Raw genomic sequence first — 72089 nt, 5'->3', positions numbered from 1 at the left:
TGTGAAAACAGCCCATTTGTTCAATTACACCACCCATATACATGAATACATACCACTGTGACCACAACCCACTTCTACTATTACACGACCCATATGCATGCATACCTACCATTGTGACCACAGCCGACTTGTACCATTATACCAGCCATATATATGAATACATACCACTGTGACCACAACCCACTTCTACTATTATATGACCCATATGCATGCATACCTACTATTGTGACCACAGCCGACTTGTACCATTATACCAGCCATATACATGAATACATACCACTGTGACCACAACCCACTTCTACTATTATATGACCCATATGCATGCATACCTACCATTGTGACCACAGCTGACTTGTACCATTATACCACCCATATACATGCATACATACCACTGTGACCAGAACCCACTTGTAACATTGCACCATCTATACACATGCATATGTTTCACTGTCAAGTTTTTGGCCATCACTGGTTCTTTTACCCTACAAGTTTTTGCGATATGGGAGGAAATTAGATCCATGAACAGAAACCCATATGGCACAGGCTGGATATACAGAGATTCAGCACTAAGTAAAGAATAACTGAAAACTGAACTGGAGAAGCTAGCACTAAGTGGCAGCACTGTTAGCCAGTGCATACATGTGCTATACAAGAAACATTCTTCTCTCTTTTTGAAATTAATCCGATGTTTTGGATAAATAATATTTTAGCTCCCAATGCTTTACCCACTTTATGATGGCATACCTTTGAAAAACTGCTTTATAGTCAAAAGTATTACATGTTAAAAATGTTCCAATGGTGCTTTCCATTCCTAATGGGGGATTAAATTTTTTTTGTTATTATTCCTATGCATCCCATTTTCTTTTGCTGCATCTTTCACTAGCTAAATCTCTCTCAGATTTACTCCCATCTTCTTGCTCAGCATCCTCATCTGCCAAAGTGAGGAATGCATATTGGGCTAATATTCCATTTATTATGCTTCCTTTTCTTATCTAATATGTTTGCTAATTTCTTCATTAAGGTAAGTTGATTTTCACTGCCTACTGCCATATCCAAACTTGTTGATATGCTTCCATCCCTTCTTTTGGTCCCCAAACCCTGCAATTGTAATTAAGCCTCCCTCTCAGTTAGTATATTGACCCATTTGTATCAAGGTGGGAACTTGCCAGCCCATTAATTTCTCAGAAAGGGAAGAGTCACGTGCTGTGAGTGTCTCTGCTCTCTGTTGCAAGAGTGGGGAGTGTTTGATTAATGTGCCAAACTCCTTTTCCCTGGCTTGAGCAATGTCATAGTTTTACTGCAAGAGGTTGAAATTGTAGAGCGCTACATGATAGATAGGCAGACTACAGGAACTTTGCAACCTCTGTTGTTCTCAACTCAGACCCAGGACAAACTGAGGGGAACCAATATCAGTGGATACAAAGGCATGTGTAGCACTTAGAATTTTAGCTACAGGAACCTTTCAGAGACCAACAGGGGACATGCAGGGGATGTGACAGGTATCAGCATCCATCCTCCATCAATTCCTGAAAGTTATGCTCCAACATGTCAGTGACCACATTTATGTTCCCCATACTCCTGAGGACAGGGGCACAAATATGCAAAAGTTCTACCCTGTAGCACACTACCCTGAAGTACTGGGTGCATAGATTATACACATATAGAAATCAAAGCACCACCTAGGGAACAGGGAAGGGTCTACATAAATAGAAAGGGCTTCCTTCCACTCCATTAACTGCAAAGTTGTGTGTAATACTAAGGGTACTAAAGTTGTGTGTAAATCTTGATTATGTCTGCTGGCAACCCAAGCAGTTACCACGAATCACATATCTGGCATACCTCCCAAATGTATCAGATTTTCATTAGGGGTGAAATCCCACAGGGTCATTTACTAGGAATGCAGATTATGCCCTGAAAACATGTATGATGATGACCATCAGATATCCACACACGCCTAATGCAGAACACCATAATAAGGCACATGCTCAAACCAGAAATATCATAGAGAATGTGTTTAGGCTGCTGAAGTTAAGGTTCTGTTGCCTAGATACATCTGGGGAGCCCTGCAGTACAATCCATGTACTTGTACTAGTGAAATCTTCACTGTCTATGCCATACTTTACAAAATCATCCTGAGAAAACAGCTTCAGCAGGATCAACAAGGGTAACGGGCACACATCCCACCACTAATGGCAAGGTCACCACAGCCACACAAAGGTGAGGAGTCAGAGAGGAATCCAGCAGCTACTGTGGGTGTAGGCAGATTTAGGTGTGCTCAATATGCTCTTGCATTGCCTAAGAGGCAATCCATAGCACACCCACTCGCCACCTAAGGAGCTAAAACCTTCATCCTACACACATACATATAGTAATACTGATGCCAGGCAATGCTCACATCCTTTACCTACCCATGTAATGGCTGTGTACTTCTAGCATCAGACAGACTCAGCCCTAAACTAAAACTGTAGCAACTGCTGGATTTACATAGTAACTGCTGGACCTGGAGTGTTAAAACAGAATTGTGTAGTATTACAAATGAATGGCAGATCCTTGCATGTTGTTACTTGGTAACGTGAATAAGTAAATGTGGGTGATTTGTACAGCAATGACTCTAACATGTGACAGCAGAGACTTATGTGAATGCATGTGTCCTCTACCAAATAATAGGCCTCAGGCATCAAAGATATCCACATTCATACCTCTCTAAAGTACTGATGGTCACCGAATGTCCTCAATCTCTAAAGAGAGAAGTTAGAAAGTAATGAGACACGTTTCAGTTTCAGACTTCACAACCCTCAGAAGATTCTTAAAAATACTGATGCAAAAAACTCTTCTGATTCTATCAACTAACTTTCTGAGACCAAAATATGTCAAAAGTACAATTTGCATAACAACAGCACAAACACAGATATGCTAAGCACTAAGTCAGCTATGCACCCTGAGAATCAAACACAGAGTTTATGTATCTCTGAATCCAAAGTATAGAAAACAAGGATATGGCACAATTAGCATCACTTACATAGGGTGTTGTATGGGGTCTATATTATAACATTGAAGTCTTACAACTTTGAATGTTATAATATCAAACCCATTTGATCGAAACACCAGAAAACCGAACAGTCAGAATAGCAATTTTTTTCCAACAAACACACACAACACAAGCACACCAAAATAAATAATCCACACACATACACTTCACAAAACCCTACATTAAACCATACATGCACCACTGGGTATCCACTTACCTTAACCCAATCCTAACCCTAAGGTCCTTAACTGTCGCACACTCACCTTTCCCGCTCAATAACCCTAAAGTCCCTATCACACACTCACCTTATCGGCTCCCTTAACCTAAGGTTCCTATCGCACACTCACCTACATTTGCACACTTACCTTAACCCGGTCTGTAACCTTCGCTCCACAGTCGAGGAAATAGCGAAGCTGAAGAAACGGCCCACTGAATACTTTCCCTCGGAAAGTATTTGATATTCTGCAGCTTCCCTATTTTCAGTGTTCAGTGCATATGATTCAATATTATAACATTCAAAGTTGTAAAACTTCGATGTTATAATATAGACCCATTGTATATGGTGGGGGGGTGGCAGGAAGCCTAGGCTGACACAAATGGCAAGTGGCCACGTGTGAGTCAGAAAGAGAAGCAGGCAGACATATGGATAAATGGCCAGTGAGACAGAATGAGCTTTAAGCTTCATGGCTGAACCATGTAACTGCTATGTGTGTGTGTGTGTCTCTATAAGCCCTCCAGATGAAATTGGTGTGTGAGAGTCTGACATAGCCAAGCTGTGTGCTAGCTCTACTACTTGGCATGTTGGACAGGTGTGAGCTGTGCATAGTAGACCGACCACAAGGACTGGCTCTGCCAGGAGATGTATTGTCATGTCCACGCTGATCGTCAGATGCACTGCTGTAACTGAACATTGAACATGAATGATGTCTGCTGGATGAGCTCCTCTCATGATGACTCCCAGGACCATGACCCCATGGCTTGCCACATCTGGATGGGGACACCTCAACCACTGAAGGAGCAGTGTAAGTAGTGCCACTATGGGAGCATGATCTGGCAGAGCCACATCGGCTAACATCAGATGATGTGGTTGACCTATGCCCATGTGGATGTTGTCCCTCTCCTAGCAGACATTCTGTCACAGACACTGCCCATGTCAACATGTCATTCATCTGATCCATTGAATCAGCAACATGGTATAGGCAGTCAAGTATGTCAGCCTGTGCCACATCTACAACCCTAACCATTTGTAGGACCTATTGGAACATGCCTGCACCTCCACAATGGCCCTAAACATACATCGAGTTGTACAGAAAGACACACCTGGATCAGGTGGAAGATAGACAGCAGGCCTACTCTGAGCACACCCAACAACTTTGCTGCATGGCACCTCACCCCCACACTTTGGCTACAGCCAGAGTCAACAAGCACTGAAATCTCAGTAAACACACTACCCCGACTGAGTGTCTCACACTCCATCTGCCCAATATCTGAGGGCTTATTGGAATGGGTTGGTGTAGGCCTACTGGCTGTGTCTGATGGAATTACATGGGATGGCTGGATGTCAACATCAATGTCAGATTCAGCCTCTGTACCCCATGACTGCACTTCAGTTTGGCCACCATCATCATCATAGTGGTGACCCCTAAATGGGAAAAAGCCGAAAGACAAACAAAACATCATCACAGTCTGCTGATTCTCTGACATCAAGTGGTAGGTGTTCCACACATCCACTGTCAGGATCACCTGTGATAATAAGCAACAAACACAGGAATAAAAATAATACTTACTCTACTATAGTCCAATATTTATTTATTTATTTATTTATTGCATTTTTTAACCAGGAAAGTCCACTAGGCCTATTTCAATTGAGGCCTGGGAAGAAAAGCTTCGCATTAATTACATACAAAAGTAAAAATAATAATACATAGAAGAGAGTGATATGACAGTACATTCACATTTAAAGACAAAATAAATAGCAACAATAGTGATAATGTTTACAACCAGGTATAAATGTGGCAGTAAAAGATGACAAGTATTTAAATAACACATGAGAATAACTATATCTGTAAAATTTTTAGCACAGTGAGTTGACTACAGGGTAGAAAGGGAGGTAGCAGTAGGGCTATAGGAAGAAAGAGTCAAGTTAGCGATACAGCAAGCGATAAGTGTGGTAGCGAGAAGGAGAGGAGATGTTTGCAATTGAATAGTTAAAGTTGAGACTCCAGAGAAAGAAGTCAGGAGTTGGGGTTATGTGTTGGGGTATAGGAGCATAGCCAGTGGGAGGATAGATGTAATTTGAGGGATTTTTAAAGGAGCCAGGGTTGCTGATAATCCTGATTGAAGGAGGGAGATTGTTCCATAACTTGGAGACAGTATGAGAATACATCATTTGGCCGGCTGAGAGCTTGGGTTTCTCGACAGTCATTAGCATTTTGTTTGCAGACTTGAGGCGTCAATTAGGATAGTACATAGTCAGTATGGAGGAGAGAGAAGGGCAGGTTTCAGGTCAATAGATTATCTTGTAGGCTGTAGTTAGTTGTAGGTAAGTGAGATGGTGAGGGAGTTCTAGCCAGTTTAGATGATGCAGAGAGGAGCAGTGGTGGGTAGAAAATTTAGCATTCATAACAAATGTTGTGACTTTGTTGTAACAAGAGTCAAGTTTAGTTTTTAAGGAGGTTTGTAGATTGGTGAGGATGGGGGCACCATATAGCAGAGTTGGAAGCAGGAAGGATTATGCCAGGGCCTTTTTATCGGAGAGGCTAAGAAAGTAGTTATGCCTATAAAGGGCACCAAGCTTCTGATGGTATTTTTATGTTGTTATGGATGTGAAGGTCAAAAGTTAATTTGCCATCAATGATGACTCCTAGCAGTTTGGTACTAGGGATAACATTGATGATAGTGTTGTTTTGGGAGTGAACAGTAAGTAATGACTTGTCAACAGTGGTAGATTTTGTAGGGGTGAACATTAAGAGTTTTGATTTATTGCAGTTGAGGGCGAGATGATTTTGAGACATCCAGGTTTCAGTGGAGGTAAAAGCTTCTTGGGTGAAATGCTGTAATACAGTGGCAGATTTTGAGGAGTAAATGATAGTTGAGTCATCAGCATATTGGATGACAGTGCAGTGGGTCAGAGTAGTATGAAAGTTACTGACAAATATACTGAATAGGAGGGGACACAAAACTGAAGCTTGGGGAACCCCTGTATTTGTAATGATGAATTGGAGGGAGAGTGCTGCCATATAGTAGATTGCTGCCTTTTTCTAAGATAGTTAGTAAACCATTGTAGGGTAGGGGGAGATGGGCCCAGGTCAGAGAGTTTAGTGAGCAGTAGGGAGTGGGAAATAGTGTCAAATGGCTTTGACAGATCAAGAAAGAGGGCAGAGACAAAGAAGCCACCATCACAAGTTCTATTTATTGTGTCTAAGAAGGAAATGAAGGCTGTGTTGGTGCTATGTCCAGGCCTAAAGCCATGTTGAGTGGGGAAATGGTGTTTTACCAGGTGACTTATGAGCTGGGTGTGAATGCACTTCTTTAGTATTTTAGAGATGGGAAAGAATACTGATCAAATGGAAGTTTGAGATGTCAGGGTTGCAGCCACCTTTGTGAAGAGGGAGGATAAATGCATTTTTTCAGGTATCAGGTATGCATGATTCCTGAATGGACCTATTAAGGCGAATCCTGAGGAGGTAGGCAATGGAGGAGGCTGCAAGATATAAGCATTCTGCAGGTATGTTATCTACAGCGTTAGTGCATGGTTTTAGTTTATGAAGAGGTTTTTGGATGGTAGATGTAGGAATAGGTGATAGTGAGAAAATAGGTAGAGGATTTGAAGGGGTAAGTTCTGATGGTGTTACTTGTGTGTCTGGGTTGATGGATGGGAAGGTAGTGGTAAGTTTGGCAATGGTGTCAATGAAGTATGAGTTAAAGGGTGAGGCTAGCTTTGAGAGAGTTTATTTCTGGGTGGAGTATTGTTAGTACCTGGGTGGAGTAGGGAGTTAATTGCTCCACAGAATGTATTGGGGTTTTATCTCTGCTGGTCTTGGATAGCTTGGAAGTATTCTTTTTTATTATTTGTTTGGTCTGATTGTGAAGTTGTTTGTATTGCATGAGGTTGAAGGTGTTTTATTTTTTTGCCAGACTTTGTCCCTAGAAGACATAACTTGGTTTGTGGACTTTGCAAGCCAGTTAGCATATTTTGCTTTAATTCATTTTAGCTGGAGTGGGGCAAGACTATTTAGGATCCTGAGAAATGTAGAATTAAAGAATTCCACAGCTTCACTGAGTGGAAGAGATTTCAGAGGACTCCAGTTAGTGTTTTGCAGGATGTCACTGAAAGTATTTGGGGAGAAGTAGGATAGATCTCTGGTATGTCGATACTGGTGAATGAAGTGGTCGCTAATACTGTCAGGGAGTGTGCGGAGGAGGTAATTTTGTCAGGATCAGTTACAAAGATCCAATTCAAGATTGAGCCTTTGCTGTTTTTGTTGTCTGGTCTGGTGATGTCAGAGATTAGCTGATTGTAAATGTGAAGGCTGATATTAGTGGAGGGGTTATTATTGGAGATATCTAGCCAATCGATACTAACATCGCCTAGAATAATAATTTCATTTTTTATGCTGTTAGTTGTCCAGGCAAGAATTTCTTCTAGAACAGAAGTATTGTTGCCTGGGGGAATACATATGACTATGATGCGCAGGTTTTTGCAGTTGTTTAGTTTTAGGAAGGTGACAAGTAGCTCTGCAGTGTAAAAGAGGGGAATGGGTTTAGAATAGGGAATTACTATAAAGGTACTTTGGAATAGTAAGGAGATGCCTCCACCTTTTCATGAAGTCTGTCAACTCTGAGGCAGAAGTAGTTGGGAGATAGAAATTCAGAATCTTTGATATATGGTTTTAGCCAGGTTTCAGTAATGGTGGTGAAGTCAGGTTTGTGTTGACTCAACCATGCATGTAGCTGAGGAATTTTATTTCTAATTCTTTGGAGATTAATTGTGCAGAATTTTAGGGATTTATTGGAATTAGGCAGTTGTGATTGGGAGGAGATGGGCCAGGCTTAGGGTATATATCACCATATAGGACTAGATTGCAGAGAATTGGGGAAGTGCTAGGTAGGGGCTTCTTTCTTTGATTATGGAGGTATTTATGGACTTGGTAGTGAGGAGGGCTATGTTGTCTGGTGAGGAGGATCAGTTTCTTTTGTAAGATTAAATCAGTTTTATAAAGACTACAACAGATTGCAGAATAGCTGGGGAGGGTTTGAGAGAAGGGTGAAGTAGAAGGAAAGGGTGGGGGAGGTAGATGAGTTGCCTGAATTGATGACAGTCATAGAAGGAGAGAGAGGTAGAAAGCACAAATGAGGAGAAAGATGTTGAATATAAGAGACATAGCTGTGCAGTGTTATATGCTAACAAACTAATAGTGGTGCCACTATTACAGACAGTACAGCAATACACACAACAGTTCTGGCATCCAAATCATGAAATAAATATTTCTTTGAACTGCCCATCAGTACCGACATAAAAATGTTTGGTTTACCATATGCAGATGATTGTAGGCTCCCTATGGTGGATGGTCCTGAAAGAAGTTAAGCAAAAGGTAAGGGCACCATCATCACAATGAACAGTAACAAAGAGGTCAAAATGTTTTGCCCTTTATATGTCCATTAATAATACTTTCAACAATAACTTAGATGACACGTCCACCCCTAAGCCGATGTGTAATCAACCAGAATGTGTTGTTAACTGTATCAATCTACAACTATTCGGATTATATACAGTTGGTGCAGCGGTTGTATTGTCGCCTCATAGCAAGAGATTCTCCGGTTCTATTTTCAGCTGGGGTGCTTTCTGTGTGGAGTCTGCATCTCCTCCCTGTGTTCATGTGGGTTTCCTCCGGGTGCTCCGGTTTCCTCCCATGCTACAAAGACATGCATTTGGAGCATTTCTCCTCGGGCCAACACTGAAAATTGGCTTTATTCCAAGTTGGACTTTCCCAATAAAGAAATGTTAATAGATAAATAAATAAGTATTCCCCCCACAAAAGAAATTTAATGTGAAACAGAACTTAAACATTGCTGTCAGAATTTTACTATACAAGAAGTATTTAACAATTGAGACGGGTAAGCCTAGCTAAAAGCTCCTCCTGGGACGTACTTTTTTCCTCACTGAAACAGCAACACCAAAGTCAATGACATGCTGCTCTGCACTTTCCAGTGAGCTGTCTGGATCCCTGACAGTGGACAGGAACTCTTCATTTGGTGTCAGTCAAGGTTTTGTAGCAGCTCGCCTACCCAGTAGCCATCCATTCATGGGCCACTGCAGCTGCTCTCCTCTGTGCCGAAGAAACCTGATCATATGTCCTGCTCTGGCCACCCACCGCATTCACATCAGCCACTATCTGCTACCAAATATGCATTCTGCCAGACATATCCTCACATCCCCTGTCAAACAGAAAGGCGCCATGTTGCCTAAATGCTTCCACAATGACTTCATTCTCAATATCACTGAAGGGGGCCTTGTGGGGATTGGGACACCTAGGTGCCATAGTCCTAGGTGACATGAAACACAAAAGAAAGATAATACACATAAGTATCACATAAATAAAAGTCCTGTTTAGTTATAACACATAAAATATAGTTATTTTACTATTAACCACTGGTGAAACATACAACAGTCAAGATATTCAAATATTAAAAAAATGTATTGTGTGGTTGTAACATATTACAAATTACACACAATGCATGGTTGGATCCAAAACAAGGAGAGTAAGAATAGCAAATTTTGTTTGTGCCAACACAGAAATGCAACTTGGCTCCCCACCTCCAAAATAGCAGGCAAATGACACATTTTGCTAACAAACCATCAGTGAAATGCTAAACATGCTATCAAATAAACTGTCCCTGAAACATGTGTACACATTTACCACAGAACATTCCATTTTATGCAATTGCCAGTCATGTCGACCCATGGCCAGCACTTCCCTAGATGTATGTAATGGCCATCCTAGAAAGCTAACACCCCTGTGTCATTGACATTATAGGACATTTACATTTTGAGAAAATAATAGAAGAGCGTAAAGAGTAAAATCAGTTGTAACATTAGCTCTTGTGATGACAATTAATAAGGCTGTGCATCTGAAAAAGTAAAATGCCCTGACAAGCATGTCTATGCCATCAGTACACTTCTAGGAAATGCATGCAGATAAAAGTACCATTTGCTAATGTATATATATATATATATATATATATATATATATATATATATATATATATATATATATATATATATAAACAGATTTTTCTTACTGACATTTCAGCATATCCAGTAAATAGCTGAAAAATGCAAGCATACCTTATCAAGATCAGTAGTCTTCTGTGCAGGTAAATCCCAAAGTAGAATCTTCTTTTGTGTTATCCATATAAACACATCTCCTAACCTTCAGGTTCCCCAGCAACATGTTCCCTTTTTTATAGTGTAGATTCAGGGCTGTGAGTATGGTGAAGATGCAGATGTTGTGTGAACTCATTAGAATTGCAGAATCCCAAATACTTGGCTCCATGTAGTAGATGCAATAAAGTGCAGGCATTCCCTCAGTGTCATGTTTAGCTGTACTTATCTCATTTACATGATGCTTAGCATTGCACAAACCTGGACTAGTGGCCCACACAAGAAGTGGACATAATACCTGTAGACAGGCATATACAGTGTAAAGGTAAAAAAGGATACATTGTTGCAGTTTTTGCTTTCCATCGCCCAACACTGCTAAATGACATTGTGCGGCAGTTAGCTAGCTTACCCAACACCTGCAGCTATTGAACACCTATAGAGAGAAAGCAGTCAACAATTTTAAAATGTATACATTCTATTAATTTTGTTGGGTACCATGCAAACATATAAGTGGCATTGTGAGGCAGTTAACTCACAGAACTTAAGACTGAATAGGGAATTATGCAACTGTTATGCAACTGTTTCCATGGCAGCAGGTGTAAGTGTAGAGCTGTAATATAGATGGTGCTGAGTTCTAATACAGGAAGTGCAACATATTTTTACTGTTGTGACAGTCCTGTTTATAGTAATGAACAGGAAAATATACAAATGTTATTTCAATAATCATGTGGCAACAGGTGTAAGTGTAGGCCTGCCATACATGTGGTACTGGGTTCTAATACAGGAAATTCAAGCCATTTTTACTATTCCATTCATTTCACATTATATTAAATATAACACTTTATACATAATTATAGATAGTGGAACTGATATGAATTATATGTATAAGAGATAAGACACCCTTACTGTGTTTTAAAAGTTCAGATGTATGACTGAGGGTATGCTGTCTACTATGTTTCTGTAAGTGTAATTCTGCTATCTGGACTTGGATGGCCTTCATACTTAAGGCACATACACAAATTAATGTATATGCAAGGACCTTTTCAGATTATACACATACATGATTAACATCTCACTCTATCATCCGTATTTATGAATGACTCATAATTACATCTGAGAAACACTTCTTCTGTAGCAAAGATGAAAAATCACTGCTATGGATGCAAAAGTTTTGTCCCTTATGCATGGATTTCAATCCTACACTGTAAAAATCAATTTACTCAGTATATAAAGCCAAACAACCATGTGTCAGGTCAGGACATTCATGACTCCAGTGCATGTCAGCAAAGTTAAATCACCTAACAGTTAAAGCAGCAGACACCCCTCAAACTAATATCAAGTGTCAGATTAACTTTCTAATTTTAAAAATTGCTTTCTTCCCTGCTTGGCACTGTTGTTTGCTGCTTAACATTGCACAGATGCAGTTGACATGATTTCTCTGGTTTGTGCACTACCAAGAAAGCAATAACAGGAATTGGCAGGAAATCATTATTTGCTATTGCCATTGCTTTAGAATTAGACATGTATGGTGTTAGAGGGGAAGGTGCCCAATTTAGGGTTCAGAGATGGGGTGTTCAGGAGTCCAGAACATTTACTGGACTCCTGGTAAAGCACCACAGCCAAAGGCTTCTGCAAGGAGACTATTCTGGCTCCCAGTATAAGTCTGAGGTGTGCAATAGTCTGGCCAAGGCTGTATCTAGTGCAACTGGCATCCCATGCACATGAGAACAGGTGTAGGCACCCCTTCAATGGCCTAAAAAGCCACAAGAGGGATATATTGAACCAGTGGTTGGATGAGTTTCAAACTAGTGACATCCCACAGTTGTGTAAGTATGCTAATAAAAAGACTTTATAATACATAGAAATCTAAATATAGGCAAGACTGGTATGTATAATGCTCTTCTGTTCTTTCCTTTTCTTTTCACAGCTAATCCTGAAATAGTGGCAAATAGGCAGGCTCATGCTGATCATCTGAAGCAACTGAGGGAAGCAGCAAATGTTATGCAGCCAGCAAATGGGAAGTATTATTGTAGCTTTAAAAATTAAAGAAAATGTTAAAGAAAACGTTTTTGTTTTCTATACAGTAGTAGCAAAATAAGCATGCATATCCTAACTGTAAATGCAAATATGCAGCGTAAGTCTGTAACACAAACCAACTTTAGGAGTCAGGTGTACGACTGTAGTCAAAGGTTGTGGGCTCAAATACCATGCATAACAACTATGCAATATTGCAATTTTTTAATAACATTACATAAATTAAAATCTATACAAGTGGCATAAATGCCCTGCTGTTAATTGTAATCTGTATAATTTGACCAATCATATGTGCAATATATGCACATTGCAAGGATTATGTTGAGCAATCCATAATTATAGTTTGTAGTTGTTAGGAAATATACTTAAATGTAAAACTTCAGATAAAATAGTTGTATTATTGTGATGATGCATTGTATGTCACTTATGGTGGTACTCATGTTATCTATTTTTCTCTCTACCTCAACCCTTATCTCTTTTTTTTTCTATTATGTGTTGTCAAAATGCCTCCATGTCATCCATCTGTAACAAAGAACTAAATGCTTCACATCACAGTGAAGTAGGCCAACCCAGTGCGTTAGCCTGCCCCCATGTCCTCCACTCTAACACCAATGCCCAGCACATCTGGGACCCAACTTGGCAGTACTGCCTCGGCTGCACTTGCACTACCTGCACTCTCAGGTACACACCCTAGCAGCTAGTGCTGTGGTACTCTCTGGGAGTACTGGCAGAGTTGGAGATTTCATCACCCACCAGGAGATGCCAGGATTGGTGCATAGGGTCATGCACAGCACCGTTGGTGTGTGCCTCCTCTGGATGGGGAGAGTGCTCTCCCTCATGGTCCATAGAACGAGTAGATGCAAAGCACTGCAGCAACCAGTGGAGTAAGTGGACAGGGCATGAGCCTGTGTTGTTCTCTCCCTCATCCCAATCATGGGGTCCCCCAACCTTTTGTGTGCCTCACCATCCCTATGTCTTGTTTGTCCTGTTTGTTTGCATTTGTTTCCTCACCTGCTTAACTTACCTTACTCAGAAATACCAAAATCCCTTACTCAGCATTTCTCTCTTACTGAAGTAAAAAAAAAAATCATCCCATACATAACTCTCCATTTCACACACATGTCTTCTTGTCACACTTGATTGGTCCAATTGGCTATACAACATGACTGCATTCCCATTACTCCTCTTTGTGGAGGTGACAGTCCACATTCAGCTAATATTCTGTACATATTTTCATTTTGCACTGTTGAAGAAATGGATAGTTATGGTTCTTCCCTACCTTCCTCCTGCACATTCCTATATTGCTTTCCCTTTGTTTTTCCTCCCTGCTTGCCCCCCCATTTACCACTTTCCTATCTACCTCATTCTAACACCTGTAATCTGGTCAAAAAATAGACTCACACACAACACATATAAGTACAAAATAAAAGCAGTGGAGTCCTTCACTTTTTGGCCTCTATATTTGTGTGGAGTTTGTCCTTTCACACCAATGCCAAATGATGCTGAACAGCTCTTCTGTGATGCAGTTAACTCTGCTCAATGCTGCCTAAACATGCTGCACTACATCAACACACAGTAACACATGGTGAATGTAGTGTAAATTATAATTTCATTGGATTATCACTACTTATTTAAAAGTATTCCATACACCTGGACTCAAACCCTATATCATCTGGGCTAAAAAAGAAATGTGTCAATGCATTTACACCTACTGCCACAGAGCCAGCTAAGTAGCAGTTGTGTTTCATACCCTCGATACTGAGAACTCTTAGCACACTGCTTAACTGCATGCAAACAGGGAAAGCAGTAGAAATGTGTATCACTTTGTCAACCAATCTGCAAGCCCGCTTCTCAGTGGTGCACTATGCAAAATGGACAATAACATGCATTCATTTTGTTTTCTGTCCATTTAGTGTTCATGACATGAAACTGCATGTGTAACAGAAAAAAAATGAAGGCCCTAGCTAAGAAAATGTCACATATTTACAATTCAGCCCTCTGTTACCTCCTACCATGCACTGCAACCCTGGTCTCTCAGTACTTGTTCATAAATATATCAACTACACTACATAAATGAATAACAAATATTGTGTTATATACCATGCACATCTTTAAAATAACAATACACATTTAGATTTTCCAATACTTGCAGTAATGTGGACACCTGTTTGCATATTGGCTGTAAAGCCATTTTTAAATTATATTTGCACATTGAAACACATCTATCAAATACATTACATTACACACTCTTCAATCTGGTAACATGCAGATCTTGAAATATATTGACCGGTGAACATGACTAGCTCTCCATTTCATGAAGGCCTCCCAATATCTTATATCCAACATCCACTGATGTTATCCACTATAAGTTGTCCTGCAGCCTTGTAAAAGTCAGACTTATGCCGTGGCACTTTCATAAAGTACTGAGTTCTGTAGTCTATGTACTTCAGTAAGTGTTCTATTCTGACTGCAGTGAACTAGGAGGTGTGTGCATGTGTGTATGTGTATGTGTGTTTCACAAGTCAGAGGACTATAAGTATGTATCATTTAGTTATCACTCCAGTCCCATGGATTGCCAATGTTTTGACACTTGCACATCCATTTCATGCAGGCCTCCCATCTTCTCTCCAACATCCAGTGCTGATGTCATGGACTATAAGTTGTCTTGCAGCCTTGCAAAAGTCAGACTTGTGCTTTGGAACTTGCATAAAGTACTGAGTTCTATAGTCTGTATATATAGAAAGATAGGGGTTCTGTTCTCACTGCAGTCAACTGTGTGTGCATGCATACTTGTGCATGTATGCGTGTATGTGTGTGTGTGTGTGTGTGTGTGTGTGTTTGTGCATGTATGTGTATGTGTGTGTGTGTGTGTGTGTGTGTTTGCGTGTGTGTGTGTCTATCTAGTCAGAGGAGCATAAATTTGTATCCTACAGTTACCACTCTAACATGGATTGCCAATATTTTGACACTTGCACATGCCTACACATCCATTTCATGCAAGGCTCCCAACATCTTCTCTCCAGCATCCAGTGCCAGTGTCATCGACTATAAGTTGTCCTGCAGCCTTGCAAAAGTCACACTTGTGCCATGGTGCTTGCGTAAAGTACTGAGTTCTGTAGTCTGTGTACTTAGAAAAGTAGCGGTTCTTTTCCCACTGCAGTCAAATGGTGTGTGTGTGTGTGTGTGTGTGTGTGTGTGTGTGTGTGTGTGTGTGTGTGTGTGTGTGTGTGTGTGTGTGTGTGTGTGTGTGTGTGTGTGTGTGTGTGTGTGTGTGTGTGTGTGTGTGTGTGTGTGTGTGTGTGTGTGTGTGTGTGCACTTGCTTGACATTAGAGAGAGCATTTTACACCAGCATGTGGGACACTAGTATTACCATTTTCTCCTCAGCAGATACTGCTGATGTCATCACCTATAAAGTGTTCTTTGACACTCTCCAAGTCAGACTTAAGCTGTGACTCTTGCCTTAAATACAGAGATTTGTAGTCAGTGTATTTAGATAGGTAGGGGCTCTGTTCTCACTGCAGACAACTGAGGTATTTGTGCACTTGTTTGACATTAGAGGGAACATTTTACACTAGCATGTGGGTCACTGATATTACTGTCTTCCTCTCACCAGACTCTGCTGTTGTCTTCAGCTATAGCTGCTTTGCAGATGTGGAGCATTCCCATCATGGCCGGGTCAGACACTGGTGTGTAGGCCAGGCATAAGTTCCTCATCCTATGTGGTACAGATTACCATGATAGGGCTTTCAGTCTATCCATATACATCATAGCATGGTTTGTAGGCCCTGTATTTTCTTGGTGAGAAACCCCGTGGCCTCTCCAGCTGCTCCAGGTGTCTGGTGAGGTACATGCAAAAGGGAGCATTATACTCTATTAGTGTTCTGATGATGTAGGAGTACAGTACTGCTATATTATCCTCATATATAGATACCATGACCTGACTTATGAGGTGCACAAAGTAGCTTTTCCATACCACTGTGGACACTTGGTGGTCGAAGTTCAGATTACTATCTACATGTGTTCCCAGGTCTTGTACCACTGGGTTTCTGCACAGGGGCATTGTTTTGAATGCTGTAATTAGCTGGAAATTCCACTTCACAGAAGACCAAAATAATGACAAATTTTGTGTTTATTTTTGGACCATGTGGCTTTGGCACCAATCATTTTTCTGTGTTAACCCCTCCTTTAGTATGTTAACATCATTGATGGACTCAATGATTGCACCTAATATGCAAGAATCAGCAAACTTGGTAAGCCAAAGGCCGTATACTTTAGCCTAGACTGTCAAGAAATTGATTTTAAGCAGTAAATGGCCCAGCAAAGATCCTTGGGGTATACCAATGGTGACAGCTCTACTGGTAGAGGTTGATTCACCAACTTTCCCAGTATGTGTTCTGTTGGTGAGCCAACTAGTTCATCATCTATTGATGTAAGGGATAATCCCCAGCTGTTAGAGTTTCTCAATGATATCTGAGTGGAGGATTGCATCCAAACTCTAGGCCAGAGCAAGATAGGCAGTATGTACTGTCTTACCTTCATCCAGGCCTGTCACACAGAATCAATGGGCTGTGACAACATCATAGGTCACCTATAGCATGATTCTTCAACACACCCTCCAGATGGACATTGTTCCCATATAAGGGTGTAAATCATTGTGCATCCATCTGAGTGGGGTGGACAGCACCTGATGCATGCATGTATAGACACATCCTGACTCTTTTCATCCATAAGGTAGACCAATATGTCATCATGGACCTTTTCTAAATGGACACTAGTAATATCCCAACTGTGTGCAACAGACATGTGAGCTGCTAATGCTACATCCATGTCTGTTTTATCTGTTAAATGTCCTCAAAGAAGTCATTGAGGGCATGCATCATGACAACACTATCATCCTGTGAAACATAACCAGGCCAAGGCATTTGACGCAAGTCCAGACTTGAGGTATTCACATAACACTGCCAGATGTGGACATAAACACCTATATCACCGAGTGGGTAGACCACTGGATCACATATGTGGTTTCTAAATATAGAACTCATGCCCTGTCACAGTAATCTGCATTGTATAGGATGAGGTGACTTATGCCTGGCCTATAGGCCACTCTCTGATGCTGCCCTGATGGTAACTGTGAAATTTGTGAAGTGACCTATATCTCTGGTCCAGTGATCAGGTCTGTACATCAGAGCTGTCTGCTTGGACCTTTTATGTCCATTATTTAAGTCACAGATGTCAAGAATGACATACACATTCTGTGCCCAAGCAGCTGTCTATGGGACTACAGATTCTGGACAACCATTGACTCCTACTGTGATATTAGTATAATACAGACAGTTTCAACATACACCAAAGACTGCTGCCACAGCCATGACAACACATGAGCTGAAACAAAAACATGGCGGGATTTGTTACCTTATGAAAACAAACACACAACCCAAGGATAATATAGATATTGCATCCTATAAGAAGACCTGTATCTTAAGGTATATGGTATGCAGAATGTCCACCAGCATGTGGCCACCGTAGTGACTAATCCCTTGTATGTAACATAACTACTGAGTATGTGCAGGGCATCCACATCCAAGGCCATAATACCTCCATAGGTCACAGCCTTCATTACACCAACAACTGAGTACAATGCACCCTTCATCGTGTACCTCTCTACACATCTTCCAGTGATATATAACTAAAGTGTACCACCTTTGCCACAGTGAGCTGTCATGCAGCTTATTGGCCATATCTAGGTATTCTTTTTGTTGCATAAACATTACTGTCTGATGGTGTGGAACCCCCAGAAAGGTGTTATACTAGATGAATGTGTGATACCTATTCTGCTGATGCACACAGTATATACATAGCTGTTTGAAAACATTGATGGCATGGGTTACATTTGTGACAGTGTGGATTTTGCCATATATATGTATATATATATATATATATATATATATATATATATATATATATATATATATATATATATATATATATATATCTGCCATGCACACCAGTCAACTAGCTTGTATTGATCATAATGTCAGCTACAGGTATAGCAGTGTCCCTCCTAACACCTCCAGCAGATGTAACAGTGTCAAACTTAAAACACGAAATATCCGACAGTTGAGGCAAGACACGATTGCAGTTAACCTGTTTATTGGCAGAATAAAGCGCTTTTCATTGTTGTAAAAATGGCAACTTCATCAGATTCATACAAATGAGTTAATTACAAGTTTAAATAGATGGAACTCACATCACATGACTACCATCAGCTGACATGTTATTTGTATCTAGAAGACACTAAAAACCAATGTCTTAGTGACTTCATTAAGCAACAATCAAGAATCTTAAAAAATAGTCAAGAATCTTAAAAAATAATGATCTTAAAAAATAATAACATAACATACAATCTCTTAACCAGCAAAACCCTCTGATGAAACAATAAAAATAGTAAATGAAAATAAAACTAGTCCGATGTGTATATACACAAACGGTTCATTCGTACATTGTCCATAAAATAAAAAACAGAACGAGTCACCACTGGGTACACTCTGTTCGTATCAGCTAATAACTATTGATATACAAAAAAATAAGCTCAAATTAGATTAAAATACGTAAAAATACATTAACAAAATTAATTTGTCCACTCTCCTCAAGTTCTATGTGTTGATATAGTAGATGTAATACTGTTGAGTGAAAAATATATATCCACACTTACTAGTACTCAACCGTCTCAGAATAATTTCTGACAAGTGTAGGTACATAGTGTAACCCCCCCCAGAATACGTGTATGAAAATTATACTTGATAGACACAGACATATTTATCCCTAGTAAAGGCTAAATAAGAAAAATATATATAAACTATAAGTACTCTCTTTATTTTATCTATTTAAACTCTTAAGTTTTAGTAAACAAGAGATGTTACAAGAGTCGTTTAAACCAGGGCTTACAAAAGCATTTAGTCTAATCTGCCATGCCAGCTCACATTCTTCTAGCATCAAGTTAAACGGGCCTTCCCTAGTGTCCATGCACACTTGATCAATAGCTTTAAATAAAAAACTATGATTATGGTTAGTAACAAGATGTCTAACTAAGGGACTTTCTTCTTTTTTTCTTTCTATTGCATAAGTATGTTCATAGACCCTGTCTCTTAGCCTACGTTCGGTCTTCCCAATGTAGAAAGCAGGGCAAATTTGACACTTTGCTATGTATACCACGTGTTTGGAATTACAGTGGAACTTGCTCATCAATTTGTATCTCTTACCATTTATACTAAAATTTTCCCCTATTTCCATAAATCTACACATTCTACAACACCCACATGTGGTAATCCCAACATGTTTCGAAAAGGAAAATGTAGTTTTCCATTCAAGTAGACTTTTAAGGTTAGCACCTTTTTTAAAAAACAGTTTAGGTAGCTGGCTAAATTTATTAGTCAAAGACCTATCCACTGAAATAAATTCCCAATTTTTATACAGAATGAGCCTAACCGTGTCGGAATCAGTACTGAAGGAAGTGATGAAACTTGTTGTGAATTCACTACTGGCTCCCTCAATTTGAATGTCCTCCAACGGTGAATGTTCACAAGAAGATGCAGGTGGAACAACTCCACTGTTACACATGTCATCTGTTAAGTTCTTATTAAGTAGAGGTCTTATCTGACCTATATGTCTTTTGTTAGTAACTTCTACAATTAAAGACTGAACTAAGTAAGAAAGGTAACTTCTCTGTTGAATCATGTTACCTAGATGGAGACATTCATCAATAAAGTCAGAGTCTAATGAGACCATCCTAGCTGCTCTGATAAGTTGTCCCTTAACAATGGACCGCTTTTGATGGAAGGGATGACAGCTTGAAAAGTGGAGAAACGAATTGGAATACGTCTCTTTTCTGAATATTCTAGACACATATCTATCATTAATAGTCTCTTTACTTAATTTACAATCCAAGTAGCCAATACAACTTGTGCTAAATTTAGATGTAAACCTGAAAAATTCTGTAGTGGAATTTAGGTAAGAAACAAATGATTGAGCTTGCTGTTCATTACCTTTAAAAATGACAAAAATGTCATCCAGGAATCTTGTATAAAACATAAGGTTCACCCTGTGGTCACTGTTCTTAAAAGTATATTCATTTTCCCAGAATGCCATCACAAGGTTTGCAAAACTGGCACCACAGGGTGAACCCATGGCTACACCATGTTTTTGCAAATAAAACTCATTGTCGAACAAGAAATAATTGTTGGTAAGAATAATATCCAACAAGACTTTTATGGTGTAAATCTCGTGTGTTGGAGCATTTCTTGACTTCAGCATCAGGCTGACCCACTCGATGCCCTCCATGTGTGGGATCGATGTATAAAGATCCCTCACATCAATGGTTAAAAAATTGTGGTCTCGGTCGAAGCCTAAGCTGTTAATTTTTTCCAAGAACGACCAAGAGTCGTTACAAACCTGTGGTTCTGACAGAATGTACGTTTTTAAGATTGTGTCGACCACTTTAGCACAAGGGTACATAATGGAACCTCTTCCATCAATAAGCGGTCTCATTGGTAGGTCATTTAGGTCTTTGTGGACTTCAGGGACTCCAAATAACACTGGGGTCTTAGGCCAGGGGAGTGAAATATAATTGGAAGTGGCAATATCTATCATTGACTCAATAAACAAATCATTAAAATAGCCTTTTATACGGCTATATGCAACATTTACTTTGTTCAGTGAAGCTTTAGAGTATACTTTGCTGAGTAACAAAGAATGAATTATTTTATTATAATCAACATAATCAAAAATAGCTAACCCACTACCTTTGTCAGGTTTTACCACTCTAACAGGGGATGATCTTAAAAAATACAACATCTCTTTTTCATATGGGGAAATGTTGGCCTTTGTGCCAGGGCCACCCATTTTAGAATCTATTAAAAAGTGTCGAAAATCAAGCTCACACACCTGTTCGAACATTCTCAAGGTTTGATGTAGTGGTGGGTTAAAGGTACTCGGAACTCACAAATCCTGATTAGATTTAACAGTGTTACCAAAGAGAGACATTAAATTCAACTTTCTCACAAACAACTTTAAATCAAAAACAAGTTGCACTAAATCTGAAGGTCTACTGGGAACAAAAGTATTACCCTTTGCTAACAAATCAATTAGTACAGGGTGAATTCTCCCAGAAAAGTAATTAAAAATTTTAAAGTCCCCTGTTGAGTTCAACAGTATGTCAGCTGTAATAATGTCATCTTCACCTATCTCCTGAACCTGTTGTTTCGTTTGTTCCTTTGATTCTTTTGGTGGTGGTTGAAATTCTTTTTCAGGATTGTGCCTGTATTTCTGGCCTCCTGAAAAATTTGGTTAACTCTGTTTCTACCATTACCATTTTGTGGTTCAGAAGATGTATTAGTATTATAGTTTTGATTATGGATCCGTTCGCTCCATCTTACAGGACAGTCATTCAAAGCTCCTTCCACAGGGTCTAGGCTGTCTTAGATGTTAGTATCAGTGCCCTCACTGGTCGAACGTGGAGGCAATGTGTTGACAAAAAGGGAAGTTGATACCTGTGCACTGGATGGCTTAGGATATGCATTACCAGTGTCGTATGCGTTTCTGTCCCTGTTCATTTTTTTAACTTTGTTTAGTTTAAGTGTCTCCAGTAGTTGGTCATTGCTGAAGAAGCATCTTTCATAGTCATATTTGTATCTCAAAAAGTCAGCGTCTGAAGTGATCTCCGTGTTCAAAACGGAAACCTCTTTAGTTAATGTCTCAATGTGTAATTTGTAATGTTTAATCATGAGATTCATTAAATCGAATCCCTGTTGATCGAATAAAGTTATTAATTCTAGGTGGAAAGGTGAATCCGCTATGAGCCCGGTGGGATATTGATGAAAACATAGCCCCCTTCGGCACTATATGTTGATCTAAACATGAGTTAAAATATGTAACTTCAAGCTGAAGTTTCTTTAATTTTAACAGTTTAACATCGAACAGTTTCAATCTGTCGCAAAGTGACAAAGATTACACTGCTGGAGTGAGTTCTACAAAACACATGTCACTCCTTTGTATAATATTATGAAGAATTTTCTTCTACTGACTATACTTCTATATTTCTGTTTCCAACTTCATTGTTGAATGTCAATTCTTTGTCTACATGACCCGTTGATTAATTATCTTTCTATCTTATTGTTGTCATGTTTGGCCTGGGTTGTGACTAAAAAGGATCCTCATACCAGCCCACCTACCTAGTTAAAAATGTAAAATAAAGTAAAATAAAATAAATAACATTTGTAATCAGTTGAGAGGAGTATACAGATGATATGGAAAACATTTCATGCCATTGCAACACATTAACTGGAAATATGCACAGCAGTTTGGTAATATCTCAGCTCTCTAAATCTGAAACACAAAACCCAATACTTCGTTAATTAAATTGTGATTTTTTTATAAAAGTAAATCTCCAAACTTGTTGCTACAGATAAAGCATTTTTAGGAGCAATTTTATCCCCCCTCCACCCTTGATATTAGGGACTGCTCATCTCGCATCTCCTTTCACATATCTATGCTAACTCTAAAACGGATGTACCGAGCAGAAGTAATTCTTGAAGATACTGCAGTTTCTGAGTTAGTATATAGCCCCCTGATCACACAAACTTTTGGTGTTACTAAGCTTTCACTCCTCAAACTTTCCACAAAGTGACCTCAGATAACATTTCAACTAGATGAAATACACATAGGCAAATGATTTAATTTAGAAGATGCTGAGATTTCTGACTTGCAAATCAGAAATGCAGTAGCACCTGAAACTTTAATGGTATAAGGAGTCTCATTTTTAAGAATAAGAGTGATGTGCAGAGCTGTAGTAACTACAGAGGGATTAAACTGATCAGTCACAGCTTGAAGTTATGGGAAAGAGTAGTGGAAGCTAGGTTAAGAAGGGAGATGATGATTAGTGATCAGCAGTATGGTTTCATGCCAGGAAAGAGCACTACAGATGCGATGTTTGCTTTGAGAGTGTTGATGGAGAAGTACAGAAAAGGTCAGAAGGAGTTGCATTGTGTCTTTGTGGATTTAGAGAAAGCATATGACAGGGTGCCTAGAGAGGAGTTGTGGTATTGTATGAGGAAGTCGGGAGTGTCAGAGAAGTATGTAAGAGTGATACAGGATATGTACGAGGGTAGTGTGATAGCGGTGAGGTCTGCGGTGGGAGTGACGGATGCGTTTAAGGTGGAGGTGGGATTACATCAAGGATCAGCTCTGAGCCCTTTCTTATTTGCACTGGTGATGGACTGGTTGACAGACGAGATCAGACAGGAGTCCCCGTGGACTATGATGTTTGCAGATGACATTGTGATCTGTAGTGAGAGTAGGGAACAGGTGGAGGAGACCCTGGAGAGATGGAGATCTGCTCTAGAGAGAAGAGGAATGAAGGTCATCAGGACTAAGACAGAATATATGTGTGTGAATGAGAGGGAGGATAGAGGAATAGTGAGGATGCAAGGAGTAGAGGTGAGGAAGGTGGATGAGTTTAAATACTTGGGATCAATAGTTCAGAGTAATGGTGAGTGTGGAAGAGAGGTGAAGAAGAGAGTACAGGCAGGATGGAGTGGGTGGAGAAGAGTGTCAGAAGTGATTTGTGACAGACGATTACCAGTAAGAGTGAAAGGGAAGGTCTACAAGAGGGTAGTGAGACCAGCTATGTTATATAGGTTGGAGACAGTGGCATTGACAAAAAGGCAGGAGTCAGAGCTTGAAATGGCAGAGTTGAAGATGCTAAGATTCGCACTGGATGTGACGTGGATGGACAGGATTTGGAATAAGTATATTAGAGGGTCAGCTCAGGTTGGAAGGTTTGGAGACCAAGCCAGAGAGGCAAGATTACATTGGTTTGGACATGTGCTGCGGAGGGATGCTGAGTATATTGGGAAAAATATGTTAAGGATGAAGCTGCCAGGTAACAGGAAAAGAGGAAGGACTAAGATAAAGTTTATGGATGTGGTGAGAGAGGACATGCAGGTGGTTGGTGTGACAGAGCAAGATGCAGAGGACAGGAAGAAATGGAAACAGTTGATCTGCTGTGGCACCCCCTAAAGGGAGCAGCCAAAAGAAGAAGAAGAAGACAGTCATTTGCTTGTAGCTGTATTTGTGTAGATGATTGCACTTCACAGAATAAATCCATATGAGTTTTTGACATAAAGATAGATCAAAAATCTTCAGAGGCATCCATGACCATAGTTGAAGTTGAAGCCTATTTTCATTTTGCTATGAATGAAAGCATGATTGCATCAATCTATCCACTGATGTGAATTCATTGAGGTATGTGCTCTACTGTACGACATTAAGCAATCATTAGTTTTCCCATGCATAGCCATAATAACTGCTTGTCTTCATCATCCTCATCCTTATCCCTCACAGAAATCTTAACAGTGCATCCTAATTTCATTTTATGTTGACAGTTATATCTGTTTTAAAATCTGTGGTCTAAAACACCAGCTGTGGATACTGTTGGTTTAGAACTATTCATCCTTAAGGAACTCAGTATTTCTTTAGTAACACTTATCCAGTATCACAACAGCCCAAATGTGACCTGGCCAATGAGCAACAAAAATGTATTATTTTCATTTATTTTTCTCATATATTGTTTGTGTCTCCCATTATCCATAACATATGGCATCCTGGAGTTTTTCTTGAGTCTTTTCATGAAACAAAAATGAGATCAGGATGCTGTATTATGGTAATATCCTCATAAAAGAGAAAGTCTTTTCATTTGTGCATTACTTTTAATGCCACGCTTTACTCATTGTGTGTAGTAACATCAGCATTGCCTGTAAGATACAGCCTCAAACTCCACTGGGGGCTGTTGCCAGGTAAAGAACCCACCCTCCCTTCCTGGATGTTTAAACCAGAATCTAAGATACTTATTTCTTCCTCCCAGATGGTGCCTTTAGTGCCCAGGTCTCTACTTAAAGACAGATCGTACAGTCACAGTTAGGACTCCTTTCCTCCATATTATTTATACTTATACAACTTATGAGCAGCAGCGATTTGGCAAATGGAGTAGCACTTAAAATAATTTTTGCCTTAATAAGTTAGTGCTTAAGGCGCCTGTTTTTTTTTTCCATAAATGTAAGGAAGAGCTTATATTTTTCACCTCTTCCGCTAAATAATGTTGTGTTCTTTAAAATTTCAGGTTATGATGTGTATAGAAAATTTTGGCGTTATTATAATGTAAGTAGGTTTATTGTTTGTACAATGTAATAAATTGTTCTTATTATTATGTCCTTATAATCCTTTTTTAATGTGCCTTTGACAGTGTAAGATTCATTTCACCTATATTATCACTAGAACATGAGCAATTGAATATGTACCAAGGTTATATCAGCACAGCCTTGAAAAAGTAAAAGTATTGCCTGAATACATCTGGCATAGTGAGATAGATTGTTATAACATGCTGCTATTTTTATCTTACTTTTGGCATAATAAAGCAATTATCTTTAACAGTAAGCACTGTCAAGCACTTTTGCTGTGGCTGAATCCCAAAATGTTAGGCAGTTGCTGTTAGTATGAGATGTCTGCGTGCCAAGGGTTACTTTTGCTTTCACAAGTCCTTTTCTTACTGTGGCCTGAATATATCTGCTGCTCTCAGCAATTCGTCTCCTTTGTATTCTGAACTATGCAATCAGATACATTTCCAGACAACTCCATTCTGAATATTATGGAGCTCAGTCTTTCCTAATTCATTTCTAGAAGTTCCTCTGAGCTTTTTGTTTTATCCAACAGGTCAAATTAAGTCACGTTTACAAAAGTGTATGAGAATGTGAGCATCAGACTCAATACTTTAGCAAAAATTTGAGAATGTAAAATAATATTTTGATTAGCTGGTACTGAAGAAAAAGTACTCGAGTGCTTTCTGCATAGAATTATCCCATGATAGTAGTTTGTAGGCCGTCAGTAATCTAGGTCAGAATCCTTATTTGACAACCTCATCCCACAGTAACTAATTGCCCGGACCACATGGTCCATGGGATCTTTATCTGTCATCAGTCTGCCTCTAATGTTTAATACAGCACTAAAGATACTCTGTCTTATAAATCAACCAGCTTCTGGCACTGCATACAATCTATTTTTCCCACAGACTGACAGTATAATTTATTGGAATCATCAACAGGCATAATGCATTGCATTCTGAAAGATGCTACTGAGCAAGAAATAAAAGTTGAACACATGAAATAAAGATGCACCAAGGCATTTTAAATAATTTCAAATGTAATATTTCAGCAACAGCTTCATTGTACACTTAAGAGTTATACTGAAAGGCTATGCCATGATAATATGATGTACTCTGAAAAAAACAGAAAAATAGCAATTTCAAAGAAATGTATTATTAATTAGAAGTAAAAATAAATCAAGGAAACCACTGCTTAATAATGCATTAAACATTGACAACCAATTATACGGATGCTTTTAATAAATGTTAAGAATGCATAAAATGTTGGCACATGATTATATGCATGCTATTAATAAATATAAGAATGCATCAGATGTTGTTAGCTCTACGCTCTTAATATGCATAATTTTAATAAACTTAAGATGGAATTAGATTATGCTATCAATGTATGAATTTTATAATTCATCACTGGCAAAGAAATGGTTTACAAGGCTTGTGTATCAGGGTAAGCCAATGTATCAGTTATTCAAAGAATAAAAGCATTAACAGTTATTGTAGTATTTTTTCAGAGCAGAACAATAACATAGTGGAATGAATATCACAAAATAAAAACACAGTGGTATGAATGCAAACAGAATGACAATATTTACAGACAATCTCAACATGTGTTGCTAAACTTGAGTTACAGATATTTATTACAGTTTTACAAAAACAGCTGAGAAGGATGCAACTATTTTGGGTGTGGCCTGAAACAAGTTCTTCCAAATACCATTCCAGTATCTTAGGATTTCCATTTTGACCTGGCTGACTTCAGGGACAGTTGGAAAGTATAAATTCATGGTTCCAGATCCTTATTAATATCACCTGAAGTGGGCATTGGGCCTATAAGTTTGGAGTTTGAGTTACTGCAGATGCTACTTGTCTAAAGCAAACAATCTAAGTGTACACATGTAGAGCAACACACACACACAACCTAGTGCAAACCATAACCTCTTTATACAAGTACTGACTAAGCTGCAATAAGAAATGGGGGTATGCCAAAATCTATACAGTGCATTGAGATAAATCCTCTATTACTCAGAAAATAAGCAAAAAAAAGCTCAAGAGAGCACACTAGTCAATAGCAAGACACTTGAAATTAGTCTCTGTAGCTATGTTCATATACTGACTCATTCCATGCCTGACGTGTGTTGCCTGTGTCCCTACCATACATGTCTCTCTGTGAAGTGCACATTCACATATGTATTTTGCCATGTGCTGCACACTAGAAACTACTCTTCTTGTATCTGTGCAGGCCTCATCGTTTAAGGATTTATTCTACTGCATTATTCATTGCACAGTCCCAGTTTTAGGGCTAAACTGTATGACAGGGACCAGTACTGATCAACAAATGCCAGTTCACTTAGTCAACCATCACTGATATCCTATACCTGAACATGACAGTGCTGTAATTGATAGCAGGTGTATCAGTACAGGGTAGCTGAATTCTCTTTTTACAAATATTTCACTGATTAAAAGAGACAATTAGTCCACTCTGGTCACTGATCCCATAAAAGACTGAAGCTGAATAATTGATATTCCTTTTATCTGCTTAGTTGACTTTAAATCAATAAATAATCTTGATGTTTTGTATAAAGAGAGTCAACAGAGAGACATTATTGTGGATAAAGAACAGAAATGAAGGCCCTTTAATATAGAGGGCAATCACGGAATAGTAGGTAATGTTCCTTTCCTACAACAAGTAGTGACCTTAAAGTTCTTTACAATATTTCAGTGAGTTAGGGGGTATAGGCCTGTAAATCCACAAGAAATAACATTTTATTATGTAACTAATATGTAACTATTATATGCATTTATGATGCATTTCGGTGATGTATTTTGTGGGCTTCAATTTCGGTGTTATATTGCATACACTGATATCCTAATACTGTTATTTTACAAATTTGGTTTCCCAAGATTGTTGTTTTGTAAACTGACCTAGACTTTCAGGAACATGAAGAATTATAATACATATAAACAGCATTGCCTGTAAGTTCTCAGTAAATATACATATGTAACACAGAAGCATATCACCACACTTGCACATGTACAAGCAAGCACACACACACACACACACACACACACACACACACACACACACACACACACACACACACGAAGGGCACGCTCATACAATGTATGCCATATACATGGCAGACTCCCTCCATCAGTGCCCTTACTCATGTTGCTCCATAATCCCTTCTTAAGTATTCATTTGGTTAAATTTAATGAATTATACTGAGACTAGCCTTGCCATTTAATGCCATAAACATGATGATTTGCTCTTTGATCAAACACACAGTGAGGTTCTAGTGTGAAATCATTTGAAAACACAGAATCAACCTGCTATGTGTCCTTGCCATCATCAGTGGGTCACCTGGTCTCTGCCATTGTGCTGGTGCCCTTCAGTGGTAGTCAGTACATGGTGCCACTGTGGTTTAACCATCACTACTAGATTCTGTTTTGCCATCATCAAGTCATTATATCAGAATGATTTACAGTTTTCTATGGAACAGCTCAGTTGCAGCATGTATAAGGATAACTGAATTATAGTGAACCTTTTTCAATGACATTTTTTTCTTTTTTCCTACCATTTCATGTTTCACTTTACTTTCACACTCATCTTCTTACATTTTTGATTATTGTATTCATTTTTGTGTCATCCTTCTCCAATAACTGACTACACTCCTGTAAGCATTCCTGCCATATTTCATATTTAGTGTTAATTTAAATTTGCTTCTAAAGCATTACTCATGTCCACAGTAGCATTGTCATCCTTTTACTATATTCAGCTTTAGGCCATTCTAATTCCTTTTATAGCATATAATTACCATGGTAACATATCAGTGCTTGAAGTAAAGAGTTTAAAACAAACAGGACAATAATCTATTCTGCAGTCAGTGTATCTTGTAGAAAATCTAAATAGCTTCCATGAACAGTTGGTTTCTGTAGTAGTTCCACAGCTGATAATGATATTGTAAAACTCAAAGGTTTACTGGGTTTCATCTTCTGCAATAAAAGCTTCAAGAGGTCCTAATAAAAAAGAGAGAAATTCTGCATATTTATGCATAACCGTGTAACTGTGCTTCTCACATCAACATCATATTATCAGTACATGTAAAAGAATACTGTGTATGTCCAGTGCAAGTGACATGTAACCATGCCACCCTCTGTTGTCCACATCTTAAAAATTTATTTTGTACACTGGAACACCTATACCTCCAAGTACCATCACTTATATGCATGTACACTCCAGGAAGTACCTCAAATCTGGCCAACCACATTTACAGTTTTCTGCCACTCTCATAATATACCCCCTCTGTACTTTCCTACCCATTTTACAACTTCAGTCAGACATATGAATTCTCAATGTTCCTAATGCACCAGCATCTTTCCTTGAAATAATTACATTTTTCTTTCCTTATTTTTTGTCACTTTTCACTTTTTTAAATTTCTTTAGGATCACTTCATATTGGATACAACTGTTTATCACATTGCCTCCTTTTTTCACGCTGTAGTACGTCTAAAGACCAGTACTGCTCTGTCTGCCAAGGCCTTTTTCTGAAATTAGGAAAATAGTAATTCTCAATATACCTCTGCTCCTTTGAAAGAAAACATCACCTTCTCGCCATGACATTCTCATCCTACTACAGATTCAGCAGGCTACATTGTAGCATTAATACACCAGGATGAGTAGGACCATCTTCTTCCAGGAACCACTGACATATCAATGTGACATCTGCGAGGCCCTACCATATGTGATAAGTTGCTCCTCATTCAAAGTCCCATAAGTATATAATAGAGTTTTTTCTTTGCACTGTTGCATAGTTTGTTGCATAGTTTGTAACAAATGCTGATGGAGCTGGTAAAACTAAGCCACGTGTTTTGTCTCTTCTATTTTTGAATATGAAATGTTTCATCATGTCAGACTTAACTCCAAATAAGTCATGCAATATTTTGCTTAAGAATAGTGTACCTACAGCTTCCTGTATATCTACCTTTGTAGGGACATGCGTCTAAGGATTTGAAATTATAGATTTAGAAATTTGATTTAAAACTAAGAAGCCTTAACAGATACAGTGTACTATTTTTGTGCATGCCAAAGGGAAAGAGGCACTTTATGTTTTAATACATTTGAGGTTTGAGATTGAGAAAATCACATTGATGAAAATGAAAAATATTAGTAACAGTGGGCCAAAAAGAACTGTGCCATATATCCAACCTTTGTACTTCATGAGGGCACAAATTATATGGAATTAAAGAACCATATCAATGTTTCTGAGTTTGCTAGTTATGTGATTTATTAGGACAAGACAGAATCATTTGAGGTATTAGAACTGGTCAGATGAAGGCAAATTGTTGAAAAAAGTAGATTAAACATTAAAAAGTGATTACTGAATACAGAATTGTTGAAATTATTTTTTCCAGCTAAAACAGCTCACAGAAAAACAAGTGAAATTATTATTATTATGAGGGTGAATATTATTATTATGATGATGATTATTATTATTATTATTATTATTATTATTATTATTATTATTATTAATAATAATAATAATAATAATAGTTTGCAACTAAAATAGTTATCAGAGGAGTAAAAACTGTATAAAACTGTCTGCAGGATAAAATACTTGGCAGCAAGTAAAAATAAAGTTAGAATGAGCTGTGTGAGTCCCAAGAAATATAAAAGCATAATAAATATGTTGCTAACAAGTACTGGATACTTAACATTAGCATGAAAAGTCATCACCAAGAACTGGAAGAACCAGATGGCTCTTACTATAAAGGAATCTGTACACTTAGCAACTGAAGTTTGTCATCTTGAACTTATCATGATCAAGACAAGAACATCTATAATCACCTCTTCATATAGCATATGGTTGAAATTCAAAGAACTGCTGGTTAAACAGACTTTAATAATTAACTAACAACTATTCTTATCACATTTCTTTTTCTGTTAGAAAGCTTTGTTTTATAGTAGACACCATTGTAAATGGTTATTTTAGTTGTTTATTAATGTTCTTTTAGTTACATATATTCGTTTTATAATATTGCTATTATTATATATTAATGTTTTGTTGTTAAAATGTTCAATAAAAATAATTGAGAAAAAAAGAAGTACTGAATAAGGTGTGTCTATAAGCACAAAAAATGAGAACAATCAGATGTGTAGAAGCTATGGGAAGAAAATCATCTAAAGTGTGTAAAATAAATTAAAATAATCAGTGAAGAATGCAATGGGACTAACAAAGCCATAAAAATGAACTGTTTGTGGGCAGAATGTAAGTTAGGAATGTACACAAAGTTAATAGCATGGAAGAAAAGTGACAGAAAATTTTCAGCAAGAGGCTTAATCAGAAGTCTGGGAACAGATGCTCCAAATTAATAATCGAAGTGTTATTATTAAATTAGACATTGGTGTAAGTATAGTGTAAGATCTGTTCAAGTTTTCAAAGCACTGCATATTAAAAAATTAAACCAAATTCATGTATGTGCAAACTGCTTATTTATTCATGTCATTATATGAAAATATTTTAGTCAGAAAGTGCTTAACTGTGACAATTTAAAAAGTACATGACTTAGTTCCGGATAAGATAACATTGTCACTTTTTGAGGTATCCAAAATTGGACTTAAGGAGTGGCCAGAAATGAATTGCCACCAGGTGCCACCAGAAGTGACAATATTACTCAACTGATCTGGATTGATGCAGTCACTGAAAAATGTATGGTACAACCATAGACAAAGTCCAAGAGCTATCCTTCTAAAACCTATTGAAACACTTAACAGGATTGTTTATACTTCCAACTGTGTTTTGTGTTATTAGTCATTCATGAAGTGGATGATATGATAGTAAGCACGAGTCTGGGCATTCTGTGTATCCAGGAGATGGAAGGTAAGAGCAGTGCAGCAAAGCTACTTGACTTGGAATCCAGAGTGTACTGCTCAGGGGGGAACAAACTAGAAATAGTGTGTGAATTATAGTTTGTGGGAGTCTTCACAAGACAGTGAGGGATGTCATCAGAATTAGTGATAAACTCATGACAGTCAGACTACAGTGTAACAATAGGGCAGCATTCATACCCTCAGACTATTCCCCACAACAGAGTTGTGATTTTGAGGAAAAGAAAACATTCAGGCTGCATCTGTATGAACTACTAGATAAAGTAAGGCAGCATGAATTGGTGTTGATAATCGGGACCTGAATGCTCATATTGGGACAGACAAAACAGAATATAGATACTGCCTGGATCCACCTGAGTGGGACAATAGAAACAAAGAAAGAGAGGTAATTTTAGATGTCTGTCTGACAAATGCCTTAATGGTGGCCAGCACTTGGCTCAGCAAGAGAGACAGTCACAATATCACATAGGTTGGGAGGGTGGCTTAATGGTTAAGGTGTTTGCCTTACAAACGCAAGGTGCGGGGTTTGAGTCTCACAAGGGATAATTGGCTAGGCTTAAAATGGCTCGCAAGGGTAGTTAGCTTAGTACTAATCTATGAACCTATGAACCTATGAACAAGACTGGCCAACACATATCTTCTGCCCTAGTAAGGAAGGGGCATTACAGTAATATTAGTGATTGCAATGTCATCCCCAATTAAACAGTCTGCTTCACATCATAAACCACTGGTGGCCACAATCAGCTGTAAGCACTGTCAGAGAAGACTCTAGAGTTAACTGAGACTAGGCTGAAGATGTGGAAGTTGACTGGAGTGAAAGCACAGGAGTTCAAAGAAGCATTCAGACATCTAGCACCTCAGAAGAGGAAATATGTTGAGTTAAAGATGAATGCAGCGTCTCAAAACAGCATGTGTGAGGGCTACATAACAGATATGTAGCTGAGCTAGGCACATAAAAATGCTGGTGGTGGAATGCAGAAGTCCAGGAAGTTAGCAAAAGAAACTAGGAGTACAAGAAAAAGTGGGAGATAAAAACACAGATCAGGCTAAGAAGTAGTACTGGTTGGATAACAAAGAGGCTAACAGAGCAATCACAATAACAAAGAACAAGGCATCAGGTGCACTTTACCAGCTTCTGGAATGTGACTCAGCAGATAGCACAAGTACATTTTATCAGGTTGCAAAGCAAAGATGGAAAGATAAATAAGATATTCCTCAGACTCCATTCATAAGGGATGTCAGCAATGACCTGCTCACTAGTCTACAGGACATCAAAGACACATGGAAGAAATACTTCTAGCAGCTTTTGAATGATGAAACCCCACAGAAGCTTTCCTGCCTCAGACACAACCTAGGTTGAGAGTGGAAGAAAATCACACCCTAGAAGAAGAAGAAGCAGTAAGAATAACAATAAGGAAAATGAGATGATATTACAGTAGACATGATTAGGCAGTTGGGTGAATTAAGGTAGAAATGGTTCCTGAGGATACTCATAGCAACATGGAGAGAAAGGTATATCCCAGATGACTGGAGAATAAGCATTGTGGTGTCAGTGTGTACAAAAACAAAGTGGGCATTCACAAATGTTGGCAGTATAGCGGTATCAAACGTCTGTGAACTGCATGAAAGTGCAGGCGAGTGTGACTGAAGAATGAATACATAAAGTAGTAAAAAATAGGATGGGAGATGAGTTGTGCAGATTCAGATCAGGATAGCGCACAGATGTTTGCAGCGAGACAAATAGCTGAGAAGAAGCTAAAGATAAGGAAAGAGTTCATCCGAGCATTCTTAGACTTGGAGTTAACATATAACAAGATCCCAAGAAAACTGATTTGGGCAGTCCTATGATGGTCTACAGTCCTTGAAACATTGGTAGAATTAGTGCAGTCTATGTACAAGGGCCCAATGACAAATGTTTGAGCAGTGTATGGACTCAAAGATGGGGTCCCAGTGGGAGTGGCTTTGCATCATGGTTCAGCTCTGAGCTCACTGCTGTTCATATTGGTTATAGACTACATTAGCAAACGGGTTAGAGTGGACACATCAGAAAGCTACTACATGCAGATGGTGACATTGCAAGCAAACTCTGAACATGAACTTCAGCAAATTATAGGGGAATGGAATGGAATGCACAACTGAAGGTACATAGGGATGGAACTGAGAACAGATAAGACAGTTGTCTTTGCAGCAAACTGAAAAATCAGAATAACCTGAAAATTGAGATACGGGAGAATATAAGGGCCAGGTTATGTATCCATGAAGCGTGTTTCAAGAGAAGAGAAGTCTGAATGAGGAGGTCAAAGGTAGAATCAGAAGGGCTGCAGCCAACTGACACCGAGTGTCAGGAGTAGTGTGTCACAGAAGAATGCCAATAATAAGGAGTACAAAACAGTGGTACAACCAGTACTACTGTATGATACAGAAACCTGGGCAGTGAAGACATTGCAGAAGGAGAAGGAGAAGGTAGAGGTGATAGAGATAATATACCTGATGTGGGTGGTAGGATGCACACTGTGGGACAGTTGAAGAAAGAAGGACATCATAGCAGAAGCTAAAGTAGCTCCAAATGCAGAGAATATAAAAAAAAAATGAATACAGTGGATCAAGCACATATGCAGGGTAACAGAAGATGATTTGATGAAGAAGATTTGAGGGAGACAGGAAGAAAGCAAGAGGAAATGAGGGCAGCCTGCAAACCGATAGACACATGGACTGTGTGAGAAAAGATCTATGACAGTCAAGGACGACCATCAAATAAGGTAGGAGAGTAGCACTGAATTGAGAAAGATGGTGACTGTTGACACAACACCCTGACCTCATGTAGAAAATGGGGAAAAATAGGGTTGATGATGAAGATGAGTCAATCAGGTACTTCACAGGAGTAGACACTCTACAAAATCTACAAAAAGACAGAGACAAGCCAATGGGATTCCACTGAGATGCAGCCAAAGGGTATTGTTTTGATGTAAGGTAAATATCCATGATTTTGTTACTTGATTAGAAGGGATGGAAGACTTTTGCTCAAAATGAATATGTCATAACTATCCAAACTATAGAGACTAGTTTATGATTCCTACCAAGATGCTTAGTTAAGTGTCCAGAAATATATCCAAAAGGACACCCCCAAGAGGTATTTCAGTGCAGGGTGTTAAAATGGACTGTCCAGATGAACTACTGAAATAAATCAGATAAAGAAGTTCCTAGTACCCTTATATTAGTGACATAAATCATGGAATCCCAAAGGTTTTCTATCTCTTGAGTAAGACAAAAAAAAAATCTCATCAACTGAAAGGAACTGAAAGTGCTTCAGGGGGTTTAAGAACTGAAATAACCAAAATGTTATTAATTGCCTTTAGAAAATATTTCACATTTTTATGTAATAACAATTTTACATTAATGTCATCTATTTTTGAAATATGACTGCCATTATGCGAGTCATAATCACACCAAAAGTCGGTAAGTAATAGTGAATTCTGACCAGTATAATACCAAAAGGAAATTGCCTGTACTAGTGTATTTGTAATTATGCAGTTTATAAATACATCAGTCCATCAACAATCCCTTATTCTCATTTCTGGTGATGGGTTCAGGGTGTTACTTCAACAGTAACAATCATTTAGAGCCAAGGTTCACACTGTTGGGTGGCTAGCCCTGCCAGGATTTTTCTTCCATACCAGACACTCACATCTATAGTCAATTTAGCGTGTCCAATTCACTTATTGCTTGCCTTTGAAATGTGGGAGGAAATCAGGGCACCCAGAGAAAACCCTTGCAAAAACGGAGGACATAGAGACTCTGCACAAAAGGCACTCTCTTAGTGTAAGGCAATAACTCTATCCACTGTGCCACTATGCTGCCCTAGTAATGCAATCTATAAATATCTACCTGAAAATATTAGGTGAACCCTTTTGCTTCTAAAAAGTGAATGTGTAATTTATGTTTCTAAATTATTGTGCCTTTAAGATCATTCAAAGTATTGTAGGAATATTGTGACTGTTTTCCTGAACATTGATACACAGTATGAAAATACAGGCTGAAGTAGCTGGCAGCAAGTCCTGTCTTTAATTTCATATTTCTGATTGCCAGATATTATGGAACTCTGCACAAATTTGAATTACCATTTAAGATATATTTGCATAATGACAGTAGCATACTTTATGACGAAGATGATTTTACTGGAATCTGGACAACAGCTAACGAATTTTATCAAAGTTATAAGCCAGCTTTTACCTTGGCAGGGTTTGTTTATATCTTTTGCAGTTTTTGATACTTTGAAGTATAACAAGTGGGAGGGTGGCCTAAGGGTTAAGGTGTTTGCCTTAAAAACACAAGGTGCTGGGTTTGAGTCTTACAAGGGATAATTGGCTAGGCTTAAAATGGCTCGCAAGGGCAGTTAGCTTAGTACTAATCTATGAACCTATGAACTTATCATGATATTGCAGAGGTGCCACTACATTATTCATCTGAATGAAGTGCAGAAAGATGGTGATTTAGTTCACAATATGAGACCAAAAGATGACTGTATTAAACACATGGACCAGACCAAGTGAAAACTGTTTAAATTATGACTATAAAATTTACTTTGGTGAGAGTTTAAATATTTGTTAACAGCTTAGATACTATAATTCGTTATCTTCCTCGAATGTACATTTATGTACTTGTTTGAAATCTGGGCTGCTCCATACCGTCATACAGCACTCAAACTAAGGTGAGGGGAGGCAGCTATTAACAACCACCTTGTTGGCTTTTGAGGAGTAATATCTGAGGGGCTAAAGACTGAGAAAATTGTGTTCAACCCCCACCCCCAAATTTTTGAAGAACTGGTACAGGTGGAATTTAGAAATTTAAATAGACACCACAAGAGAAAGATGTATAACTTAAGCCCTGAAATCCCTAGTAAAATGTTTTTCTAATAATCCTGGATACAGGATTACGAAAAGTGATAAGGGTAAGGTGGGGGTTATAATGGAAAATATAGGTTATGATACACGCATGTTAAAGATTTTAGAAGATGATGAGAAATACATAATTGTGTCTAGAAATGAGATAAATTATTTCTTGCATCAAAATTGATTTCTTTCTGAAGGACATTTTTTTCAGGGTGTGATTGATAAAGACCTTATAGAATTTTTGAATGTTGAGAAGCCTTGCATTCCAGTTATATTTGATATACTGATGATCCATAAATGCATAGAGAATCCCCCGCTTAGACCTATTGTGGCAGCTGCCGGCTCCAGAACACACTCCTTAGCCACATTTATAGATTACAAGATAAAAACATTTGTATCCAATATTCGGCCCATTTCTAAGGATTCTTGGGATTTTCTCAAGAATATTAAATGGAAATCTTTCATGCTGATGTCATTTTTGTTACTATAGATATTGTGGATTTATTCTCCTGTATGAAAGGCTGGACACTAAGGAGGGAGAAAAGTACCTCTACTTATTGGCTAGACAGAGGGACCGAGCTGGGAAAGATGTGCAGCAGGTTAGGGTGATAAAGAATAACCAGGGAAACATACTCACAAGTGAGGAAAGTATGTTGAGCAGATGGAAAGTGTACTTTAAGAGGCTGATGAATGAAGAGAATGAGAGAGAGAGAAGGTTGGATGATGTGAGGATAGTGAATGAGGAAGTGCAATGGATTAACAAGGAGGACATAAGGATAGCTATGAAGAGGATGAAGAATGGAAAGGCTGTTGGTCCAATTGACATACCTGTGGAAGGATGCAGGTGTTTAGGAGAGATGGCAGTGGAGTTTTTAACCAGATTGTTTAACAAAATTTTGGAAAATGAGAGGATGCCAAGGAGTGGAGAAGAAGTGTTTTGGTAGCAATTTTTAAGAATAAGGGTGATGTGAAGAGCTGTAGTAACTACAGAAGGATAAAATTGATCAGCCACGGCATGAAGTTATGGGAAAGAGTAGTGGAGGCTAGGTTAAGAAAGGAAGTGATTATTAGTGAGCAGCATTATGGTTTCAAGCCAGGAAAGAACACGACAGATGTGATATTTGCTCTGAGGGTGCTGATGGAGTAGTACAGAGAAGGTCATAAGGAGTTGCATTGTGTCTTTCTGGACTTAGAGAAATCATATGACAAGGTGCCTAGAGAGAAGTTGTGGTATTGTATGAGGAAGTCGGGAGTGACAGAGAAGTATGTAAGAGTGATACAGGATATGTACGAGGGCAGTGTGACAGTGGTGAGGTCTGTGGTAGGAATGACAGATGCATTCAGGGTGAAGGTGAGATTACATCAAGGATCAGCCCTGAGCCCTTTCTTATTTGCAATGGTGATGTACAGGTTGACAGACAAGATCAGACAGGAGTCCCTGTGGACTATGATGTTTGCGGGTGACATTGTGATTTATAATGAGAGTAATGAACAGGTTGAGAAGACACTGGAGAGGTGGAGATATTTCTAGAGCAGATAGGAATGAAGGTCAGCAGGACTAAGACAGAACATACATGTGTGAATGAGAGGGAGGAAAAATAAATGATGAGGATGCATGGAATAGAGTTGGTGAAGGTGGATGAGTTTAAATATTTAAGATCAACAGTTCAGAGTAATGGTGAGTGTGGAAGAGAGGTAAAGAAGAGAGTTTAGGTAAGGTGGAGTGAGTAGAGAAGAGTGTCAGAAGTAATTTATGATAGATGGGTACCAGTAAGAGTGAAAGGGAAGGTCTACAAGATGGTAGTGAGACCAGCTATATTATATGGGTTGGAGACAGTGGCACTGATGAAAAGATAGGAGTCAGAGCTGGAGGTAGCAGAATTAAATATGTTAAGATTTGCATTTGGTGTGATGAGGAGGGACAGGATTAGAGATGAGTATATTAGATGGTCAGCTCAGGTTGGACAGTTTGGAGACAAAGCTAGAGAGGCAAGATTGTGGTGGTTTGGACATGTGCTGAGGAGGAATGCTGGGTATATTGGGAGAAGGATGCTAAGGATGGAGCTTCCAGGTAAGTGGAAAAGAGGAAGGCCTAAGATAAGGTTTATGGATGTGGTGAGAGAGAACATGCAGGTTGTTGGTGTGACAGAGCCAGATGCAGAGGACAGAAACAGATGATCCACTCTTCTGTGGCAACCCCTAATGGGAGCAGCCAAAAGAAAAAGAAGAAGATTCTCCTGTATTCTCCATTCCTTAGGATTTTAAAGGTTTCAATTTTTAAGAATAAGGGTGATGTGAAGAGCTGGCAGAATGTGTTTATTTGTTCAATGTGGGGGTCAGTTTATTAGTAGAATTGATGGATATGGTTTTGAATAACAGTTTTATGTTTTTTTAATGATGAGTACTACAAACAAGTCAATAGTGTTGCCATGGGGCCTGTTGTGCTTTACTATTGGGAGAAAAAAAATTTAATTTGAACTTCCCTTATGCCCCATTTTGGTATTTTTATACACTTTTTTTGGATAACATTTGTATATTATGGAAGGGTACTGTAGAGTGTTTAATGGAATTTTTTGCTTATATTGGTTGTATGACTACTTTTTGAAGTTTGCACATTTTTATTCTACAGAAAGTATTAATTATTTAGATGTCACCCTTTATAAGGATTTTAAAGGGGGAAGGTTTCACATTAAAGTTGTTTTGTAAAGATACCTTTTCTAATTCTTACCTATATTATTTAAGTGAACACCCCTTTTATCAAAAGACGGGTATTTTAAAGGGGCAGATGATTACAACAGCCAGAATAACTTCAGAATACCACCTTTTTATAAAAGAAATTGGCTTTATAAAAAAAGCTGTTCATGGAAAGTGGTTACCCCTTGACCTAATTGATCAATTAACACTTGAGGGCATTAATTCTCATAATACCGCATTTTTACCTGTTATCGGGGTGAGGTTAATGTCCACTCATTTATCATCTCTCAGAAAGCTTTGTATATACTTTCTAAAGACATAGAGAAGATTGTAAATAAAAGTTGGGGGAGGGTTAACGACATTCCTAAATTGAAGAATGTTATTCCTGAAGCCCCAGTTTTTGTGAAGAAAAGGGGCATAATTTTAAAGGAAATGTTGGAAAATCAGTTTGATAATATCAGTTCTTTAAGAAGTAACAAAAATTAGGGTCCGTTAAATGTGGGTTTTGCAATCAATGTGAATTTATGAGTAATTCAAATGAAATTTACTTGGAAGCTAGGGATTTGACTATTATATCCAGTGGGCGTTTTAATTCCAATAGTAAGGGGGTTATTTGGTTTTATGTACAGCTTGCACTCGTTTTTACATAGGAAAACTGAGAGAATTTTGAGGAAGCATATTTATGAGCATACGTATGATGTGTCACATTTTAATGAATCTGATGCCCTGTATCGACATACTAGAACATGTCCTTTAAGTAAGTTCTTTTTTTTTTTTGCTGGAACAGGTGCTTATTAGTCCTAGGGGGGAGGTCCCTAGGAGATAAGAGGTGCATATAAAGAATTGTTATGACAACTCAAATTAGATGCAGGAAAATTCCCAGGGCTAATTGGAATCATTTATATCTCCAGTGTGCTACAAATTCGTGCAGCAAAGCTTTGAATTTGATTATTACTTGTTAATATTTATTATTTTAATTGTATGATATATATTTATGTTGAATGTTATTTGATTATAAGAATGTTGGGAATGTATTTTTTATTATTATTTTATTACTATTTTGTCATCTATGAATTTTATATAAAACTCCAGTTTATCCTGTTAAAATTTTAAATTTAGGTTTAGTAATGTTTTTATACATAAGTTTTACACAGATATATGCCTTTTATTTGGATGCACTTGTTTGTACTGAAGCCATTTTTTTGAGTGAGTTTCTATTAATTATTTATATGATCGAGGATTTGATTGGTTCTAGGTTTATTTAGAGGTTATTTAAGTACTGGTTACCAGTATTTAGTTTTGATGGAGTCTGCTATTAACCAGACAAAAGCACTTAACTTGAATTTGCATTGATAAATTATTTTATTTATTAAAGTTTGTGAAGAAAATGAAAACACTGTCATCTGTGTTATGATATCTGGCAGGAGTTTTGTGCATAATCTCAGGTTAACTTGTATTAAATGTTAGCATGCCTAATTGTGAAAATGTAATTTTTTTTAAAAAGTTGAATACTTCCCTGTGTAAACAGAATGTTTAAAGAATATGCCAGTGTTTTGATACATTTCTAACTGTGCATGTTTGAGAGGGACATTCTAAAGTATTGCAGAGAATCAGCTGAACAGTGAGTGATGTCATTAGAATATTCCTGGTTACTAAGTGATTATTTAAACAGCTGATTGACAGGAAAATATTTTTTTCAAACAGCTGTTTTTTTTTTTAAATAAGACAGTTGACACTGCAGTTTGTCAAGTACTGAGCAGTTTTGTCAAGTGCTGTCCAGTCAGTGGACACCCATGAAAGAGAACTCACCAAAAACTGTAAGCCTGCCTTTTGCCTTGTTGTTTGTGTTAGATTAGATCAGGGACAGTATTCTTTAGTTAGATTAGTAAAGCTTAGTTATTAAGATAGAGTTTTTCTAGAATAATGGACTTCTTTCTGGCAGGTTAATTTTACATTTCTGTTGTCTGAATTTTGGTGTTTATTAATAGTTATTGATTTATATTCTTGTAATCATTTTACTTATTAAATGCTTTTCATTACTTCATATTGTGGCTGGAAATCAGTATTTTTCTTTGCAGATTAGAGTGCTTCTACCTGTTTGATACTCCCCAGATCACCTCAAAGACCTGTACGCTTATGGTTATAGTTATCATGTATTTTGATATTTAATTTTCATAATTCGACACCCCTTTAGAAGGGCATGAAGACACTCTGCTTGGTGGCAGTGATACCATATTAATTTGGGAAGGGACGCAGCTGGAAATCTGTGTCAGGTATTCCCAGAAGTGTTTGGATGTGTGAGATTTAAATTTACTTTGTGACTGTATCAAAGGTCTTAAACTGCGACACCTTGCACTGAAGGGTTTACTATTAAAAACTCGAAAGTCAAAATAAAAGTAGTACTTATAACCAAAAAAGAAAGCCGAACAGTACAATGGCTGTTAAAGAAAAATGTCGAAAAATGTATGTTGATGTAGAAAATGTTGAATTTGACATTTTATGTCAGTTTCCGGAAATGCCATCCTTTTCATGCCATCCACTGTGAAACATGCTTCTGTGCCATCCAAACTAAATGAGTATAGCAATGTATGATCACTGTAATACATTGTACTGTGTAAAGGCATAATTTTCAATCAAATATGTAGTAAATCAGAATAATCCATGTACCACTAAGTGCTCATTTAACATAACTCCCAAATACATAACGTACCGTACTATCATCACATGATGAGTGAATGTAGAAATCAAGAATATCAGTAGAAATTTCCAATCGATAGTGTTAAAATGAGCAATGATGTGCCATTAGCTGCACAAATCCCAGAGGTATAAATTCACCATGTTTAGCTAATAAACATTGTATCATATGTTCTTTATCAATTAGTCTATGTTTTTTAGGTGAGGAAGAAACACAGCATAACATTTTCTGCTGTGATTCTGCTCTAGGCAGATAGCATGTAAAACATCCATGATATATATGCCTTCCACTGCATTTTGACTCCTTGGGTAGCCCCTAGTACAAGTATCTGACTGATTCCAAAATGACATCTCAAACAGAGGGAGTTGTCTCTCAAAGGGGGTCTATATTAGAAGTTCGAACACACAGGTGTTCGAGCGCTGCAACATTGAACTGGGAAGTTCGAAATGTCAAAATAGCGAAGCCGCAGAACACAGGATTTTTTCCCAGGGACAAATTTGGTGGGCCGTTTCTGCGGCTTTGCTATTTCCTCCACTGTGATCCAGTCTCAGAGTTGGTATATTTAAGTAGGGGGTGTGGGGGGCACAGCCCCCCACGTTGGGAGGTGTGGGGTCCAGAGCCCCCCCCCCACATTAGGAACATTTTATAGTGGACGTGTGTTTTTTGTTTTGTACCGGAACAGCGATTTTTTTTCCCTGGGGAAAAAAATCACTGTTCTGAGTGTTCAAAGTTTGACATATGCGTATTCAAACTAAATGCAATTCGACTATGTGATATAGACCCTCTCAGAGGTGTTACCACACATGCCATAATGTCTAGGATGACCTAAAATGGAATTATTCTTTGAAGAAATCACATAAACCTGCACCTCTGTCACCCAAAGCCTCTTTAATTGAAGTTAATGTTTCCAATACATGTTCAGTACGTATAAATGCCAAAGCAGGAATCTGTTTACAAAGTAAGGCAAACTGTGTGTCATTAGCATACAGTGTAGTGAGATTAAGCTTCTGTATTTGCTTCCACAGAATCTGGCAAAGGTGAAACCAGCAACCTTTAGCTGTACTATTAGGAAGGTGCTTCACTATGCTATTCAAAATCACTTAGTACCATTTTAGGACATAATCGCTGTTGGAATTCTTCACAAATACTCAGCAATGTAGACCAAAACTGGTCATAACACTCTTCACATTTTGAAGGGATTATACCATAAACAACAGGCACAACTTTAGTGTATCCACTACCTTCCAAACTGCAATGCACTTAGTACACCTGCTAACATTCTTGAGTACTAATAGGAAAAGTCCCATCCACCAATATGAAGTCCGAATTACATAGTACATTTAGATTACTTTCAGTTGTCATGATAACAACATCATTGTTATGACTCCTTAATGCACTGTGTTTAAAGATAAACTGTCCCTGTTTTAAAGTCACCATTGCTGGCGTGAGATCCTTTAAACTAGCCAAGTTCACTTTAGGTAGTGTACTATTCCTACACCTAAGCCTACGTACATATTGTTTCGGTGCATCAGTATTGGTCATAGTAGTTACAACATCAGTCAACGTGCTTGCTAGAACCTCAGAGACAATTCTACATGGGTTCTCTAATGTATGTTCAGCTCTCCTTTTAATTTTATCACAAACCTTGGTTTGTTCTACTCTTACAACATCAGGCGCATGAAAATGTTTCACACTTTTCAGTAATTTCTCACCACTATCCATTGTCTCAGTGATACACCGGCCCTTAAATTTCTGCTTAAATTTCAGTGTACAACACCAATAATTCCTCACTAACTTTTTTCTCCAGATAATGCTGGTAGCCATCTTTGCATGGTATTGACCATCCCTTTTGCAACATTACAGTGGAATAACTATTGCCAAGTACTCCTGGATATGTCAATGCATGTTGCTCAGCCATCTTATTACAGTAAACCTATAATTAAATCACATTCTCAGCATTACAAACTTACACTTGTTATACTTAAGGATAATGACAAAATTTCGGTACACTAACCATGGTTTTGTACTACAACAAGCATGTACTACCTGTACATATCATACATTTCAATGACATCACTAATTAATATCAGCACTTCATGGACAACATGTACACAACATCAACGCCATCTATCACATCTATTCCTCTTATCAGAATGCATGATAACTATAATATTACCTATACATGCAGCAAGTATCAATGGTACTTTAGGTATTCATTTATATTTAAACAACATTACATACTAAACAATGTCACTTTCACAACACTATTAGCACTTTCAATGATCACAGTTCAGAAGATATAAGCATTTTTTTATGCATCAATATATATCAACTATATGCATACATATAACAGTATTTTCAGCAACAGTAATGCAAATTATTTCATGTCTATGGAAACATTTGTACAACACAGATACAGTCCTGTTTTATTACACCTATGTCAATTGCATCAGATTGTGATATACTTACTAGTAATTCTTTAATACATCCAAAATGCTGCTTCTGAACATATTCTTGAACAGATTTACCTATTGATACACTAGAATGCTGTGTTGACATCTATTAGTATCCCATCCATGCAGTACGCACATTTTCCATGCATCCTAAATGTGAATATGTGTCAGTGTCATTCCAAAGTGCGAAACTACTGTGATTCCACCATCTTAAACAGCAGATTCATTTGTGTGGTGATCATATGTGCAACTACAAGTATTTTACGACAATATGGAGTTCAAAATTATAACCTGTCGACTATACCATTATTCAGAAGTGTGTCTGATGAACATCTGATAGGCATGTAAGTGAGCATCAACATTTTAATAGTAAACCGCTCTGAAGTGTGTAATAAGAACATACAGTTGGGGTGGACAGAGGTATAAAATCCTGTTCCAGGAAAATAGAGCTTGTTCCTGTTGTGGTCTTAGGAGAAACTTGTGAAATATTACTTCTGTTTATGTGACACTCTCATACTGCAGTCAGTAGTGAGGAGTGAAGCTCTTTAGTTACTGACCCAGGATAGTAAGGGACATCATTTAATTATTGGTAGTCCAGTGGGATAAAGCTGGACATCACAAAGTTACATTAATATATTCCCTCTGTCTGCTTGATGTGGTTTCGCAAATTTGTTTTCTGAGACATCACACAAGTTTCTAGTGCCTAGCATAGGCCAATTTTAGTATTCACTCCATTCTCTGCAAGCCATGTGAAAGGATAAATGACACCAGTGTTGAATGTAATCAGGAGTTTTCATGCATACATCATACCTCCAAGCTTTAAGTGCAAGAAATCTTAACAAAGCCAAAAATAATGGGAGAGAAGGCCAAAATCAGGGACAAATTTTACATATTGCTCATATAAGCTTAGAAAGTTGCTAGAATTGCTAGAATGACAGGTTTTACATTAGCATGCATTTTCAAGGTGTATGAAGTCTAAAACTCAAATCTATGTCATTATTTAGTGACTTAAATATTCAATGATTTGACAGAAAAACACATTTTGAGCAACAGATCACAAGTATGAAGTGAAAATCTGGACATTCTGCAAAAATCTGAACAGTTGAGAGGAGTGGTGTCCACTCTTATACAGCTTTCTGTCTGTCTATCTGTCTGTGCCCTTACCCACTGCTTGCCTGTTTCAGGCTGTACATTCTCCAATAGCAGACTTTCAATGAGTGCAATAATGTATATATAAGCTGACAGACACATTTTATACACCTGATTCTTAATACCTATCTTTCTCTACTTTATAGTTCCCTTCACATCAGCATCTAATTCTTCTCTTCATCCTGAATAAAACAAAGTTTGGACAATTTACTTATATCAGTCTTTTTTGTTAGTCTTGTTCTTCATTGTCTCATCCTTTTGATTAATAGGTTTCCTATTATTGTTATATATTACAGTATGCTTTTTAAATCTTTTATTTATCCAGTCATAATAATTTTTAACAACTTTTCATAGTTTTCATACTTGTATATTAAGACTTTAGCACTATTTTCAGAAGCTGGCATAAACTCAAAACTCATGAACTCACAAAATGTTTTATTCTCTAGTCTCTGCAAACTTTCGATCTTTATGGGGTTTGTACATGTTCTCAATAAAGCTCAAAAAATATTCTCAATATGTCACTATCAGAACATATATGGTATTGAGTAAATTCATCACAACAATTCTACAGTTATATCTTTCTAAATTATATAACAAGAACTCTAAAGTTTATATCACCTCCTTTATTTTTTCTTAGAATTTTCTTCCATTATAATTGTGATATTTTTTGGCTCCATATTTTCCTCCTAACAAGTGTATTAAGTTATCACCAAATTTATACTGCCAATTTTCCCCCACCAATACCCACAACATCTTTCTTGCTCGGAGTTAACCAAACTATACTACTCAGATGGACTAATAAATCCATAAGAGACAAATTAGATTTATCTTACTGTTACTGTAACAGCACCTATATTACTAAATTACGTATATTACTTATATTCCACTCCCATCATGAATTATATCATTCATAGACAACCCAAATATTACTGAGTCCAAATGCTATCCTTGTTTTGCACCAGTTTCTGGTTTAGCACTGTCTTCTTGCCATCCATTAACTATTGGTTTTACCACCGAGTTCTTACATGCACTTTCTAAAAAGTCACAAGCCTTTGTCCAACCATACATTCTTAAACTATTAAATTTAGCTCTAGTGACATACAAGGTTAAAGCTCTGACTGCAACCCTCGTAACCTGGGATCAGGTAGAAGTTCAGACAGCTGACAAAGCAGGCAAAGGAAGATGAGCATGTCCATTCCGAGGAGCATGGAATACTTAGATATGTACTCTAAAAGTTCCTTTGGGTGGTGTTGGGTTGCAAATACATGGCCTGGGGGCGGACATTAAACCCACCCAGCCACTGACAGGTGGTAACCTTCAAAGTGGGTGTGTGGCTGCATGCACATATTTGGCCTCCACTGAGATACAGATCATATGTCTCCTACCAGGGAACTCAGAAAAGCGACTACATTCTGGATTTAAGTATCTTTGCTTTTTTTTCACTTGAAATAGCTTCTGTAGCTTACCTTGAACTAGCCTGAACTGTTTTTTAACTGATTGCTGCATTATTTTAAAATCTGCACTTAAAGTTACATTTTAGTCGAATTTGATCGAAAGTTTGCTTGTTTGTTTGTTTAATTTAACTGTGGAGGCTGCCCACTAAAGTGTGCTAGCCTGTGTAACTAATTTATCACTGTTTCTGCATTTTCTGTGTGTTTCTACCAAAAAAAAAAACATAAAATAATCCTTGTTTTCCGCCTTCCTCGACTAGTTTAGACCAGTTTACAGGCATTGCTGTATTCTGGGCTGTGGTGTAGTTCCTGTGTTGTCCATTACCTTACTTGGATAGAAGGAAGTTTCTTTGATCACCAGTGGGAGTGGGGAGCCTTGAGCAGCCTACCTGTCCTTGGGGGAAGTGACCTCAGCACAAGAAGCTGTAGTAATTGGTTGTTTGGGACCATTTCTAGCTCTTATGTAGTTCACTGTTTAAAATCCGCCTCTGGGCGTTTTTTTCTGGCTATACTGCTCAGACAAGCTCCATGTGGGTTTACAGAGTGGTCCTAGCAGCAGGGAACTCAGAAAAGCGACTACCTTCTGGATTTAAGTATCTTTGCTTTTTTTCACTTGAAATAGCTTCTGTAGCTTACCTTGAACTAGCCTGAACTGTTTTTAACTGATTGCTGCATTATTTTAAAATCTGCACTTAAAGTTACATTTTAGTCGAATTTGATTGAAAGTTTGCTTGTCTGTTTAATTTAACTGTGGAGGCTGCCCACTAAAGTGTGCTAGCCTGTGTAACTAATTTATCACTGTTTCTGCATTTTCTGTGTGTTTCTACCAAAAAAACAAAAAAACAAAAAAATAATCCTTGTTTTCCCGCCTTCCTCGACTAGTTTAGACCAGTTTACAGGCATTGCTGTATTCTGGGCTGTGATGTAGTTCCTGTGTTGTCCATTACCTTACTTGGATAGAAGGAAGTTTCTTTGCTCACCAGTGGGAGTGGGGAGCCTTGAGCAGCCTACCTGTCCTTGGGGGAAGTGACCTCAGCACAAGAAGCTGTAGTAATTGGTTGTTTTGGACCATTTCTAGCTCTTTTGTAGTTCACTGTTTAAAATCTGCCTCTGGGTGTTTTTTCTGGCTATACTGCTCAGACAAGCTCCACGTGGGTTTACAGAGTGGTCCTAGCAGCAGGGAACTCAGAAAAGCGACTACCTTCTGGATTTAAGTATCTTTGCTTTTTTTCACTTGAAATAGCTTCTGTAGCTTACCTTGAACTAGCCTGAACTGTTTTTTAACTGATTGCTACATTATTTTAAAATCTGCACTTAAAGTTACATTTTAGTCGAATTTGATCGAAAGTTTGCTTGTTTGTTCGTTTAATTTAACTGCGGAGGCTGCCCACTAAAGTTTGCTAGCCTGTGTAACTAATTTATCACTGTTTCTGCATTTTCTGTGTGTTTCTACCAAAAAAACAAAAAAAAAAAAATAATCCTTGTTTTCCCGCCTTCCTCGACTAGTTTAGACCAGTTTACAGGCATTGCTGTATTCTGGGCTGTGGTGTAGTTCCTGTATTGTCCATTACCTTACTTGGATAGAAGGAAGTTTCTTTGCTCACCAGTGGGAGTGGGGAGCCTTGAGCAGCCTACCTGTCCTTGGGGGAAGTGACCTCAGTACAAGAAGCTGTAGTAATTGGTTGTTTGGGACCATTTCTAGCTCTTTTGTAGTTCACTGTTTAAAATCCGCCTCTGGGCATTTTTTTCTGGCTATACTGCTCAGACAAGCTCCATGTGGGTTTACAGAGTGGTCCTAGCAGCAGGGAACTCAGAAACGTGACTACCTTCTGGATTTAAGAATCTTTGCTTTTTTTTCACTTGAAATAGCTTCTGTAGCTTACCTTGAACTAGCCTGAATGTTTTTTTAACTGATTGCTGCATTATTTTAAAATCTGCACTTAAAGTTACATTTTATTCGAATTTGATCTAAAGTTTGCTTGTTTGTTTGTTTAATTTAACTGTGGAGGCTGCCCACTAAAGTGTGCTAGCCTGTGTAACTAATTTATCACTGTTTCTGCATTTTCTGTGTGTTTCTACCAAAAAAACAAAAAAACAAAAAAAAATCCTTGTTTTCCCGCCTTCCTCGACTAGTTTAGACCAGTTTACAGGCATTGTTGTATTCTGGGTTGTGGTGTAGTTCCTGTGTTGTCCATTACCTTACTTGGATAGAAGGAAGTTTCTTTGCTCACCAGTGGGAGTGGGGAGCCTTGAGTAGCCTACCTATCCTAGGGGGAAATGACCTCAGCACAAGAAGCTGTAGTAATTGGTTGTTTTGGACCATTTCTAGCTCTTTTGAAGTTCACTGTTTAAAATCCGCATTTGCACGGCTTTGCGTGGTCGTGCACATAGGGCAGCGCCGGTTAAACAAGGTTAAACTTTTTCTGGCTCTGCCAATTCTGCTCTTCAGATTTTCCCTTAAGGAAGCTCTACTCTTAGTATAACCAGACTACTCACTGTATTATAAGCCTAGCCCTTGTTCTCAATACTTCTCTACTAAGTAAGCACTCTCGTACTAAGTAAAGCACTACATCTACTTACCACCCCTGTGAATATCCACTTCCCTTAAAGGTATACCACTCCCTTATACTGTTCTAGCATGTCGAGTGGTAGATTACTGGCGTCATCTCCAGTTCAGCTGGTCAATCTGGGTATCTTGAGACAATGCTACAATTGTCTCATGTACACAGACAACCCTCTCCTCCTCCCAACAAACACAAATACATGTGAGAGATGCAACTATATAGCCAAACTGGAGGCTGAACTCTCTCAACTCAGGGCTGGCATGACCAGACAGGAGGAGATGGCAACCACACATACAACAATCCCAGTCCCACATAGACCTACCACAACTGCAAACCAAACACATAAAAACACAAAGACATACTCGGAGGCTCTAATAAAAAACTTACCAAAACAACAGAGGCTCCCAAAGCAGACATCGAAAAATCCACCACCTCAAAACAAAACACATGCAACACATACTTCAATAAATCAGTGTGTCGACCAATTGCAGCCCTTAAGGCCAAATACCTTGCCTGATACACTAGTAATAGGTGACTCCATAGTCAGACACATTGATGTCCCACTGACCAGGCTGAACAAGGAGAAGGTGACTGTGAGCTGTCTATCGGGAGCTAGGATCCGCCACATAACACACGCACTCAGGTCACTCCAAAGCAAGTACAAATATGACTCCGTCATTGTCCATGCTGGTGTGAATGACCTGAGATGTACCTCCCTGGACTACCTGAAAAGAGACATAGAAGAGCTCTCCGATTATGTAGCCCAGGCTGGTATGACCCTGACCCTGAGCAGCATCTTGCCCTCACCAAGAATGATACCACAATACAAAGACAAGATGATCAGCTTTAACAATTGGCTCAAGTACTGGTGTCATTCTAAGGGGATCCAATGTCTATCTGCCTGGGATGATATGTTGGACAAGCCACGCTGCTTCGCAAGGGATGGCTTACACCTGTCACCACTGGGCTTCCGGATATTGGCTAAGGCTCTTGCCACCCCCATAGTGCCTTTTTTAGGCAAGGCTCAAAAGACAATCCCACCTCCTTAGAAAACAAAAATGGAAAAAAACTAAGGGTAATGCTGCTCAATGCCAGAAGTCTAAATCTCAAGATGCAAGCACTTGATGCACTCCTCAGCATGGAGAACATCGACGTCTGTGCAGTAACTGAAACCTGGTTCAATTGCTCCTGAGAGCACCCCAGCACTACCAGGCTATACCTCGTATCATGCTTTTCGGCCCCAAAACCCGGGCCGAACCACAAAGGAGGGAATGTCCATATTCATAAAGGACACCCACACCTCCAGGTTAGTAGCAACACATGAAGCATCAGAGACCATACAGGTGCAACTAACCATAGGCAAAACTGCTATACAACTGGTAGCATGTTACAGACCACCCTCCCAATCTCAATAACCCCACTCAGCCTTCCTGAAGACATTGGAGGATATGAATGTATCACAAAATACCATCATACTGGGAGACTTCAACTACCCAAACATAGATTGGGTACATTATTCTAGCTCTAATACCCCAGCCCAAAGGTTCCTGGAATTCATAAATTCAAATGCACTGGAACAACTAGTCACCTCTCCAACTAGGGGAGATAATATACTAGACCTGATCATCACAAACATGGGGACAAAATGCTCCACACCGGAAGTATACCCCTCACTAGTGAGATCTGACCACAAACTAATCACCCTGGATATACATATCCCACCTCCACCCCCAGCACAAAAGACCACAGTGAAAAACTTCTCAAAAGCAGACTTCACTCTTCTTAAGACTGAGATGGTATCCTTTAAGCCCACTGTGCCAGTGGATACCACATCCCACAATGCCAAATCCTTCACAAATGCTTTCTATGGACATCTCCAAGAATGCATGGATCATGCAATCCCAAACAAATCCAAGTCCCTCTCCACCAAATGTAAGCGTCCTGTCTGGTGGACCTCAGCCATAAACAAATTGTATAACAAAAGAAGGAAGCTACTGCACGTCAGAGCAAAATCCCATGAAGGGAAGACATCTCTGATCAACATTAGCAGAAAACTACGTTCTCTCATAAAAACATCCAAGGCAAACTTTGAGAGGAAAATCGCTAAGGACACTAAAGATAACCGCAAAGCCTTCTTCAGCTATGTCAGAAACCTGGGCGGAAACCCTCAGATATGCTCAGAGTTGGTTCACAACAACAAAAAATACACTGAACCCACAGATATTGCTAACATTCTGGCTGACAGGTTCAGTGCAAATTTCTCCCCTCCTTCACCCCCAAAAGTAGAAATACTTATCCCAGCTGAATATAATCTCCCTGTCATCTCAGATGTCCAAGTGAGAACCGCACTAAACAAAGCAAAAAACACAGCATCAATGGGACCTGACAGTATTCCGGGGTGCGTGTTACGTGAACTCCAAGAGGAGCTAAACCCACACATAAAAATGCTATTTAACCTTGGCCTTACTTCGGGTTATGTACCTGAACACTGGCATACAGCAACAGTGGTCCCACTCCACAAGGGGGGTGCCTCTACAGACCCTGGAAACTACCGCCCCATAAGCTTAACTAGCCTGGTCTGCAAAGCTATGGAAAGAATCATTATGGAACTCATAAACAGAGACATAGGGGACCTACAGACACTTGACCCCACCCAGTTCGGCTTTGTAAAGGGCAGATCCTGCCTTTTAAACCTGGTTGACTTTTTCGAAACAGTCACTAGAGCCATTGATGAGGGCAAAGCAGTCCATACAGCATACCTGGACTTGGCTAAAGCCTTCGACACAATACCCCACTCAGGCATCATAGATAAGCTAAACAGCTTAAAAGTAAACCCTTATGTCACTAGATGGGTTGCAAACTGGCTAAAGGACAGAACCCATAAAGTTAAAATCACTGGAGCAATGTCAGACTCAAAGCCAGTCACAAGTGGTGTCCCACAGGGATCTGTCCTGGGACCCCTCTTGTTCGGCATTTATTTCTCAGATGTTAAAGCAAACATGGGACGGCTATGGCTGACAAAGTTCGCAGATGACTGCAAACTAGGCACCATAGTCAATACACCAGCAGACACACACATCCTACAAAAAGGCCTCACTGAAACGGACAACTGGTGCCGTAGTCACGGCCTTAAACTAAATGCCAAAAAATGTATAGTCATCCCTTTTGGAAAAAACAAAGTACCCACAAATTATCACAAAGACAGCAACCCACTGAGTACGGAAAAAGTAATCAGAGACCTAGGGACCCAAGTAGACAGCGACCTCTCATTTGACACCCACATTGCCAAAGTGGTTAGAAAAACATTCTACCTTGCACACCTCATCATGAAGAGATTCACATCCAGATCCAAGGATGTCATTGTACCCCTATATTCCTCCCTCATCAGACCCATGATTGAGTACAATGCCCCATTTGGTATGTACCTCACCCGGCATTTGAAACAGCTGGAGAGACCACAAAAGTACCTCACCAAAAGGATCAAGGGTCTCCAACATATGTCTTATTCTGCCAGACTAAAGAAACTTCAGCTCTATTCAGTAGCATACCGCCTGCTCAGAGGTGATCTCTGCCTGACGTACAAGGCCATGTCCAATCAGGATCTGATGGACATGCTCCACCTCAAAAAATCCAAATCCATCAGGACCACGAGAGCTAAAGACTTAAACCTCGGCACAAGTATGAATAGGACATGCTGGAGGGATAGATTCATAACCCAGAGGCTTCCCATGCTTTGGAACAGGACACCAGTTCATATTAGGCAGAGCCCCTCACTGACTCTCTTCAAGAGAAATCTTGATGAGTGGATGGGAGATCGTAAGTTTACCCCAGGGGTCACATCTGTGTCACTGCTAGACAGGGGCACAGTAAACTAATTCTATTTTATATAAGGGGACCTTCATTGTGTCACTACTAGACAGAGGCACAGTATTCTAGATTTATTCTGTACATTTTTGTACCTTTTCATGGGGTGGCAAAAGCCACATCACTATGGCTAGGCTTACAAATGCCCCAGGGCAGATAGCCTAGTACTATACTATGAAACTATGAAACTATGGAAGGAGGTCTACCAGCATAAAAAAATGCCCTAAATAGTTGAGATGCTACAGATGACACAAAATATTCTCATGTTTGTCTAAATGGAAGCCATCTCAGTATCTTTTTGCTTTAGTTCTTCAGAATAAATAATTTTCTGACGCTTAAAACAAAAATATAACAACAGATGAAACAATTGGTAAGAAAATAAATACATAAAATGCAGATAAAACTATAACAAAATACTTAAAACATTTCTCTTTTCCTAGACACAATCAGAAAGAGAAAGATGAGTTGTCAAGTTTTGGAATTTAGTGCAAATAAGACGAGCACTAGTAATAAGCACTATCCTGCAGCCCAGGGCCTGAAAGCCTCCTCCCCAGCCTCTTGCCTGCAATTTGACCCTAACCAAATTATTGAATCAGACAGTGCTTTCAGGTTCCTTCAGAAAAGAAGCTTGTGCCTGTAGGTTTACTTGGTCAACAAATAAATAAAATAAATCGATATGCATCAATACAATAATTAATATGTATGACTTGACAAGTAAAAAATAAAATGCACAGCTGTTTATTATTTATCACCAGTGTCTGATATGTCTAGCAATATTTAATAAACTTAAACTTAAAGAATGCTGTAATCATTGTCATTCCAAAACATTACCATAGAACATAAAACAGACTATTTTTCATCAAAACATGCAAAATATGCAAAAGATAAATACACCCCAAAATGGAATATACAACAACACAAATACAGAGGCCATTTTCTTAGCATAATAATGCCTTTCAAGTGTGGGCATTATAGGAAAATAACAGACTTTCCAGGAGTGAGGAGGCCCTATATCTGGGGTGTCATGCTTCACAACTCTGCTAGGTGTTCCATTATTTCTTTATAAAGGTTACCTTTTCAGGCATTACTGCTTATATATTATATGTCATTTTCTTTGCTTCCTACAGTAATTCTAAAGTATTAAACATATACCTTATGTCTAAAGTATTAAACATATACCTTATGTCATTGCTTGCCATGTTTGAATTTGTTTTGTATTTTCTAAATGGTTTTGTCTAAGCTAACCATTAGCCCTGACTATCCCATGACAGACCTGTGCTTGAATACCAGAGATATAAGAGATATATTACTTGGGTCCCTAGCATACATACACACAATCACATCATCTGTGCCCCCCAATTTACTGTGATACTTGTAAGCTATACAATGAGTCAGACTGACACAATGTGAAAATAACACCTATCAAGAGCTGTGGAAGGATATGTTAAAGGATAAGAATTTGTGGTAAGGTCGAAAGAATGTATTGAAAGCATTTTTGGGGGGAGGGGGCTTACTGGCAATGATGAAGCCTCCCATATTATCTACTCAATAGATGACCATAGGCAAATGCTTTAGAAAAATCCCACTAAGAGTTGGAAGCAGGATATTCTGCCTAGAAGAGAAAGAGTAGGGAATGGAAGAATAATCCTTATTCACATAGACTTGGGGGAGCATGTAGATCAATTACTTGAGCCAGATCCGATCCGAGTGGGAGTAAAAGTGAGGAGATGCAAAAGGAGGGGGCTTGAAGGTATTAGCTGGGCAACTACTGCAGTGGTTAAGTGTTCTGAAATGATTAAATGGCTACTGAAACTGAAAGAAGGAACATTAAAGTTGTAAGACACAAAGCCACAGCCAAAAACGAAATACATTGAGATCAACAGTGCGTGAGTTTAGATGTGAAAGCAAGTTGCAAGTAGCATTTAGAGGATGAGATTACACATAAACAAAAGGAATTGGTCTGTACATTATGAAGTAAGGCAATCAGGAGCAGGAAGTTTCAGATATTTGCATGGAATTGCTTACACAAATATTTCCATACCCCATGCAGGACTGCTAGTGTGTTTAAGCTGTCAGAAAATATCTGCTGGAGATGTAAGGATGGAATGATGGTAGAATAGGTGCACACTTTTTGGTGATGCCCCAAGATGCAGGGATTTAGAGAAGGAATAGCTGAACTAATTCAAAGAATGGTAGGGGAAACATATTGAATATAAGAGCTAAATTATTTTCTGGAGGAGTGGAAAAACATGGAGAAATTATCTATCAGAATGACTGTATTATTAGGAATTATAATATTAGTTGCAAAAAAGTACTTATAAGTCATTGAAAGCAAAAGGAAAATTCTGATAAGAGTGAGATAGTGGAAGAAATAAGAAAAGGGCAGGCAATATTTTTTGGACAACATTCTGACTCCTATGCTATATTTTGGATGCCTTAGTTAATAGTGTTAGAAAGTCAATATCTTCGAAATAGAAGGCAGCTAAAGAGACTAACCCTGGGATTCAATAAATTCTGTGTAGGCTTTGAGCAAAGCCTACATGGAGTTTACATGTGTGTGCGGTGGTGTGTGGCAAACAGCAAAACACAATGCATATTCATGCTGTGCACCACATTTAAGTGAGGTTTCATGGCTGGCAACAGTGTTGCCAGACAGGAAACCATGTAAGGGAACATGGATAACACATGGTTGAAACCAGAGCATTGATGGTTCAAAGTTTTGCATGGAATGCCACAATAATCACCAGGGCTTCACAGATAGCTCTCAATCTCTTAGTGCAAGATATCTGGACAAAAGCCAACATAATGCAGGGACAATGACCCAGAAATAGGTACACATTTCACATATATGCCCCATAGAAATGTGCTAGAATTACCAGGGGCTTGTGTTAAGATACATGTTCTGAAGGATTTGAAGTATGAAACTCAAACATACTTCTCAACCTCTTAGAGCAAGAAATCCAGACCAAGCCTTACATAATGGGAGGACAAAGGCCCAACAATAGGGACATTTTTGAAATATTGCTCTTACAAACTTAGAAAGTTGACAGAATAATAGATTTTACATTAGCATGAATTTTCTGAAGAGCATGAAGTTTGAAACTCAAATGTCTGTCATTATTTTCTGACTTCAATCCGCCAATGATTTGCCAGAAAACCAAAATTTTATGATGAAAAAAATCAAATATATGAGACAAAAATGTTGACATTCTGCAAAAATCTGGACAGTTGAGAGGTATGAACTCAAATGTATGTAATATTGAGTCACATCAGTCCTATGATCATCCCAGTGATATGGCAGAAAGCTATAAATTTGATAAGAAACACATTTGGACATCCTGTGAATATCTGGACAGTTGAGAGGTATGAATGTGAAGTATATGTTCCAAACACAGTACTGGACATTCTATCTGCAGTGCAGAATATTGTGATATCCCATTCCTGGACTTTTGTACTGAAGCTGTGCAAATGATTTGTAATGGTACATGGACTGCCATGTAAAATAAACACTCAGTGGAAGTGTGTGTGTACTGAATAGGGACACACAGATGAATTTTAAGAGTGCACACAGGGAAAGAGAACAGGTGAAACAACCTAATGCACAGCATATGAGGGCATGTCAATGGAAGCTGGACATAGCAGGAACACTAATCACATATCTATATGGTACAGTAGGGAATGCACAGCGAAAATGTGTATTATGTGACTGCCACACAAGGTGACATTGCAGTGGGGAGGATGTCTGTGTGAGATAAGCATCCTTACACAGGGATCAGTCATACAATTGGAGTAGGGTGCATATAGGTTCATAGGTTCATAGGTGTGTACTAGGCTAATGGCCCTGGAGCCTTTATAAGCCTAGTCCATAGGATTACCCTGACATCATGCCACCTGACCTTAGTTCCCAGTACCTCTGTTGAGTAGAGCCACTGGAGTGATCCCCTGGGTGAACTTTCTATTTCCCATCCACTCATCAAGATTTCTCTTGAAGAGGGCCAGTGAGGTGCTCTGTTTGACATTTATGGGAAGTCTATTCCATAGCATGGGCAGTCTCTGGGTTATGAAACTGCCCCTCCAGCATGTTCTGTTGATTGTGGTAATGAGGTTGAGGTTGCAGGAGCATGTAGTGTGAAGGGATTGGGATTTCTTTAAATGCAACATTTCTAACAAAGCTGGGTCAGACATGGCTTTGTAAGTCAAGCAGAGATCACCTGTAAGTAGGCAATATGAGAGAGAGTATAGTTGGAGTTTTTTGAGTCTGTCCATATAGGACAAGTGTTTAAGGCCTAGAATCCTCTTTGTGAGGTACTTTTGCGGCCTCTCCAGTTGTTGCAGGTGTCTAATGAGGTACATGACAAATGGGGCATTGTACTTGATGATTGACCTAATGAGAGAAGAGTAGACGGAGACAATGACCTCTTTCTTCCTGGATGCAAAACCCTTAGTAATGAGATGTGCCACACAGAAGGACTTTCTGACCACAGTGGCAATGTGGTGGTCAAAAGAAAGGTTGCTGTCAACAGTGTTCCCAGATCTCTTATAATGCCTTCTGTGTTCAGTGGACTATCATCAATGTGATAATTCATGGGGACTAGGGCTTTCCCAAAGGGGATGATGACACATTTTTTGGCATTGAGCTTAAGGCCATGGTTCTGACACCAGTCGTTGGTCTCAGTGAGGCCTTTCTGTAGGATGTCATCATCACTTGGGGAGTTAATAATGGCTCCCAACTTGCAATCGTCTGTGAACTTTGTCAGCCAGAGTCCCTTTATGTTGGCCTGGACTTTTGAGAAGTAGATGCCAAACAGGAGAGGACCCAGGACTGAACCCTGTGGGACTCCACTCATGACTGGTCAGCAGTTTGACTTGGAGTCAGCTACTTTCACACTGTGGATTCTGTCTGTGAGCCAGTTTGCAACCCACATAGTGATATAGGGGTTGATGACTTAGTTTAGTGAGTTTTTCTATGATTCCTGAGTGAAGAATGTTATCAAAGGCCTTGGCCAATCAAGGTAGGCTGTATGAACCACTTTGCCTTCATCCACAGCTCTGGTGACTGACTCAAAGAAGCCAACCAAGTTGAGCAGGCATGATCTACCCTACACAAAACCAAACTTTGTGGGATCCAGAGTTTGGAGATTCCCTACATCCTTGTTTATTAGGTCCATGATGATCCATTCCATAGCTTTGCATATCAGACTTATCAGGCTAATGGAGCAATAGTTCCCAGGGTCTGTAGTCACTCCTCCTTTGTGGAGAGGGATGACTGTAGCAGTGCGCTATTTGGTAGGGACAAAGCCTGAGGTGAGGCTGTGATTGAACAGGGCACACAGGTGAGGTGCCAGTTCACTCTGTAGTTCATGTAGAACACAGCCAGGAATATTGTCAGGTCCAATAGAAGCTGTATTCTTGGCCTTGGACAGTGCTGTTTTAACCTGTGAAATTGTGCAAACTGATTTGCCTGAATATGAGTATAACCTCAGCAGTTGTTTCCAGTAAGTGGTACGTAGGTAAAAGCTCATGGATAACATTAAAATAAGTCACCACAATCATGGACAAGATCAGAATAATGCCAAAAATAATCCCATGCCTCTAATATAACATATGTGATACAGAGTTATAAGAGATGATTCTGCACAAACACACTTGTACAACTATTATGATACATACACACTTTATGAGGGTAATCACACAGACTGCCTGGCAGTGTGAAACATCCTGTGGAGGTGTTAGGAGGGATGCTGCTATACCTGTATGTGACATTATGAGCAATACAGGCTAGTTGACTGTCATGCATGACACACACACACACACACACACACACATACACACATATATATATATATATATATATATATATATATATGACACAATCTACCAATCCACACTGTCATGAATGATATCCATGCCATTAATGCTATCAAACATCTATGTATGTAGTTGTGCATCACCAGAACAAGTAGCAGACTTCCACCTGGTGTAACAACTTGATTGATGTTCCGCACTATCAGACAGTCATGTTTATGCCATAAAAAATTCCTAGGTATGGCCAATAAGCTGCATGACAACTCACTGTGACAAAGGTGGTACACTTTAGTTACACATCGGTGGAAGATGTGTAGGGTGGTACATGAAGAAGGGTACATTGTACTCAGTTATTGTTGTGATGAAGGCCGAGAACTATGGAGGCAGTATGGCCTCCAATGTGGATGTCCTTCACATATACAGTACTTGTGTTACCTACCAGGGATTAGTCAGTACTGTCACCACATGCTGGTGGACATTCCACTTACCATCTACCCCATGACATAAGTAACATACCTATTGGTCTGATTATAGGGCATGATGTCCACTTTATACTTGGGTTGGGTGTTTGTTTTCCTGACTTAGCAAATCCCCCCATGTTTTCTTGTAATTGCAAGTGTTGTCATGGCCATACCTCTCAGCTCTACAGATTTTCACAAAATGTCCAGATTTTTGCTTCATATTTTGTCTGTTTTTCAGAAAATGTTGGTTTTATAGCAAATTAGTTGCAAATCATTAAAGACTTGAAGTTAGAAAATAATGACAGATGTTTGAGTTTCAGACTTCATACTCTTCAAAATTTTATGCTAATGAAAAACCTGTTATTCTATCAACTTTCTAAGTCTGTAAGAACAACATTTAAAAATTGTCCCTACATTTGGACCTTTGTCCTACTTTTAGTTATGGCTTTGCCAAGATTTCATGCTGTAAGAAGTTAAGAGGTATTGTCATGGCTGTGGCAGCAATATTGATATGTGTGAATACTGTCTGTATTATACTAATATCACAGCTGGAGTCAATGGTTGCCCACAATTTTTAGTCCTTCAGGCAGCTAGTTGGACACATGATGTCATCTGTGATGTCCATCACTTAACCAATGGACAGAAATGGGCCTAGCAGACAGCCCTGATGTACAGACCTGATCACTGGACCTGAGATATAGATCACTTCACATATTTCAACATAGTGAAATGCCATATATGTGATACATGGGTCTACCCACTTGGTGATATAGCTGTTTATGGCCACATCTGACAGTGTTGATTGAATACCTCAGTGTGGATTTGTGTCAAACGCCTTGACCTGGTCAACTTCTACAAGATGATAGCATTGTCATCATTCATGCCCTCGATGACCTCTTAGAGAACATCTATCAGATGTAATAGACATGATGTAGCATTAACAACTTACAGAAGTCTGTTGCACATAGCTGGGATATTACTAGTGTCCATTTAGAAAAGATCCATGATGACATGTTGGTCTACCTCACAGTTGAGGAAAGTCAGGATGTGTCTGTACATGCATGCATCAGTTACTGTTCCCCGCAACACAGATGGATGCATGTTGATGTACACCCTTCCATGGAAATATAGCACATGTGGAGGGTATGTTGAAGTATGTATTCAACTTTATCAGGAAGGTGTTTGCGCTGAGTCACACATTAGGTGATCCGTGATGTTGGCACAACCTATTGATTCTATGTGATAGTCCTGGACTATGGTAAGCATGGATCTGTTCTACGGTTTTGACACAATCCCTCACGCAGGTATCATTGCAAAACTCTCTCAGCTGGGGATTAAACCTTATGTCACTATATGGGTAACCAATTGGCTCACTGACTTAAATACTGTGAAAGTTAATAAATCAGCCTATACCAGTAGAGCTGTCACCACTGGTGTACCCCAGGGATCTGTCACTGGACAGTTCAGGATAAAGTATATGGCCTTTGGCTTAGCAAGTTTGCTGATTCCTGCATATTGGGTGTGATCATGGAGTCCACCAGTAATGATAACATACTACTGGAGGAGCTAACACAGACAAATGATGGGTGACAAAGCCACACAATATACAAATAAATGCAGAAGTGTGTCTTTATGCTGTCCTGAAAAGTGGAATTGCATGCTAATTACATCACTGACAACAGTCCTGCTATGCTGAAATCCAGTAGTGCAAGCACTGGGAACACATGAAGATAACTATCTAAACTTCCACCAATAGGTCTCCACACTGGTGTTGAAAACCTATGTTGTGCACACCATAAGTCATGCCATCATATTCAGATCATAGGATTGTATGACAGCACTGTAATCGAACCTCATCAGAACACTAACAAAGTATAATGCTCTCTTTTGCATGTACCTCACCAGACACATTCAGCAGCTAGAGGCCTTTCTCATAAAGAAAACACAGGGCCTACAAACCATGACATGATGTATGTGTATAGACTGAAAGCCATGTCACTGTAATCTGTATCATATAGGATGAGGTGACTTCAGCCTGGCCTCCAGGCCAGTCTCTGATGCTGCCCTGGTGGGAATAGTGCATATCCACAAATCTGATATAACTGATGATGTCAGCAGTGTCCATTAAGGAGAATATGGTAATAACAGTGTCCCACATGTTGGTATAAAATGCACTCTGTAATGTCAAGCAAGAGCACAAGCACACACCCTGGTGACTGCAGTGAGAATAGAACCCCTACCTATATAAGTACACAGAATACAGGCCTCTATATTTAAGGCAAGTGTTGCAAATCAAGTCTGATTTGGAGAGTCTTAGACAACACTTTATAGCTGATGACAACCGTAGTGTCTGTTGAAGAGAATATGGCAATAACAGTGTCTGACATGCTGGTGTAAAAGGCTCTTTGTAAAGTCAAGCAAGAGCACACACACACACACACAGACACAGTTGTCTGCAGTAAGAATAGAACCCCTACTTATCTAAGTACACAGACTACAGAACTCAGTACTTTACACAAGTGCCACAGCAAAAGTCTGACTTATTCAAGACTGCAGATCAACTTATAGTGAATGACATCAGCAGGCAATGTTGGAAAGAAGATTTTGGGAAGTCTGCATGAAATGGATGTGTAGGCATGTGCAGTATCAAAATACTGTCAATCCATGACATTGATGCACTAAATGTAGGATACACAATTCTGTTCTTCTGTTTAGACACACCACACACACACACACACACACACACACACACACACACACACACACACACACACAGCTGACTGCGTTGAAAACAGAACCTCTATATAAGTACAGACTGCAGAACTCTGTACTTTACGCAATTGCCACAGCATAAATCTGACTTATACAAAACTGCAAGTCAACTTATAGTAAATGACATCAGCAGGCCATGTTGGAGAGATGTTGGGAGGCCTATATGAAATGGATGTATAGGCATGTGCAAGTATTAAAATACTGTTACTGTCAATCCATGGCATTGGAGCAGTAAACTATAGGATACACCATTCTGCTCTTCTGTCTAAACACACACACACACACACACACACACACACACACACACACACACACACACACACACACACACACACACACACACACACACACACACACACACACACACTCACACACATGCACACGTACTTGACTGCAGTGAGAACAGAACTCTTACCTAAGTACACAGACTACAGAACTCAATACTTTATGCAAGTTCCACTGCACAAGTCTGACTTTTACAAGATGCAGGTCAACTTATAGTGGATAACATCACCAGACTGTTTTGTAGAGAAGATGTTGGGAAGCCTGCATGGGTTCTTAGGAGGTTACTACCCTACTGGCTCTAGGGTATTTACAAGCCTAGCTGTGTAAAAACACAAAGTACTTTTATTGAACATAGTTAGATGGTCATTGTTAGCACAGCAATTTTGTGAGCAGCACTGACTGGCCCTGTCTATGAGGGACATAGGTGCCACCATAGGGATGAATTTATAATCACCCAACCAGTTGTCAAGGTTGCACTTGAATAGGTTCATTGAGGAGCACTGCTTTACATGCAGTGAAAGCCTATTACAGAGGAGTGTCAATTGCTGGGAGATGTATCTGTGTCCCCAGCATGTTCTGTTTATTTCAAAGGCTAGGTTGAGATCCCTGGAGCAAGATATTCTTGTCCCATTTGATTTACAGATGTCCAACATTTCCAGTAGAGCAGGGTCTGAGACTGTTCTGTTGGCCAGGCATAGGTCACCTCTCAACAACATGATACTGAGTACAGTAACAGGTTTTTTGGTCATTCCATATGTCTCATGTTTTGGAGGCTCTGAATTCTCCCAGTCACATACCTCTGTGTTTTCTCCAGTTGCTGCAGGTGTCTGGTGAGGTACAGACAGAAGGGAGCATTGTACTCAATTAGCGGTCTGATCAGGGTAGACTACAGCAGGGCTATGACCTACCTGGTCTTGGATGTGATGGCCTTTTTTATGAGGTGCGATATTTAGAATGTGTGTTCCGCCACTATGGACGCATACTGACTGAAGTTTAGATTGCTATCAACATGTGTTCCCAAGTCTCACAACACTGTGTTTGAACTTAGACGGGCTGATATGTATATTATAGTTTGCAGGGGTACTTCATTGCCAAACGGGACAATGAGAAAGTGTTTGCTTTAAGCTTCAGTCCTTGAGTTTGGCACCAATCATTTGTCTATGTTAGCTCCTTCGGTAATATGATACCATGATTGGGGGGCTCTATATGACTGCCTCCAGTTAACAGTCATCTGCAGACTTGGAAAACCACAGGTTATCTACCTTTGCCTGGGCTTCAGAGAAATGATTTCCAAACAGTTGAGGGCCCAGCGCAGATCCTTGTGGTATTCCACTGGTATGTGGTGTAATGGTGGAGGTGCAGTCCCCTACTTTGACAGTGTGCATTCAGTCAGTGAGCCAGGTGGTTATCCATCTAGTAATGTATGGGTTAATTCCAAGATGTGAGATTTTTTCTATGATACATGAATGGGAGATAGTGTCAAAAGCCTTGGATAACCCGTCATAGGTGGTATGTCCTGTTACTAATACAGGACTTTGGGGTCAGTATCAAAGAAGTCCACTAAGTTTACTAAGCAAGACCTACCCTTGACAGAACCAACATGGGTCAAGTCAAGTGTGTTGAAGTTCACCTATGTCCCTGTGGATAAGGTCCATGCTGATTCCTTCCCTACCCTTGCAGATAAGGTTTTTTAGGCTGATGGGTCAATATTTCTAGCTCTGCATATAGGTTCACGGGTTCATAGGTTGGTACTAGGCTATTGGCCCTAGGGCCTATACAAGCCTAGCCATAACAATTCCCTGGTTATTTCTTCCCACAATATTTACTTACCTGGACCCCTGTCTAGCAGGGTGACTGACGTGATCCCCAGGGTGAATTTCCTATCTCCCATCCAATCATCAAGGTTCCTTTTGAATAGGGCCAAAGAGGCACTCTGCTTGACATGTATAGGCAGTCTATTCCAGAGTCTGGGGGAGTCTCTGGGTCAGGAACCTATCCCTCCAGCATGTTTTGTTCATTGTGATGACATGGTTTAGATCCCTGGAGTGTGTGTCTCTGAGGGATTGGGATTTCATTAAGTGTAGCATGTCCAACAGCTGGGTTTGAAATGGCCTTGTATGTTAAGCAGAGATTGCCTCTGAGTAGACGATATGCGACAGACTATTGGTGGATTTTTTTTAGATGGTCAGCATAGGGCATCTGCTTTAGGCCGGTGATTCTTTTAGTGAGGTATTTCTGTGGCCTTTCCAGTTGTTGCAGATGTTTTGAGAGGTACATACCAAACGGGGCATTGCATTCTATAATGGGTCTAATGTGGGATGTGTACAGTGGGACAATGACCTCCTTTTTTTCTGGATGAAAAGCCCTTAGTGATGAGGTGTGTCACATAGAAGGATTTCCTGACTGTTGTGATGATGTAGTTATCGAAGGTGAGACCACTATCCACCTGTGTCCCTAAGTCTCTTATCACACGTTCGGTGTTTAGTGTACTGCCACCTATGTGGTAATTCACGGTACATGTTTTTTCCCAAAGGGGATAACTACACATTTCTTGGCATTGAGCTTGAGCCCATGGCTCTGGCACCAAGCATCTGTTTCTGTAAGGCCCTTTTGTAAAATATCCACATAATTTGGGGTTTCAGTAATGGCTCCAAGTTTGCAGTCATCTGCAAACTTTGTTAGCCAGAGTCCCTTAGTGTTGGCCTGTACTTCAGAGAAGTAGATGCCAAACAAGAGAGGTCCCAGGACTGAACTCTGAGGTGCTCCACTTGTCACCTGTCTGGCGCTGGATTGTGGGTTCTGTCAGTAAGCCAGTTGGCAACCCGTCAAGTGACATAGGGATTAATGCCCAGCTTAGTAAGTTTATCTTTGATTCCAGAGTGGGGGATGGTGTTGAAGGCCTTGACGAGGTCCAGATAGGCTGTGTAGACCACCTTACTCTTGTCCACAGCTCTGTAGACTGATTCGAAGAAGTCAATCAGGTTCAGGAGACAAGATCAGCCTTTCACCAACCCAAACTGCATGGAGTCCAGTGTTTGAAGGTTGCCAATGTCTTTGTTTATAAGTTCCATGATAATACATTTGATGGCCTTGCAGCTCAGGCTCGTCAGACTGATAGGGTGGTAGTTCCCGGGATCCAAGGTGGATACCACCTTGTGGAGTGGGATAACTGTAGCTGTGCGCCACTCAGTGGGCATGAAGCCTGAGGTAAGGCTATGATTAAACATGACACTTAGGTGAGGTGCCAGTTCATTTGTAGTACACAGCCTGGGATGTCATCTGATCCCATGGATGCTGCATTCTTAGCTTTGGAGAGTGCATGTTTTACCTGTGTGGCCATTATTACTGGAATTTGGCAATCTTTTGGTATTGAGATGGGACCTTTAGGGGGTGAGAGGGGAGTGAAGTTTGCACTGAATCGATCTGCCAGAATATTGACAATATCCTTGGGATCAGTATATTTAATGCCATTCTGTTGTAGCTCAGAGCAGATCTGAGCATTGCCATTTATATTCTTGACATAGATATAGAATGCCTTGTGGTTGTCTTTGGAATCTTTGGCAATTTTATTTTCGTAAATAGCATTGCAGGATTTTATGAGGGGTCTCAGCTTCTTAATGAGGATCTCTTTTGCAATTTTATTTTTGTAACTAGCTTTGGAGGATTTTATGTGGGATCTCAGCTTCTTACTGAGGCTAAGGGAGTTTTTTGCATCATGGGATTTTCCTCTTTCCTGCAACAGTTTCTTCCTTTTGTTGCAAAGTTTGTTTATGGCAAGGGACCACCAGATTGGCTTCCTTTATTTGGAGGAGAGTGTCTTGGTTCTATTGGGGATGGCACAATTCATGCCCAAGTGGATGTGCTCATACAGTACCTTTGTGTAGGATTCAGCAGTCAAACTTTCAGTTGCATGGGTGTCATGAAGTTTGTCACTTCTCACTTGAGTAGCCTGAAGTTGGATTTGGAGAAGTTTTTTTTACAAAGGTTTCCTTACTGGGGGGTGGGGGTGAAATGTGGATGTCAAGGGTGATTAGCTTATGGTCACACCTCACCAATGAGGAGGTGACCATAGGTGTGGAGCATCGATTTCCCATGTTGGTAATGACCAGGTCTAGGATATTGGAGCCCCTGGGGGGACTAAGGATTAGTTGATCCAGGGCATTGGAATTTATGAATTCCAAGAACCGTTGAGCAAAGGTGATGGTACACGAGTAGTTTTCACAGTTAATGGCAGAGTAGTTGAAATCACCCAGTATTAGGGTGTTTGGTTGTATCTTAATATTTTCCAGCATGTTTAGAAAGGTGTAGTGAGAATCTTAGGGCATGATGGGGGATCTATAGCAAGCTACAATTTGGATTGCAGTCTTATGTAGTATTAGTTGCACCTGGAGAATTTCTGATGCATTGTGTTGTGCAACTAGCCTGGTGTTGTGAATATCCTTGGTGAATATGGACACTCCTCCACCTTTAGTGTTTTGGTATTAGTTTGGTAGCCAAAAAGTGTGGTAATTGTAGCCTGGTAATGCAGGGGTGCTCTCTGGAGCCTTGAACTAGGTCTCAGTTACTGCACAGATATCGATGTTCTCCATTTTTAGGAGTGCCTTGACAGAGTGCATTTTGAGGTTTAGACTTCTAGCATTGAGTAGCATTACCTTCAGATTTTGCATGGTTGTACCTGTTACAGTGGTGATTTTGTCCTTTGAACTTTGCCTAAAAAAGACACTATAGGGGTGGCAAGTGCCTTAGCCAGTAACCTGAATCCCAGGGGTGACAGGTGCAGGATATCTCTGGCAAAGCATCATGGTCTGTTGATCATGTCATCCCAGGCAGACATATACTGGATCCCCTTTGAATGGCACCAGAAGCTTAGCCAATTGTTGAAGTCAATCATTTTGTCCTTATACTGTGGCATAATTCTGGGCGAAGGTAGGAAGCTACTCAGGGCTAGGGTCATACCTGCCTGGGCCACATGATCTGAGAGCTCTTCCATGTCTCTTTTCATGTAGTCCAGGGAGGTACGTCTCAAGTCATTCACAGCTGACTGTAATTTTCTCCTTGTTCAGCCTGGTGAGTGGGACATCAGTGTGCCTGACTATAGTGACCTATGACTAAAGTGTTGGGTACGTTGACTTGCCTTAGGGGCTGCTGTTGGGTGGCACACTGGTGTTGTGAGCTATGTGACACTTTGGTTGTGATTGGTGTTTGTTTGGATTTCAGCTTCAGAGGTCCTTGTTGCTTGGGCAGGTTAATGTTAAGGGCCTCTGCATATGTGGGTTTAGTGTTGCTATGTGTGGGTGTTGGTGGTGTGGGTTTAGAAGGGCTATGTGTTTCTTGATGTGTAGTGTGGGTGTTAACCTTCTCCTCTTGACTGTCTAGCACAATGTTGGGTGGAGAGAGCTTTGCTTCCAGTTTGGTTATGTAAGTGCATCTCTCGCATGTTGTTGTGTTGGGTGGTAGGAGGAGAGGGCTGTCTGTGTACATGAGGCAATTGCTGAATTGCTCCAGTATGCCTAGATTTACTGGGTGGACAGGAAAAATCACCGGAAGCTGACCCTTGGACATGCCTGGTTTGGGGCTTTTTTTTGTAAAGTACAAGAGCTGTGTTCCCTTACCTTAGCATGGTTCTTTGCAATTATATGCTATTTAGTGCCTATGATTAATTTACCCTTATTAACAAGGATAGCTGAGTGTTTGTATCAGTTTAAGACTTCCTAGTGCTTTCCAGCAGTTTTTAAAGCAAGTGCTAGTCACAGGGATGCTTAAACCTAAGATGAAAAAAATGGTTTATCCTAAACACTGCAGTGTGCACTAGAGGAGTTAGATGTGAAAGTAGGTAACTTAAGTTTTACCTATCTAAAAAGTTAAGTTTTAGTGGAGAGTCACTATTTTTAAAACAGCAAGACAGATTGAAGGGGGGTGGTCACTTTTGTATTCTGGTACTATGGAATACAGTAGAATGGCCAATAAATTTAAATAGTTGAAGGGGAGTGATTGCACAAAATGATAATTTTGTGCTTACTCACACAAGCCAGTAAAAACAGAGAGGAAATTAGATATATGGTCAAATTAACATAAGAGGAAGGCAATTAGAAAGACAGTGGTGTTTAAGAACACTACAGTAACCGTGTGGGAGGGTGGGGAAAAAAATTCTGCCTGACTCACAAGAGACAGAGCTGTGGTCTCCTTTCAAGTTTTAATATGCAGTTAAAAGCAGAATACAAGTAAAACACAAGGTAAATAAAACAAATCACAGTATTCAAAATAGAAAAAGGCAATAAAGTAATACAACAAATAAAAAGCAAACTAACCTTTCCCTCACAGCAAAGTGTAGCATAGTCTGGGTGAGCCTTTCTAGTAATTGATGTGCATTGCATATCACACAACACTGGATATTAATTTCTATAGTGTAGGTGATATATGTGTGGAAAAAGTACTGAGACACCAGGGATGCAGTGCTTGGGGGGAGGCAAGACATGGCTGTATTGTAAATATTTGACATATTCTTAAATAGAGCCTTCTGTTTGTTATGGTTCCACATATAATTTCATGTCATAGACAGGAAATGGACAGTAAACAGCAGTAATACATAATAATATTTACTTTTCCATAGCACAGTGAGCAGCGGGTTTGTACAACAGTTGCCAAATTGTTCACACATGCAAGATATACATTGCCAATACTATTCATGTTTGCATGTAGCTAAGCAGTGCACAAACACGAGTCACATTACTAACGTCTGAGAGATATTCCTGAGTCTGTGAAGCACACCTATTGCTTAACTGACTCTGTGGCAAGTGTAAATGCATTGACACATTTCTTTTTGAGCCCTGGTGGTACTGTGTTCGAATCCAGGTGTATCTAATACTTTCAAATACTTTTAAATAAACATTGAAAAAGCAATGGCATGCATTCTTTATAGTACATGTTGGCATCGCACAGCGGGTTTAAGTACTGTGTGGAGATAATCTCAGCATTTTGCTGCTGCTCATCATCACTGCACATTGGTGCGAGATGCACACCTCCACGCAAACATGGAACTGAAAAAGTGAAGGGCTCTATTGTTTTTTCTGCTACTTATGTGTGTTGTGTGTGATTCTAGTTTTCGACAGATTAAAGTGGTGAAAATGGGGTTGATAGGAAAGTGCTGAAATGGGGAGCAAGCAGGGGGAAAAACAAAGGGAAAGCAGTACAGAAATATGCAGGAGGGAGGTAAGAAAGAACCATAGCTATCCATTTCTTTAATAGTCTAATGTGCAGAATATTAACTGAATTTGTATTTTCACCTCCACAAAGAAGGGTGACCACAATGCAATCATGCTGTATAGCCAACTGGACCAAATCAAGTGTGGTAAGAAGACACGTGCAAAATGAAGAGCTATGTATGGGATGATTATTATTTGTGGGACAGGTGCCCATTTATTTTTTATTTCACTGAGGTGAGGAAGCAATTGCAGACAGATGAGACAAACAAGACAATAGACAGGGATGGTGATGGAGACAAAGGGTTGGGGGGACACCATGATTGGAATGAGGGATGGGACAACCTAGGCCCATGCCATCAAAGCTTGGAGACAGTGAGAATCGAGTTCTCACCCACTGGTGGCTGGAGTGCTTGACATCTCCTCCTCCTCCTTCTCCTATGGAACATGAGGAAGGACAGCCTCTAGCTGGCATAAGCATGCACCAGTGGTGCAGTGCACAACCCTATGCCCCATCCTTAGCAACTAGCTGTGGGTGATGAAATCACCACTGCAGCCATTGCTCTTGGAGAGTACCACTGGACCAGCCTCCTGGGCAGGACTACCTGAGGGTGCAGGCAGTGCAGAGGCAGCAGAAGCAGTGCTACCAGACTGGCTGCCAGACATGCTGGGTATCTGTGTTGGAGCCAGTGGAGCTCTGAGGGCAGGCTGCTCCACTGGGGGTATGCTGATCTACTGGGACTGGCCTACTTCACTGTGCTATGGAGCATTTAGTGATGTGGTGCACATGGACGACACATGAGAGACACATGAAAGGATACCTGAGGAATGGAGAAAAAGTGTTTTAGTACCGATTTTTAAGAATAAGGGTGATGTGCAGAGTTGTAGTAACTACAGAGGGATTAAATTGATCAGTCACAGCATGAAGTTATGGGAATACTATGGGAAAGAGTAGTGAAAGCTAGGTTAAGAAGGGAGGTGATAATCACTGATTAGCAGTATGGCTTCATGCAAGGAAAGAGCACTACAGATGCAATGTTTGCTATGAGAGTGTTTATGGAGAAGTACAGAGAAGGTCAAAAGGAGTTGCATTGTGTCTTTGTGGACTTAGAGAAAACATATGACAGGGTGCTTAGAGAATAGTTGTGGTATTGTATGAGGAAGTCAGGAGTGTCAGAGAAGTATGTAAGAGTGGTGCAGGATATGTACGAAGGTGGTGTGACAGCAGTGAGGTCTGCATTGGGACTGACGGATGCATTTAAGGTGGAGGT

This window comes from Protopterus annectens, chromosome 7.part1, assembly GCF_019279795.1.
Source record: "Protopterus annectens isolate FY-2018-M chromosome 7.part1, PAN1.0, whole genome shotgun sequence".
NCBI lineage: Eukaryota > Metazoa > Chordata > Ceratodontiformes > Protopteridae > Protopterus > Protopterus annectens.
Note: the sequence above shows the minus strand (reverse complement) of the source record.